Raw genomic sequence first — 72,089 nt, 5'->3', positions numbered from 1 at the left:
ATGTGTTTACATAGTTACTTGTTGTTGAACTTGTATGCCTTCATGTTAGAGATCATGCTTAGGCTTTATTCATGCTCACATTATTTGCATTCAGTCATAGAAATTATTGTACATGTTTACCTCAGTCGCTATTATTTTGCTGATATGCTATGATATTTGATGTGGGCTCTTTTCCCTTATTTGTTGATGATGGTGAGGCTAGAGAGGTTCATGACTGAGTGAGGCTGAGGGCCTGTTGTGAGATATTAATACCATAGCGTGTGAGTTGTCCGCATAGTACGTGAGCTGACCGTGCGTATCTAGGTATTGATACCATAGCGCATGAGTTGCCCGCGTAGCACGTGAGTTGACCGTGCAGATCCAGCTATTGATATTTATGGCATGTGAGTTGTCCATGCAGCACGTGAGTTGTCCGTGCTTAGCGCTTGGGCTTTGGGAGCCCCTCCGGAGTCTGTACACACCCCTAGTGAGCGCAGAGTGTTGAGTGTTTTGAGTATTGAGTGCTGAGTGCGAGTGATGAGTGATGGAGTGACATTGCTGTGAGGTTGTATTGTTGCTGCATTTATCTGTTAAACTTCTTTGTGGCATTTACTGAGTTATGTAATTTACCTATTTATTTCAACTGTTTTGCTTAGCTCATCACTACTGCTCAGTTCCTCAGTTATTTCTGTTACTACTGAGTCGGTTGTACTTATACTACACTCTTCACTTTATGCGCAGATCCAAGTGAGTTAGAGCACGACGATCGTTCAGTTCAGGCCGGCTATCTATGGAGATTGCAATGTAGCTGCTAGCGTCTGCAGGACCTTGTTACTCCTTTGTCATTTCTTCTTTTGGATTGCATTGACAGTTAGACACTTTATATATCTTAGTTTATAATTTTAGACGCTCATGACTTAGTGATACCCCGATGTTTGGGGCTCGTTTATGTATTTTTCCATATTATATTTAAAGTTGATTTAGTTTATGAAAATATTTAAATGTTGAAATATTTTATTAATTTCTTATAATCGTTTTAGTAGCAATATTTTGGAAAGTAGGCTTGCCTTATAACATGATAGGCGTCATCACGACCATGATTAGATTTTGGATCGTGACAAGTACCCAACCTTAGTATTTTCTGATAGCCTCATGGGAGTTGACAAGATAGTCCTAGAGTGGCAACTAGGTTTTGTATTAAGGTTTGAAAGAAACATTTGGACTCATGTTATTTAATTCCAAGTCCCTCAAATAGAAAAAAGAAAAAAAAAAGGTTCCAGTCAAAGAATTATAGTTTGCTTACCACAATTGTGCCTAGGATTGACCGATTGAGGGATATTTTATGGAGAAATTATCAGTTATGTCAGCCCAAAAATAAGTTAGTACATGTAATATTCTTCAAATTTATAAAAGTTTCAAGACACGCTCAATATGAAATTAAATTCTTTTTTTCTTGTCTTGAGTGCATAAAAAAAGAAATTTATACTTCTATTACGGACTTAAACCCTTGTGATTGACTTTTGAGTTACTTCTCTATTTATAAATAATTGGATATACAAATAGGAAATATTAATAATTTTAGTATTTTTAATTATTAAAAATGAGTATTATTAAATACTTGTTAAATAAAAAAAAGGAAGCAAGACACCTAAGATTTGGGCCTAAAGCCCATAGAATGATCTATTGAAAGACAAAAAAAGGAAAATGCTTAAAGCCTTACAGCTAGTTTGGATGGTTGTTATGTATCGTTTTATATTGTATCATGTAGTATTGTATTTTATTATACTGTATCGTTTTGATGTATACAATGTTTGGTTAGATTATATTATTTTCCGTCGTTTCATGATGTCATGCACCAATAATATAAAGAATAAACTTGCAATATTATTAAAAAAAAGTAAGGAACGAGGTAATATTATTATATAAAAGGTTGGGTAAAGGATAAAGTAGGATTAGTTAATAATAAAAAATGGCAAATATGAGAGAAAAAATAGCAAAACGACGTGACCATACCAAATTGGTTGTTTCATAAAGTGGCACTTTTCATTGTTACGTAATAATGGGTTTAAACGATACGATACAATAAATTTAAGTAACAATAAAAAAAATGTATTTAAAGTAACAATACGATACGATACAACATATAACAACCAGCCAAACAAGCTGTTAGGAGGAACGAGAGACAAGTGCCGGAAACAATTGCAAAGAATTCAACACAAAAAAAAAAATCAAGGAGCAAGAAACAAAGGCAGCGTTGCTTCTCCCATCGAAGTAAACACGCAAGACCTTCTTTAGGCCACGACTGAGATAATTCTTTTTATGAGATTGTAAGTTATAACATCATTATACACTAGAATCTAATACCCTAATGGGGGTAAATTCATAGGAAAGTTTGAAAGAAGAAATTGAGGTGAGTGGATATAACCATTTACTAAAGTGCTTCTACTCACAAAAATATGCCCACAAAGTGTGCGATAAAATATTTTAAAGAGTCAACATGTGCTTAATTGGAACGAGTGAGTACATGTTGACTAAGTTTATTCTAGTTAAAGCTTATATATTTACTCGAGAAGTATAAGCGTCTATTTTGCATATTTTTATGCTTTATTATATAATCTTACATGTTAAAGATTCAAAAGTTAGAGAGAACTTTTAAAAGTACTTTGAATAATTTAATTTCATGTTTATGATATGTATACACTCAAGAATATTATTATGAATATTGATAGATCACTTTCAAACAAGATTAGACTTGAAAAGTCACAAGAAGAAGGTTTAGAAAGAAAAGATTTTTGGGAGTATCCTCTATTCTTAGAAGAGGTCATTGTCCAGGCCGTGGATCCTAAGCAAGACATTGACTTTCTGAAACTATTTGTGCCAAATTAGGGGGCACACGAGCCAAGGGTCTCGTTGCTGAGAATTTGCCTAGTCAGTCTAAGGTATGATACATGAGCACTAAGAACCATGAAGCGAGTGACACTTCGTGAATTGGGCCTATTCGATCAGGTCGGGATCGAACCCATGCCGATCACACAGTGACTACGACAAAAATAAGTCAGGATAGTTGGAACTCTCAAAGCATAAAGTGAAGTATTTTTTTATAAGAAAGAAAAAGAAAAGAATTTCTTTTAGAATATTCATAAACTGCTGTTACGCAATTATTTTAGAATTGTTATTAGAAACTTTATGTTTCCATGCATTTAGAATCTCTGCTTGTAGTTTATATTTTATTAAGTCTCATTCTTTGCTTTAATGGGGGCTTGTTGAGACTCACTGAGTATAATGGATGGTACTGACGTTCTCTTTTGGGAACCTACGTTGGTCTGCGGTACAAGATAGGAACCGATTTTGCAGGCGAGTAGGCTACAGGTTAGGACTTCCCTCTCTTCCGTTGCTATTGGTGAGCTTCACTTTTGTTCGTGGAGTATTCCTTTGAGTAATCTTATTTAGTTATTTCTATGTTTACTTGGAGAACTAGCCAGGAAATCTCATGTCCTGAGCAGTGCGTCAGTTTATCAGTAGAGGCTTCATAGACACAGCCGGCGGATTAAGATTCAGATATTTTTTTATAATAACTTTGCATTATTTTAGTAGTTACTATGAATAAAGTTTTGGAGTTGGTTTATTTTAGATATTTAAATTAATTAAAAATATTTGGTTATATTGTCTTGCTGCATATAAAATTTAAAGTTATAGTAGATTTGATAAGTGTAGATAGTTCGCTCGGTCAAGTTTAGTGATCGGGTTCCGGTCACGGCTTGTTCAGAAAATGGGTCGTGACAAATTTGGTATCAGAGCCTCGGGTTTATGGAGTCCTAGTGGTCTATGAAGCTGTGTTAGTAAAGTCTTATTTATGGTTATTAAGTGCACCATACTTATAAATGGGAGGCTACCAGTATTTAGGAAAAGTCTCATTTTTTTTTCATACTTTAGATCGTGCAGTAAAGCCTACCTCTAAAAATTATCTAATGTATTTGTTTCTCTAAAACTCGTAAAAATGGCTCGTACTCGCAACTCTGACACCGACACTCAAGATGCTGCTCAAGAAACTATTGCTACTATTATGGTTTAAGGTAGAACTAAGAATGATTCAACTTAGAAAAGCAAGGGTGAATCCACAAAGGGGGTTCAAGTACCTCGGGTTGAACATGAAGAAGGAGTGGATCGTGATGAGCAAGTACCCCAGGATCCAATGCCACCCCCAATAGCAGTTCCAACTCAGACAGTTATATCTCCATAGATGGGTCAGATGTTTAATGCTGTCAAAAAATGCTATGGTGATGTTTAAAGCCTTCATGTCCAACAAGAACGAGAGGGGTTAAGATTCCACCTCAATTAAATAGACAGAACAGTTCTGAGTCCTCAAGAGAGAATGAATTTTTGAAGCTAAGACGTACATTGTTCCGTGGTACTATAGTTGATGAAGATCCAATATTGTTGCTGGAGGCTGTTAAGGAAGCCCTCCGAGCGATGAAGGCATTTTATGATGAATCTATGGAGCTGGCTGCCTACCAGCTTAGAGATGTGGTTGGCTCTTGGTTTGAGATGTGGGAAAAGAAAAGAGATGAACATGATGGTCCGCCTACTTGGGAAAAAATTGAAGAGGCCTTCATGGATAATTTCATACCAGAAGAGGATAGGGAATTTAAGGCTACAGAGTTCGAGCAGCTAAAGCAAGGGAATAAAAGTGTGCAAGAGTACTACATAGAATTCATAAGTTTGACTAAGCATGTTCCTCACATGGTTAAGACAGAAAAAGCAAGGATCCGTAGTTTTTTTGGTAGTTTGTCTTACCACATTAAGGATACTACATCAACTGCAGCAGTAGAAATGACAACTTTCTCCTCTGTTGTCGGTTTCCCCAAGCACTTAGAAAAAGACAGACAACAAAGGAGAGAATAAAAAGTGCATAACAAGAAAGACCGGACAATGAATGGGTTTAGTGGTACATCCAGCGGAGAAGGAAGGGGTTCCTTTAATATGGGGTCATTAGTACCAGCTCAGTCCATTCATCAGTTAGGTGGTGGGTCTTTCTTCAGACGTACTCAGAGTTATAAAAACCAGTCTCGCCAGAATCAGAATTTTAGGACACCATCCTCATATAGCCAGAGTCATGTTGAGCAGTATTCAAAACAGCAAGGTCTTCGTGGTACATGTAAGCGGCAACATTTAGGCCAGTGCAAACTCGGGTTTCACTGTTGCTATCAATGTGGAGACAATGGTCATATAAGGCAAATTGCCCAAAGTTGCAACGTAATTTTAGTGGGGGGTCAACTCGTCCTTCTAGTTCCTCAGCTACTACAGTTGCACCACCTTAGGCTCGTGGTTCTCATAATCAGGTCGAGCATGGATCATGCAGAGGTGCAGATCGAGTTACTCAAGGAGGGGGATAACCCCATTTGTTTGCTACACTTGATTGTCAGAGTGTAGAGGAATCTGCAAAGTTATTACAGGTATACTTATAGTTTGCTCACATAATGGTTATGCCATAATTGATCCAGGTTCAACGTTTTTGTACGTGACTCCATACTTTGATTTTAACCTCGGGCTAGAAACTGAACAACTTAGTGAGTCATTCCTAGTATCTACTCCAGTTGGTGAGTTAGTGTAAGGCACAAGAGTCTATAAAGGTTGAATAGTTTAAGTCCAAGGTCACAGCACTAAGGCCGATCTTATAGAGTTGGAAATGGTGGATTTTGATGTGATCATGGATATGGATCGGTTGTCTTCCTGCTATGCCATGTTAGATTGTCGTACCAAGATAGTCAGGTTCTAATTTTCAAATGAAGAAGTCTTAGAGTGGAAGAGTGGTTCATTATCGCTTGTAGGTAAGTTTATTTCTTACCTTAAGGCACAACGAATTATCAGTAAGAGGTGTCTCTCCTATTTAGCTCACATCATTAATCCAGAATCAGAATTACCAGTTCTTCAGTTTGTGCCAGTTGTTAGAAAATTTCCAGAAGTTTTCCCAAATGACCTTCCCGGACTTCCTCCTGAAAGAATCATAGACTTTGGCATCGATCTTATACCAGGCACTTAGCCCATATCTATACCTCCTTATAAGATGACACCAAGAATTGATGATTTATTTGATCAACTTCAGGGTGCAAAGTACTTTTCAAAGATAGACTTGAGATCAGGGTACCATCAGTTGAGAATCAAAGAAGAGGATATATCTAAAACAACCTTTAGAACTCACTATGGGCACTATAGATTTCTAGTAATGTCCTTTGGCTTGACAAATGCTCCAACTGCATACGTGGACCTCATGAACAGTTCCTTGATACCTTTATTAATGTTGTAGACATATGATTTTTGATCATCCCCGAAATTTCACCTATTTTAGCGTAAAATATTTAGTCTAGGCCTAACCTCAATATTTTAAATAATTTTAACTCTTTTACTTTATTTCGTCACAAAAAATGAAAATTACAAAAATATTTTAGTTTACGTATCTTTCGTATATTTAAATAAAAAAATATACAAAAATAGTACCTTGTCTTTATTTTTTATATAATCTTGAAAATACAAAAAAATAGGTTCATTAATATTTTGTAGTCATTTTAAATCTTGAAAAATACAAAAAATAGTTTTGTTTTAACGGCCAGTCTTATTTTAATGGTTATTTTACTTAAGTAGGATTAATTAATAAATAAGATCGTATTATTAGGCTCGTTCGCGAAAAGAATAAAAACTTGGGCTCGAGCAACCCATTTTTAAGCCTAATTTTGGACATAACCCATAATTCCCAAGCCCATAATTTCTAGGCTCATACCCCTAACCTAATTCATATTCATATATAGTAACTACACCTAAAAACTGAGGGGAGAGGGCGTTTTTCATCAGCAAAAAAGATCCCCCATCAGATTTTGTCTTCCTCTCCATTTCAAGCAAAAAAGACCTCGGAGCAACTGGGGGATCTCTCACGAAAAAGAAAAAGGGACGAGCATTCCAAAATTAGAGATCAATAATGGCTTACATATTGGATTTTGTACTCTACGATTACACCTTGTGAGCTAACCTTTGCCAAGCTTATTAAATGCTCTGTGTTTCAACCACTATTTTGCCATATTTTCCGGCGAAAACCAACCAAATCAGCCCTGAAAAGAGCCGAAACAACAACTGAGAGACACTGCAAATTCCACTGAAAAAATCACCTCAAAACCAATGCAAAAACCAGCCCGAATTCACCATCCCAAATCTGGTTGAGTTGAGTCATTCGGCGTTCCGATTCCGGTTCAATTTTAAGGTCCGTGGCTCAATTGAGGACTGCTATTTTTGGATACCCTTTTGCGATGCACATGTTTTGAAGATTTTCAGCAATTAAGGTGGCTCTTTCTCTTTTTCACCACTTTAATTCATTTCTCTATGATTCGGGTATTTCAGATTTATGTCACTATCCATGTCACTGTTGCTTTAATGTTTTACCTTTTATGCGTGTCTGCTTTGAGTTTTTATATATTATTAGTTATAGTTGGTTTTATGAGTTTGAGCCTTTGTGTATGTTACTTCAAATCTGTGTTAGTATGAGAATTTGGATATATAAGCACTAACTTGAAAATTGAGAGTTTTAATGGTATTTCAATTGTTGGAAGTTCGCATCTCTTGTTGTTCTTTTTAAACCATTTTATTGCTTGAATTACTTTTGGTTAATATTGAAGATTTTGACAGAATACTGAATATTTGATGCATTCAAAATGAATGTCTTTCCTTCGTTGTCTCACTTGATCATTTAATAAAGTTGAAGGAACGAGAATTTTGGGCTTTATGTTCCAAGGGTAGTTGTTGATTAGCTTCTGGAAACATTGGTTGTCTCTGCTTGGTAATTACAGTGACTATATTATCATAGCAATAATAGTCTGCATTAGTATTAGTTCAAAAATACGTAGTTGCTTTAGATGCGTAATTTAAATTACCTTCCTAAACTCGGGTGTGCATTTATGTAACCCAAATCCAAATCTAAACAACTTCAAATAAAACGTGTCATGGACCGCGGGTGCATTTATGTGACATGGTTCAAGATGTGCTTTAGACGACGTTGAATCTTTCTAAAAATAATTAATAAAAGCAGTTACAAAGTTAAAATTGAACCATAGGCTAAAACATGTATCAAAATCAAGTAAATAGGCCAAATATAACAGTTGAGCGACTGTACTAGAACCACAGAATTCGGGAATGCCTAACACCTTCTCCCGGGTTAACAGAATTTCTTACCCGGATTTCTGGTTCGTGGACTGTAATACAGAGTCAATCTTTCCTCGATTCGGGATTTGAACCGGTGACTTGGGACACCACAAATTATCCCAAGTGGCGACTCTGAATCTTTAAGTGAAATAATCCCGTTTTGATTGTCCTTTAATTGGAAAAACCCCCTTTATACTCCCTCTCGGGGGGGGGGGGGGGTGCAGGATACCTTTATTATTTTGTTTATAGATGATATTTTGGTATACTCTAAGATCAAGGAAGATCATGCAGAACACCTCAAGATAGCCTTGCAGACCTTGAAGGAGAATGAACTTTATGCCAACTTTTCAAAATGTGAGTTCTAGTTGCAGTCAGTGCATTCTTAGGCCACATTGTATCTAGTGAAGACATAAAGATAGACCCTTAGAGGATAGAAGTGGTCAAGAACTGGCCAAGGCCGACAACGCCAACCGAAATTAGGAGTTTCTTGGGGTTAATTGGTTACTATAGAAAGTTTGTAGAGGGATTTTTCTCACTTGCTGCTCCATTATCTAAGTTGACCTAGAAAGCAATTAAGTTCCAGTGGTCAGACGCTTGTGAGCAGAGTTTTCAAGAGTTAAAGAAGTGGTTGACCACTACACCTATGTTAACCTTGCTGACAGGTTCGGGTGGGTTCACAGTGTATTATGATGCTTCCAAAGTTGGTCTTGGTTGTGTTCTTACGCAAGATAGAAAAGTTATTGCTTATGCTTCTTGGCAGTTAAAGAATCATGAGAAGAATTAACCCACACACGACTTGGAGCTTGCAACAGTGGCATTTGCGTTAAAGATATGGCGACACTACCTATATGGCGAGCATTGTGAAGTATTTACAGATCACAAAAGTCTCCAGTAAAATTTTTGTGGAGTAATCATGATTCAAAAGAGGCTACGTGGGAGGTAAACCCCTGTGATTGACTTTTGAATTACTTCTCTATTTATAAATATTGGATATAAAAATCGGGAATATTAATAATTTTAATATTATTAATTATTAAAAGTGAATATTATTAAATACTTGTTAAGTCAAATAAAAAAGAAAAAGCAAGACACCTAAGATTTGAGCCTAAAGCCCACAGAATGATCTATTGAAAGACGGAAAAAAAAAGGAAAAGGCTTAAAGCCTTAGGAGGAACGAGAGACAAGTGCTGGAAAACAATTGCAAGGAATTCAACATAACAAAAAAATAGATATTTCAAGGAGCAAGAAACAGAGGCAGCGTTGCTTCTCCCATCGAAGTAGTCACGCAGGACCTTCTTTAGGCCATGACTAAGGTTATTCTTTTTATGGTATTGTAAGCTATAACATCATTATACACTAGAATCTAACATTCTAATAGGGTGAATTCATAGGAAAGTTTTTACAAACCTCAAGAACACCCATTCAGTACGAGTTAGGTTTTTAGTGTTACAAGATAAATTCTTCACTTTTATTGGATTACTATAATGGGTTAAGATTGTTGCAGATAGTAAAGAATTGTTAGAACAAGACCTCACCCCAAAACTTATAAATTTAGAAGTTGAACCTAAAGTTCTTGGGGTTGACAAAAGATTAATACCTTGGGAAAGTTGGACACTTATTGTGACTTATTATTGTAGTATTTGATCGTTGAGTTGATTACAAGAATTGAAACTTACATTATTGCTTGAAAGGACAAATTGAGGTGAATGGATATAACCCTCTACTAAAGTGATTCTACTCACAAAACCATCCCCACGAAGTGTTCGATAAAATACTTTAAAGAGTTTTCGATAAAATGCTTTAAAACTTATATATTTTACTCGAGAAGTATAAGCATCTATTTTGCACATTTTATGCTTTATTACATTATCTTACATGTAAAAATTAAAGAGTTAGAAAGAACTTTAAAAGTACTTTGAGTAATTTTATTTCATACTTATGCTATGTATACACTCAAGAATATTGTTACGAATATTGATAGATGGCTTTCAAACAAGATTAGACTTGAACAGTCACAAGAAAAAGTTTTAGAAAGAAAAGATTTTTGGGAGTATCCTCTATTCTGAAGGGGTCATCGTCCAGGCCGAGGGTCCTAAGCAAGGCGTTGACTTCCTGAAACTACTTGTGTCAAAGTAGGGAGCACACGAGCCGAGGGTGTCGTTGCCGAGGGTGTCGTTGTCGAGGGTGTCATTGCTGAGAATTTGCCTAGCTAGGCTAAGGTATGATACATGAGCACTAATAACCATGAAGCGAGTGGCACCTCGTAGATTGAGCCTATTCGATTAAGTCGGGATTGAACCCGTGCCGATCACAATGTGACTAAGGCAGAAATAAGTCAGGATAGTTGGATCTCCCGAAGCATAAAGTGAAGTATTTTTTTTATAAGAAAGAAAAAGAAAAGAATTTCTTTTAGAATATTCATAAACTGTTGTTATGCAGTTATTTTAGAATTTTTCTTAGAAGCTTAATGTTTTCATGCATTTGGAATCTCTGCTTGTAGTGTATATTTTATTAAGTTTCATTCTCTGCTTTAATGGGGCCTAGTTGAGACTCACTGAGTAAAATGGATGGTACTAACATTCTCTTTTGGGAACTTACGTTGGTCTGCAGTACAATATAGGAACCAATTTTGCAAGCGAGCAGGCTAATGATTAGGACTTCCCTCTCTTCCAGTGCTATTGGTGAGCTCCGCTTTTGTTCGTGGAGTATTCCTTTGAGTCATCTTTATTTAGTTATTCTTTGTTTACTTGGAGAACTAGTCATCTAGTCTCATGTCCTGAGCAGTGCGTCAGTTTATTAGTAGAGGCTTCATAGACACAATCGGTGGGTTAAGATTCAGATGTTTTTTTATAATAACTTTGCATTATTTTAGTAGTTATTACGAATAAAGTTTTGGAGTTGGTTTATTTTAGATATTTAAATTAATTGAAAGTATTATGGTTAAAGTATTACTTTGATACATATAAAGTTTGAAGTTATAAAATATTTTATAAGTGCAAATGATTCGCTCGATCAAGTTTAATGATCAAGTGTCGGCCATTGCTTGTTCAGAAAATAGGTCGTGATAGACTGACAGTACAAAAATTGGCCAATTCATAAAAATTATCAATATTAGACATTTGTAGCCAAAAATGTCAAATATTTACTTTCTTTTAAGTGAGTGTTGTTGGAATATATTGGATACATCTTAAGGAGTTTAATCTCAGTGTTAGGATGATTTAGTAGAGTTTTGAGGCGGTCTGAATTGAAAAGTTGAAGTAGAATATGAACAAGAAAAATGATGATATGTGTATCACACTGTGTATCATTTGTGTTTCACATATATATCATATTTGTATCAGATGTATATCACATGTATATCCAGGTATACCTATGTGTGAGATACATGTATCGCAGAAGGCTCGATTTTAGCTAGTACGAATTTTGATATCAAATCAGTTCAAATCACCTCCAATCTTCTTCAAATTGTGTATATTGACTCGTGTATATATTTTCAATGAATTTCAATCATACCCATTGAAAAATCCTTTTTGCTTAGAAATTTGGAATATATATCTGTCTTGCATTTAATGCTACTGATCACGCTTAAAAATATGGAAGGAGATCTCTGCGTGTGATTTTTGGAGCGAAAAAATACTTAATTATTTGGGTTTTTAATTTTTTATGTACTTGACTAGTTTTGGAAAGTCTATAATTAATGATTAGATATTGGTAAGTTAAGACTTATTTGAGACATCTCCGTAAGATTCCCTTTTTTATTTTTCACAAATTAGAATACGTAACAAAAGCATGAGTTTTTCCACCCACTGACAAATCAATTACATCTAGTCGCATGGTTTGTTTGTACAATAAATCTACATAAATGTGTGTATACGGCTAAATCAAGGAGCCCGATTTCGAAGTCTTAAATAGGGCTTTGAGTCCGAGTCTAGGCGACTCGAAGTGAAGGTCGGACCCGGTTGAAGGAAACACACCTCGAGGAAGCAGATCGAAGGCCTGGCACGACCTACATCGAGGGCAGCATAATCTCGAAAACACTTTAGAAAGAGCAGGAATTTCTCAAGAACACGTGGATCATGACATAAATTATACGATAAGATCTGTATGAAATAGTACAAGTCCGTACTAGATTATTGTACAACTGTACCAATAGAATTCTTTGCCATAATTGGAAATGTACCAAATTAGGGTTTTCTCTTCTTATATAAAGGGGACCCCAATCATCTTGTAAGACACATTATTCACTGCAATAGACTATTCTACTCTGCTTTTCTTGTTTACCGTGCTCAACAAGTGTTCTTCAGCTTTATTATTTTTACTTTATTATTCATACTTGATTGCTCTTAGCTGACCTCGAGAGCCCTAAGAAAGTCAAGCTCGAAGTCCTTATTGTTCTAGCAACATTGGTTTGATTCATCAATTCTTCTTATTTAAACTTAATATTACTTGTATATTCACTAGTATTAGAATAAATCACATATCTTTAAAATCACAAATCACATTTAATTGTTACCCCCATTTTTTAAGGTAAACAGTTTGGTGTCCATCGTGGGGCTAAAGATAATAGTGATTGTTTTAGTGCTAGTTTTCTGATAACACACGTTATTCTTCACACTTTTTCTTGTCAAAGATTCTTTGATTTCAGGCTTGAACATGTCTAGCACAAAGAATGCACCCATTCACGAGGACGCAGGTCTAAGATAAAATAGCAGTATAGGGGTCGGTGTACCACCCATAAACCCTGAGGGAGTGCCGAATGTGGAGCCAGTTTATATCAGTTTGCATAACACTCTAAACATGGATGTTGGCACAGACCCCGTACGGAATGAACACAGGGAACCCCGACCCAACGGCCAAAGAACACGAGGAATGGAAGAGGGAGGAGTCAGCCTTCAGGTGATATTCGAAATGTTGCAAGCCCAGCAAGCCATCATCGCTCAACTTCAGAGTCAAAATAGAACTCCAAATACAGCCAAACAAGTAAACTTGTGGCGTGTTGAACCAGCACTAGAAAGGCCCGATGAAAATGGCTCGGGAACCGATCCCACAATTATAAAAATGCTCGAAGAGCTCGCCAAAAGGATTGAGAGCGGAGAAAGGAAGATTGAAGAAAATGACAAAAAGGTGGAGACATGTAATTTAAGGGTCGATCAAATACCGGGAGCACCTCCAATTTTGAAAGGACAAGACTCGAAGAAGTTCGTGCAAAAGCCATTCCCCCAGAGTGAGGCTCTGAAATCCATCCCGAAGAAGTTTCGGATGCCAGATATCCCGAAATACAACGGAACCACTAATCCCAACGAGCACATCACCGCATACACTTGTGGCATAAAAGGGAATGATTTGGAAGACAATGAGATTGAATCTGTTTTGCTAAAAACGTTTGGGGAAACGATGTCTAAAGGTGCCATGATTTGGTACCATAACCTACCACCGAACTCTATCAATTTGTTTGCCATGTTGGCAGACTCATTTGTAAAGGCACATGCCGGTGCCATAAAAGTTGCAATAATGAAGTCTAATGTATTCAAAATAAAGCAAAGGGAGAACGAGATGTTGAGGGAGTTTGTATCCCGTTTCCAATCAGAACGAATGGATTTACCACCGGTCTCCAATGATTGGGCCGTACAAGCCTTCACTCAGGGGCTAAATGAACGAAGTTCGATAGCTTCGAAGCAGTTGAAGCAAAACTTGGTCAAGTATCATGTTGTGACTTGTGGATGTGCATAATAGGTACCAATAAAAAATTAGGGTCAAGATAACCAATTGGGAGCCCGCTCGAGCTCAGTTTATCCAAGCAGGTTACTAGTAAGGGAGTCAGGAAATGCAGACAAGGGGTCAAGATCGAATAAAGAAAGATATCAGCCGTACGTCGAGGATCGAAGGAACATTTCAAGGCGCAACGTACCTTGAAATGATCAAAGAATAGATCGAGGTCAAAGTTCTCGGGGACTCATGAGCAAAACCGGGTTTGATAAACACTTAGAATCGGCAGAGGCACCCAGATTATCGGAGTATAACTTCAGTGTCGATGCCTCAGGGATCGTCTCAGCCATTGGCAAAATTAAAGAAACTAGATGGCCCAAGCCTATGCAGACCGATCCTTCTCAGAGGAACCCCAACTTGATGTGAAAATATCATGGTACTCATAGGCACAGGACTGAAGATTGCAGGCAGCTTAGAGAGGAGGTAGCCCAGTTGTTCAATGAAGGACATCTTCATGAATTTCTCAGCGACCAGGCCAAGAACCATTTCCGAGAAAGGGATGCAAATAGGAAGAATGAACTAGAAGAACCTCAGCATGTCATTCACATGATCATCGATGGAGTCGACGTCCCACAAATACCTATATTCAAACGTACCAAAGTTTCCATCACAAGGGAAAAATGGACTCGGGATTACATGCCCGAGAACACCCTTACATTCAGCGAGGAAGATATCGAGGCCTTATCTCAGCCTCACAATGATGCACTAGTAATTTCTATCCTTTTAAATAAAGTTCAAGTTAAACGTGTTCTCATGGATCCAGGCAGTTTGGAAAATATAATCAGGTCAAGGGTAGTGGAGCAGCTTGGGTTGCTCGATCAAATCATACCGGCATCTCGTGTCTTGAATGGCTTTAACATGGCAAGTTAAACAACAAAGGGAGAAATCATCCTCCCAGTCAACGTGGTCGGAACCATACAAGACACCAAATTTCATGTCATCTAAGGTAACATGAGGTATAATGATTTGCTTGGAAGGCCATAGATCCATAGCATGAGGGCGGTGCCATCAACTCTCCTTCAAATCTTGAAGTTCCCAACAAAGGATGGCATGAAAATAGTATATGGAGAGCAACATGCAGATAAGGAGATGTTTGCAGTGCACGACTTGGAATCGGTATCGGCACCATCCACATCGGAAAAGTCAAAGGATGAACAGATGGACAAATAGCAATCACAGCATGTGTCCTCGGTTGAGCCCGGGGGACAAGTGTCCGATGAACAGGTTGCTGAGGATGAAGAAGAAGATTTTCTCACCCCCCGAACCTTCATTGCCCCAGAAGAATTAGATGCGACAAAGTCCACGGTCGAGGAATTCGAGCAGGCCATATTGATAGAACATCTTCCAGAACGAAAGGTATACCTGGGGACAAGGTTAACCCCCGAACTCAGGAAAAAACTCATTTAATTTCTTATCGATAATATTGATTGTTTTGCCTGGTCCCACTTAGACATGACAGGAATCCCACCGGAGATAACCACCCATCGACTAAGTGTTGATCCCAGATCTAAACCGGTGAAGCAAAAGAGGAGACCTTAGTCCGATATAAAGCATGCATTCATCAAAGAAGAGGTAACCAAACTTCTCTCAAGATAGGATCCATTATGGAAGTAAAATATCCCGAATGGTTAGCTAACATAGTAGTCCCTGAAAAGGGAAACAAACTTAGAATATGTGTAGACTACAAGGATTTGAACAAAGCATGCCGCAAAGATTCTTTCCCACTGCCCAACATCGATCGATTGATCGATACTACGGCTGGCCACAAGATCCTTACCTTTCTCGATGCCTACTCCAGGTACAATCAGATTCAAATGAACCTCGGAGGACCAGGAAAAGACTCTGTTCATCACAAAGTATGGTGCATATTGCTATAATGTAATGCCCTTCGGACTGAAGAATGCAGGAGCCACGTATCAACGCCTAGTTAATAAGATGTTCGAGCATCAAATAGGTAAGTCTATGGAAGTTTATATTGATGACATGCTAGTTAGGTCCCTGCACACAGAGGAACATTTGACCCATTTGCAGGTGACGTTTGATATCCTAAGAAAATACAACATGAAACTCACCCCGAGAAATGCAATTTTGGAGTCGGCTCAGGAAAGTTCTTGGGCTTTATGGTATCGAACAGGGGGATCGAGATCAACCTCGATAAAATCAAAGCCATCGAGGAGATCACCATGGTGAACAATGTGAAAGTCGTACAACGGCTGACCGAGAGGATAACTGCCCTAGGTCGATTTATCTTGAGGTCATCAGATCGGAGCCATCATTTCTTTTCCCTACTCAAAAAGAAGAACAACTTCGTATGGACTCCGAAATGTCAACAAGCCTTGGAAGAATTAAAACGGTATCTCTCAAGCCCACCCCTGCTCCATACTCCAAAGGAAGATGAAATGCTCTACTAGTATCTAGTCGTGTCCGAGGTGGTGGTAAGTGGCGTGTTGGTTCGGGAAGAGAAAGGTACACAATTCTCTATCTATTATGTGAGTCGGACCCTAGAGATACTAAAACCAGGTACCCCCATTTGGAAAAGTTAGCTCTTGCATTAATAAGCGCATCTAGGAAACTAAAACCATATTTTCAATGCCATCGTATATGTGAGCTGACCACGTAACCACTTCAAAATGTCTTGTATAAACCCGAATTATCGGGCAGGTTGGCCAAATGGGCCATCGAACTTGGAGGATATGATATCGAATATCAGCCTCGAACAACTATCAAGTCCCAAAATTTGGCGGACTTCGTGGCTGATTTTGCACCTTTCCTCGTGCCCAAAGTAGAAAAGGAACTTTTGTTAAAAATGGGCACGTCGTCAGGGGTATGGACCCTCTTTACAGATGATGCCTCAAATGTGAAAGGGTCCGGGCTCGGCATCGTTTTAAAACCGCCTACGAGCAGTGTCATTAGGCAATCTATCAAAACTTCTAAGTTGACTAACAATGAGACCGAGTATGAGGCCATGATCGCAGGTCTCGAACTAGCTAGAAGACTTGGAGCAGAGGTCATCGAGGCAAAGTGTGACTCCCTTTTGGTAGTAAATCAAGTAAACAGAAGCTTCGAGGTTCGGGACGATCGAATGCAGAGGTACTTGGACAAATTTCAAATGACATTGCACTGCTTCAAGGAATGGACATTGGATCATATACCTCGAGAACAGAATAGCGAAGTCGATGCACTTGCGAACTTGGGGTCATCGGTCGAAGAAGATGATACTATCTTGGGGACTGTCGTCTAATTATTTAAGTCGGTGGTCGAAGAAGGCCATGCAGAGATTAATTCAACAAGTCTAATATGGGATTGGAGGAATAAGTACATCGACTACTTGAAACATGGGAAGCTCCCCGCAGACCCAAAAGAATCAAGAACACTTCGAGCCAAAGCATCTCGGTTCTCACTCGATGAAAATGGAACATTATATAGAAGAACCTTCGATGGACCATTGGCAGTATTCTTGGTACCTGGGGATACCGATTACGTACTACGAGAAATCTACAAGGGTACCTGTGGGAACCATTCTGGTGCAGATTCTCTGGTTCGCAAGGTAATCAGAGCATGGTATTATTGGGACAACATGGAAAAGAATACCAAGAAGTTCGTCAGAAAGTGTGATAAATGCCAAAGATTTGCCTTTTTGATCCATCAACCCGGTGAACAACTCCATTCGGTCCTATCCTCGTGGCCATTCATGAAATGGGGGATGGACATCGTCGGCCCCCTACCAACGGCGCCAGGTAAAGCTAAATTTATTTTATTTTTAACTGACTACTTCCCAAAGTAGGTTGAAGCGCAGGCCTTCTAGAAGATAAGAGAAAAAGAAGTCATCGACTTCATATGGGACCACATCATATGTCGGTTTGGGATACCCGCCAAAATAGCATGTGATAATGGGAAACAGTTCATCGGCAGCAAAGTAAAAAAATTCCTCGAGGACCATAAAATCAAAAGGATCCTATCAGCACCTTACCACCTAAGCGCAAATGGTCAGGCCGAGTCCATAAACAAAACCATCATTCAAAATATGAATAAAAGGTTAGATGATGCGAAGGGGAAATGGAGAGAAGTATTGCCCGAGGTACTGTGGTCATATCGAATGACATCAAAGTCCAGCACGGGGGGAGACCCCGTTTTCTTTAGTATACGGGTCCGAGCATTGATCCCAGTCAAGGTCGGGGGAACCTAGCATCAGGTTTTAGCATGCCACCGAGGACTCAAATCGCGAAGCTATGAACACTTCTCTCGAACTACTCGATGAAAAACATGAGGCCGTATTAATTCGAATAGCCGCGCAAAAACAAAGGATTGAAAGGTATTACAACAGAAGGATGAATCTTTGATACTTTAGAGTCAGGGATTTAGTCCTAAGGAAAGTCACTCTCAACACTCGAGATCCAAACAAAAGGAAACTAGGTCCCAATTGGGAAGGACTGTATCGTGTCCTCGGGGTCGTAGGGAAAGGATCCTACAAACTTAGCACAATGGAAGGCGAGCAACTACCAAACAATTGGAATGTATCATTGCTCAAGCGATACTACTACTGAGGTATGACCTTCTCCCCTTTTCCATTTGTAGTTAAAACTAACACCTTGCATATGTTCGATTGGAGATATCGAGGCACCTCTCAGCTCGAAGACCTTGGGTTTGAAAGAATGTGTTGCACTCTTTTTCCCTTAGATCGGGTTTTATCCCAAATGGGTTTTACCGACAAGGTTTTTAACGAGGCAACACCTATATGCTACCTAAGGAACATTCAACAAGTATTCAAGGCTTCTTTTCAATCAACCTCGAATACTGGGGGGCATCACCCTCGGAGGTTATACTTTTGAGAAAGATACTTCACGCCTAAGAGGGCCTCGATAGGAGAACTTTGTAATGGGCCAAACGGTCAAATGAATCGTGTCCGTATAGAATAGTCGAGCCCCGACGGCAAAACATGTACGCATGTATCAACTATTTAAAGAAGCATTCTGGTTATATTAAAAATACTTTGTATCTCAAAGAAGTTTTATATCATACGAGCTCTACACTTACAATCCTACGGGAAGCGGCTCAAGGGCCAAAGCACCTCGAAGTACCCGGGGACTGTCACTAGTAGTCAATACATCTGAGCCATCAAAAATTCAGACTCATAAGACCTCAAAAAGGCATCCCCTCGAAACAAAGGTTGAGGCCAATATACTCGGGGACAAACTCTTTAAACAAGTTCGGAAAGTTTTTCGGGAAACAAGTCCAAGTGAGAAACCCGAAGGCTATGACCATATTAAAAGACTACGGTCACATAAAGGCTATGGCCAAAATATGAAGAGCGTTTAAAACTGTTGAAAGACACTTACCGTGGTTCTTGGCCTCCCACTGGCCCTTCGCTAACTCACGCCACTTGCGCTCGTCGTAGGAAGAAGTGGCAGCTAACTTATGACCCAATCCTCGAGTTCGGGCACCGCTGCGGGCGCCCAAGCATTAGCTGCTAGAAGAAGTATAACAACATTATGAAATATGGAAGCAAAGTATGAATAGGTACAGGGAATACGAACTCCACTTACAGTTAAAGTTCCACCTCTCCGGGAATGGCATTTTATCCTCGGGGATGACATCCGAAGTCTTTACTCTAACAAACCGGCTCATCCAACCCCGATCTTTGGGATCGTCAGTACCGGCAAAGAAGGATTTTGTTGTTCGGCGCTGCAGCTTGATGAGCCCTCGAAATAACTAGGGCCGATACAACCGAATCAGGTGGCTGAGGGTGAATTCCAAACCTCTAGCCTTCTCAGAGAAATACCGCAATATGATCACGATACGCCAAAAAGAAGGGTAAATCTGACCAAGGGTGACTTCGTACTTTCTGCAAAAGTCGATCACAACTGGATCGAGGGGACCCAGTGTGAAGGGATAAGTGTAAACACTCAAAAACTCCTCCTTGTGGGTAGTAATGCTTTCATTAGGGCTCGGGATCTGAACCTTGACCTTATCCCCCCAGCGATAGTCCCTCTTGACATCCTTGATGAGCTGCTTCGTTATCAAGCTAATGCATCGAGATACGTGCTCGCATCGGCCTACGACATCGGGAGGATTCTCGATGCTGAAGTCTTTCTTAATAATGCAATTACCGAGAGTGATTTCCTCAAGTGTAGGTGGCACCACCGATTTGGCCGATCGAGAAGCAGAAGAAGACGATGCTTTATCCTTTTTGGGGACCGTTTTGGAAGTTTTGGCCATGGTTGTAAGATAAGCAATACAGGTTACGCTAGGATGTGGTATTTCAGGCAGGAGCTTGGTGTTTTCCGGCGCTTGAAGAGGCGGAGGAAATAGGTGATTTGAGAAAAAGATGAAGATGGCAAAAGGAAGAAGAAAGAGTAAAGTTCTTTATTTGAAGAAATTGCCTCATATTTATAGGAGCGCAATGACGGTTCGGTGGCATTAGTGGCCGACCAATTCTGGCTTGCATTCAATGTTTTTGGGGAAATGGACCAACGGGACATTTTGGTCACTTTGAAATACTTGCATCACAGGGATGACGTCATCACTAAAGACTACGGGAATCCAAATCGTTTCATATCATTTCATTCTAAGAAACGCAGGGACTATCTGTATACGGTTAAAATCAATGAGCCCGATTTCAAAGTCTTAAATAGGGCTTTGAGTCCGAGTCCGGGCGACTCGAAGTGAAGATCGGACCCGGTTGAAGGAAACACAACTCGAGGAAGCAGATCGAAGGCCTGGCACGACCTACATCGAGGGCAGCACATTCTCTAAAACACTTAAGAAATAGCGAGAATTTCTCAAGAACACGTGGATCAGGGCATAAATTATAGGATAAGATCTGTATGAAATAGTACAAATCCGCACTAGATTGTTATACAACTGTACCAATATAATTTTTTCCCACAATTGGAAATGTACCAAATTAGGGTTTTCCCTTCTTATATAAAGGGGACCTCAATCATCTTGTAAGACACATTATTCACTGCAATATACTATTCTACTCTGCTTTTCTTGTTTACCGTGCTCAACAAGTGTTCTTCAGCTTTATTATTTTTACTTTATTATTCATATTTCATTGCTCTTAGCTGACCTCGAGACCCCCAAGAAAGTCGAGCTCGAGGTCCTCATTGTTCTAGCAACACTGGTTTGATTCAGCAATTCTTCTTACTTAAATTTAATATTACTTGTATATTAACAAGTATTAGAATAAATCACATATCTTTAAAATTACAAATCACATTTAATTGTTACCCCATTTTTCGAGGTAAACAATGTGAAATAACTCTATTTCAAATTAAGGTTGAAATTAAGGTAAAATTTTATTAAAAAGGTGACAAGATTCTCGCAATCTTCTGTCCTAAACATATTTGGATTGAGTTTTTAGTTGTCTGATTGACTGATTGATTGACAAGCTATTCGCCAATCTCGCAATAGATCCTTTGTCTCTAAACCCAAAGGCGGGTAGTCCTTAATCGATCTGTTGACCAATTCTTTTTTAGAAAATTTTGAATCACTTTATTTAAATTTTTTATTTTTTCCAGAATAATTTTTAAATCGAAAAATAAGTTAGATAGCATAAAAATCGTAAATATAAGATAAAACATAGTCCGGAACTTGCAAAATTGAACATATTGGCGTCTTTGGCCATGTAATATTATTTTAGTATGGTTAAACACTGACTTTTAATATTTACAAATTGTTAAGCTATAAGTATTTGTAAATAGTATTTTACTTTCAAGTAAATATTGAAATCTTGATTCGAAGGTGTATGTCAACTCGTGATTTCTCCTTACAAATCTTTTAACTTTTACGGACTTCACTTATTTTAATTTAACAGATTCAATTTAAAATGCTACTATATCTTTTGAGATTTTAACTTATTTATACTACTTTTGAAATTCCTCAATATTAAAGTTTAACTTAATTACAGGTTGATATACAATTTACCAATTATATATAAAATAATATCTTAGAATCTAATCTTTCCATAAAAATTGCACGGGGCGCCCTATTTGGTCGTCCTCATTTAACCTATACCTATCTTTTTTAAAAATTTTAATGTGTACCCAGTTTTTAAACAACTTCGGCCATTTTTTCCTCCTCATTCTCCTCCTTCGTTTTCTTCTTCTTCTTCTTCTATTAACAACTGAAAGGCACTATGACTAATTCTCTAATACTACCACCGTTCCATATATTTGACCAATTAGGCTCAAACTTCCTAGCCTTTCTTCAAATTTATCGTCGAGAAAGATACTGCTAGCTTGAACATCTCTTCAACCAGAAAATACAGAATATAATTAGCTTGGTGTAGAACTTTACGATCACTTGAACTTAATAATGGTTCTGTTACAGACAAAAATCGTGTATATCATCATTTGAGGAGAAAATCAAGAATGTGAAAAAGTGAAAGAAACAAATACCTATGAACAAGGGGAGGATTACACTCATAGTGTAAATAGGCAAAAACTTCAGCTCTAGAGCTGAAGTTCGCCAGTTACAAACAAAAACTTCAGCTCTAGAGCTGAAGTTCGCCAATTACAAAACAAAAACTTCAGCTCTAGAGCTGAAGTTCGCCAGTTACAAAACAAAAACTCGCCAGTTACAAAAACAAAAACTTCAGCAAATAGAGAACAAAACTCCAGCTACTATGCTTAAGTTCAGCAATTACAAATAAAAACTTCAGCACACTTGCTACTTCAGTCCTGTCTACTAGAATGCTGAAGTTTTGCGTGATTGTCTTTGCTACTTCAGCCCCGTATGTTGAAGTTACGCGAAAAAGTAGGTACGTTTGCAATTTTTTTTGCAAAGCGGGCACAAGTTAAAACGTGACCCCAAAAAGCGGGTATAGATGCAAATGCCCCAATCTTTCCTATTTTTTCCCGTTCTTCTTCCTCATCCAACCTAGACGCTTAAGTTATGTGGCCCAGCAGTACCACCCAGAAGCTTGTTACATAGAAAGTCTAGGCTCATATTCCTTACCCCTCAACATTAAGCTTTTGTTCTATGAGTATGGACATCCAATTAGGCGATTAATGATAATTTAAATGAAAACTCTTTGAACGACACCGACAATTTGATGCTTGTTAATGGCAGTTTCTTTTTAACAATTTTGGAATTAGAACGTAATTGATATTGCGAAACTCTATTGACAATCATTAAAAAGTTACAAAGATTTGCATTTGAAATTAAAATTTTGTAAAATTATTATTCATTTGGATTGGAGGTTATTGCAAATGATTGAGAATATTTTTTGGAGTTTATACCTCAATTTTGAGAGAATTCAGTGAAGATTCAAGCTAGTTTTGATTGGAATTTTAGATTGAAACTCGAAGAAAAAGACATAAATAAATTGTATGTTGGGTGTAGAAACAACATACAAAATATATACAACTAATATAATTATATATAAATTGTAGGTTTTGACAAGATTCTATATAAAAAAAAAAATTGTATCTAAGTTGTAGATATATTGTAAATTTTGACCGAATTTATATATATTTTGTAAACAAATTTAGTTACTTTCTATAAATATAAAAACTTAGATAACCTAGATAAATCTATACTATATTAAAAGCACGAAGGCCCTTAGCGAAATGTCGTTTGTCTTTTTTACCCTTTTAAAATAAAGTTCACACTAGACAAAATAGTCATTTAATTATTTCCCTAATATTTAGTATTTTGAAGTCAACTAAAAATTTACTTATTAAGGTTTTCCTTATTTGAACGACTACACAAAAAAAATCTAAGTATATATCAAAATTAATTACATTTACCATATACAATATTATAATATTATAATACTAAAAACATGAATGTTTACGTATTATATTTTCTAAGAGGATGTGTATATAATTAATGGAAGGAAACGGCCAAACTTAAAATAGAATAGCTCGACCATAATTTGAAAACTAACAAAAGCAGCAAAATTTTGATATTAAAATAGCTATATAATTAAGCTCTTAATTAACTAATTTAATTATTTTTCAACTTCATCATATTATTTTTCAAATTTACAAATAACTTTTGAAAGAAAACTTGACAATTGTTCTTCAGGTTCAAATAATCTAATATAAGAGGAGATAAAGATATATATATATATATATATATATATATATATATATATATACGATCTTATCATTTCATTTATTTATATTAAGCATATGCTAATTAATTCAAACATTAAGAAGACAATTAAATAACTTCGATGGGTGGGGACAAAGCGAGAAATCATAATAAAGCATATGAGAATTTATGTAGGACATGATTTTTCTTTTAAGCTAGCTAAATAGGAATTAACATTCATCATTTTTAGGATCTTGCTTTTTTTTCTATAATTTTTTTAATAACTCATGCACATTGGTTAATATGGATATGCAATATTTAAAAGTTATATATTCATGACTATAGAGTACACGCGCAAAGCGCGTACACTATGACTAGTAAGTTTAAAATCTCGTATGTATACGAAAAAATCAATCTTTTTTCAATTTCAACTCCTATATACAAATACTATATATAATATGCCAATGTGTAATTGAATAGGGCCAGACCCAGCCCGCTAAGTTATGGGCTCTAAAGCTGGGTCTGATCCATTACTAGTCCGACCCGGCCCATTTGCAGGTCTTTCGAATTTATACTGATATCAAGCAGCTCCAGTAGAAAGCAAAGCTTCTACGAGAGAGATTAACATCGACGATAATGAACCAGGCAGTGCAGAAGAACACTCTGTATGTCGGTAATCCCTCAATCACAACAACCCCATCTGTTTATTTGTTGTTTTCTTGTTGATTCTTGAATAATTTGAGGTATCTGCTGTGTGTGTGACAGGTGGATTGGCAGAGGAGGTAAACGAGGGAATACTGCACGCAGCATTCATACCCTTTGGAGATATTAAGGATGTGAAGACTCCATTGGATATGGCTACCCAAAAGCACCGTTCTTTCGGCTTTGTAACCTTCCTTGAGAGAGAGGATGCATCCGCCGCCATGGATAATATGGATGGCGCTGAGCTTTATGGTCGTGTCCTTACTGTAAACTATGCTCTCCCTGAGAAAATCAAGGGTGGTGAACAGGGTTGGGCCGCTCAGCCTAGTAAGTTCCACCTCTTCTATTCCCCACAAAAAGTAAAAATACAGCTTTTGGTTATCCTTGTACTACATATTGGGGTGAGGAAAAATTGGCCTTTTTATGTGATCTTTGACAATCCGCACCTAATGAGCTGTCTTTTGAGGTTGAGTTAGGCATAAGGTTCATTTCGTAGCAGATATGATTTCGTTTTATAGGATGCTGTTTGATTGAAATGAGATTTGGATGTTAATTTCACTTGTTTTATCATATGAGTGATAATAGAAGAAAATAGCCTTTCTGTTCCCTGGTTTCGGTCTAGTGGTAAGAGCCTAGCTAGTGATGTGTGCCTTAGGCGTACGTCAAGGTTCGAACCCTACTGCAGACAAAAAGCCGTGTATTAATAAGTGGAGAGGGTAGAGGAGTGGGTGCGCCTAGGTTCAAACCCTAATGCAGACAAAAAGCCGTGTATTTACGTGGAGAGGGTAGAGGAGTGGATCCATTATCCACCAAGTTTCAAAGGGCTTCATGTTGTTCTTGTTCTTATTACTTTTACCATGCTATTGCTCATAGCCTCATAGTTATTTGCTTATATGATAGAACTGGAATTGCGATAGCCAATATAAAGAAATGCGGTTCTCCAAAGATTTTACCAGGTTTCTTGGTGGTTATGGGGTTTTATTGATTAGAGTAGAACGGATACAAGGTATTCATATAGTTGACCTCAACTAATCTAGAATTGAGTAGTAGTTGATTGATTTGCTGATACAGTTGAACAACTTGTTATGTTTATAACAGGATATGGTCTGTTTCTCTTTCCTTTTATGTTTTTGTTCTTTTCTGATATATTAAGCTGAGTTAAAAAGCAAGGCACATCCCATGACTTCAAAGTAATACTTCGAAGCATCTATAGATTGAGAAGTATCTGCATTTATGCGCATTTTTTTTAAATAAAAAAAATGGAAAACTGGATCTCTTTGTTCCATACTACATTCTCAATGCCAAACGAGCTTCTCCTTTTCCCTCTTAGCTCAATATTCACATAGGTTGCCCATCTCTGCAGCTGTACTTTTCGTGTCTAATGCACGTGGTTTTGTAATTCAATATATGGAGAAAATTGTTTTTTTCATTCTTAGAGGGGACTGTTCCTGGTAAAATTTTAATCTTAATGATCATTTTAGCAGAAGGCATAGTACGAATTTGGATGACAACTTTTGTGTTTCCTACCCTACTCAACTTTGTCCCATAAAGCTTTTAGAAAAAAATGACCAAATGAAGAACAAGTAGCTAAAGAACCAAACAGCATGTTTTTAAATATTTCTTCTTATTCTGTTTTTAGTTAGTGATTGAAGTTCACTAAATTTTTCCTGCCCTATTTCCCTGCTATGATACCATATAGAAAGGTGGCTTTTATGTTGATATTGTAATTCGTTTGTATGAAAACAACTGTCTTTCTTCAATGTCTATATAATTTATTACCAGTGCCATTTGGAGAAGTAAGTCTTAAACCTGCTATATGTATTAATCAAGCATTTTTTTTTTGTTTTTTTAAAGTAATGGTTGTATCCTAACTAGCTTGCACACACTTCGGCTAATCCATGTATACTTGCTACCTTTTAACGACACAGTTATCTAGGAACTCTGTCTACCAAGGTTTAGATAAATGGAAAGAAATCACCTAGCGCTTTTTGATTCTATTGCAATTTGAACCCTGGTCTCTCATGGTCTATTTCAACTTTATTGACTGCTAGACCACACCTTGATTAATCAAGCAATTTTTCTATCCTTTTCCAATTTCATGGTATGCAGTTCAAGCATATAGGTCGCCCATTCTGATTTGTAGAAGAATCCAAGTACATGAAAAGATTAGCACTGTACCTGCCAAAAATCCTCAGTTTAGCATTTTGTGAACCTATTCTACTACTTCGCACTCCTGTATAGGAAAGGAAAAAGTTCAGCAAAAACCAAATTACATGCTTTTGCTATTTTCTTAGGAAAAACCTCGTCTACCACTACTTACCCTAATCTCAAAACAAAGGTGACATTACTGTTGGATAATAAGGGTTGGGCTCTGAACTTGCATAGGCAACATTAATTCTACCGGTTGCTGGGATGTGAACAATTTTCAGCTTTTATGTCGAGTCATGCCCCTGTATGTGTGGATTCTGATTTTTCAGCAAATCTATTTAACTATATTCAAAAATATAATGCTGCGACTTTAGATTACAAGAGCAAAGGAAATCAAATAACATCACATTAAGGAGAACTTTTACTCTTCTTAAAATGCCTGACTACATAGATATTCTTTTGGGAAAATATCCACCAAGTAACTTTTGGCATTTCAAAAAAGGCAGCTAGCTTGAAAATTCAAAGATTTTCATTAACAGTCCATGTAATATAGGATAAACTAGGAAACTTTCTTCAATAGGACCTATGGTTCAAGTCCTATATCCTCCTAGATGAAGCAAGTGTGCTAGATGGTTTCAGAATAGAAATTTACATCATGTTTGAGGTCTTATCAATAAAGTAACTTCTCTCAGATTTAAATCCAAGGCCCTTTTTGAATATTGTGCTATTCGGGCAAATTTTGATCTTTCTAACAGTTTAAGACATGCAAACAAAGGTGTAATAATTTGCATTATAACTAACAGATGCTGTTATCTGAGCTCGTTTAGGTCCCTCCATATACAATAAGCGGCAAGCAAATTCTTGTTGTGCACCTTTGAAGTTGTTTGTGAATTCACTCATCAAAAAATGATCTCAGTTGCTGAGTTTAAACATAGCATCTGATTTCTGCTTCCATATGTTTGTTGGTCAGTGTTAATAGTTAAATGAATGATAGCTTGGCGTTTTTTTTCTCAAGCTCTGCTTTCTTTAGACGATTTTGTTTGGAGAGCATTCATCTCTAGAACTGCTCTTTTGTTAGCTTTAGTTTCTCAGCGATCTGCATGATGTTTGATTGTGTGAATGTGCTCTTTGTATCTTTGTTTGATTAATGAGTAATGTTCCATTTGCCATTTGAAATTTGGAGTGTATTGTGCTGTTCTGTATGCTGACAGTCTTATATTTCCCTTAACTCAGTTTGGGCGGATGCTGACACATGGTTCGATAGACAACAGCAAGAAGAGGAAATGAAGCGCCTTCAGGAAGAGCAGAGGGCTGCAATGCAGGCTGCAGAGGAATTACATAGGAAAAAGATGGCCGAAGAGAGGGATGGGGAGAAGGATGAAGAAACAAATAAGCAAGACGACCCTATGGCAATGGCTGAAGCCGAGGTTTTAAAACAAAATGCTAGTTCTTAGTCATTCTGATGATTTAGCAGTCTTTTTTCAGACTTGTGTGGCGTATTTTAGGAACCCAGTTTGGTTAAACAATTCTACTGCGTTGATAAGTAATTTGCTCTTTTTCTTACTTGACTTGTATCTTATTGTCTTGACACAGTTTTAGCTGTCCTTATGCTACTAACTTTACCTTCCATAATTCGGTATGGAGAGTTGCTGCCTCAATCTCAATCAGCATAAATGATTGAACCCGACTGATTTGGAATTAAAGCATTAATTGATCGATTGATTTGTATAACTGAGTCACTCTAACAATGCCACTAACTGCATATATGCTGATGGATGGAAGTATATCAATCTGTATGTGGAGAATTCTGACTTAGTTTCATGTATCTGCTATAATATTTCTGCATCTCACATTAACTACTGCTGCTGGAACTTAGTTCTAAGGGAAAAGAAGATAGAGAAGAAAGTAAATCTTCCATTTTCCTCCAGTATGCTGGCAGCAACAGTCTGAACTTTTACCCAAATTTTTCCATTTTCATGAATTGTATGATTCAGAGTTAACTTGTTGACCATTTGTTTCTGGAAAATGGTTACATTTTCTAATAATCTTTTTAAAAATAAAAATCTTCTTTTTTTCAATCTAAAATCTTGTATACAAATTAGTATACAATTAAAATCTTCTAATAATTCAAAGTAGACCAGTTGAAACTCTTGTTTTGGAAATGATTCTTTTCTGGCATAACCTGCTGTAGTTATAGCTCTGCTTGTAGACCATTTTCAAAGTTTGGTCCCAACTCCCTTTTAAAGGGAATAATAAATTACAGATTCAGTTTTTGAGGCTATCTTCCCTCCCTTGTGTTAAATGCATTCAGTAACTTCGTTTGAAATATTATTTAGCTTTCAGCACTAAAGGTATGCATTTACTTTGATCTGTGTGGGCACCAAAATTTCTGATGTTTTCCCCAATAAAAAGACAACCACCACATCAGAAGAGGAGACTGCAGGTGGAATACACTTGATCCATCACAAAAGCCTAATAACCTTTCTAATGAGAAAAGGCATTAAATTTTGGCAGTAAGGAAAGATGAATTGAAATAACCTGACAATGTACTAAGTTCCACATGCCTTCTGCAACATACATTTTTGACATGGAAAATCTGGTCCTACTCTGAATATTTTGTGCCTTCTAGTTTTGAGGCAGCTGCCTTATCCAGATACCACACTAATTTCCCTTTAGTTGGCTGGATCATCTTTGCGGGCGATGACAACGGACACTCAGGCCCGACATCATCAATTGCCAAATGTGCAGCTTCTGCTTTGCTGCTTCCAGTAACAACCACAACCACATTGGAGGCAGAGTTAATGACAGGCAAAGTGAAAGTAATCCTCTCCGGAGGGGGCTCGGGTGAGTCCGTTATAAAAGTCACCCATTCTGCTTTCTCATCAAGTATGTAATGATCAGGGAATAGAGATGCAATGTGGCCGTCAGGGCCCATCCCAAGAAGGATAAGGTCAAACTTGGGGCAGTCGCTAATGTCAGAAACGCTGATTACACGAGTCCTCACAAGCTGTCTTATGACAAACTCATAGTCTTCAGCAGCTTTCTCAGCTGACACTGTGTCGTTAATAGAATGTACATGGCTTGGAACAATAGGGACCTGAAAGGTGAAAGCACACCATAACTGAGAGACACAAAGCCAGACTTACACAACTAATATCAGTACCATAAACCAAATTCCTCTTGCCCTTATAACCGGCCAAACAGTTCATTAGGAATTTCAGTTGTATTAGGGGTGTAGGGCGATTGAAAATTTTTGATGGCGCACTAGGTGTTTTGTGCTGCGAGGGAGGCAGAGATTGAAATAAAGTCTTCGCCATTTAAGTGATCAAGCATTATGTTATTCTGTGTCTGTAGCATATAGTATAATTAAGTCTCTCCTATGACTGGTCCTATGTTCACAAATATATGCATCTCATTTCACAAAACGAATTACGCCTGATACCCATCCCCAGTTGGCTCAGTGTATTCAGTTCAAGAACCCCATGGCTTGGAGGATTCCCTGCATTTTTTACATGCATCGTATGTGGACAATTTTAACATGCCTATTCTTACTCCTGGAAGATTTTGATCTGTATTCTAGTGAAAGATTAAGATCTCGCTGCGGTAAACTCAATCATCAATAACAGAAATTTCTCAGAAGAGGTCTACTTTAAAGATCTCTTGACAAAGAACACAACTAACATGTATCACAATCCATAAAAGGAGAGCCATTGTTATGACAAAGAATATGATAGCCACCAAACTACTATTGAGGCTCACATCATTAATTCCAAGAAAAGGGTAAATCAACAAATTGTGTGCAGAATAAGTTGAAGCTAAGATGTTAATTTACCTTGGATAAAAAACCATCCTTGGCTAGCTTGTAATTACTATCAACATGATTCTTTCCCACGACACGTTCGTCCACCCAAAATATATACCACTTGGCCCAATCAACCGTTTTGCTATAAGGGGCTTCACATAGTTTTCTGCTTCCCCAGTATTTCAAACAAAATTTACTACCTTATAGAGAAGACAACAGAATAAATGTAAGCAGATAGAGAATGCACTTACATACCTCATTAAGCTGATGAGAGATCCACCGGATAACGCAATGGCAAATACTCCCCTCTCTTTCACAGAAGCTTCTGATAGTTCTGAAATATAGTCTGCCAGATCAGCACTTAGTTCATCCAAATACTCATAAATCCTCACCTCTCTTGCATCTTCTTTAGCTCCAGAAAGAGCCATCCTTCTCTAAAGGATGTTAGAGAATACTTCTCTTCTGCACAAATCACAACATACAAGAAGTGAACTGCAGGGAATGTATTCACTTCGATTCGCCTGACGAATAAAAACAAACAAGTATGCCTCAATCCCAAGCAAGTTGGTGTCGGCGATATGAATCTTCAGTGTCTATGTCGCCCATTTATGCTCGTCGCAATCCAACACTAATTTTCTCTCTCTCTCTCTCTCTCTCTCTCATTTCTGCTGCATATAAATTCACTGGACTGATAAATACATGCATATCAATTCCCTCAATGCTCCTAATGAAGTCAAAATACAGATTCACTAATTCTACGATTTCAAGGAAAATTACAGCCTTCTTATTTTTTGGTCAATTCTATGTTCTTGAAGTCTCTGTGAAAGAATTCAACACTAAAGCAAAATGACAATTCAGTAAACAATTTACATGTACCTCCCCTGTACATTACATAATTACAACAGTACAGCTGATCTTTGACATTTCAACTAGAACATTAACCACGCCTAGACCCTAAATTAGTTGTTGTTTGCTGTACGAATCCTCAATAATTTGGCATTCTCAAAACTAAAAGCCTATTCATCAACAACCTAAAAGTGGTAACAGTGGATAGAGAGTAACAATCAAACAAGTAGTGCATATAAAACAACCAAAAGGGAAAATAAAATAAGTTGAAGAAGTACTTGAAAACCTTGAATCAAGTACATGCAAGTCAAGAGAAGTTTCACAAACATCATTACAGACAAGACCCAGATCAGAAAAAACTTCACCCTTTATCATCAATAAACTTGGGATCACAAAGCCCAGCAAGTAAACGTAGAGTGTTAAAAAAAAAAGATTCTTAGAATCATAAATCCATTCAATATTTTTATATTTCTGCAACCAGAACCACTGAACCAAGACAGAGAAGGACAGAGTGTCTTACAGAGATGAGAATGCAGAGAAAAGGGAAAATGGAAAATGGGTATCAGCAATTTCAGATTTTCAGTACAGTAATAAATATGTATAGACAAACAGATACCCACACACACCAACACCATAAGTAAGCTAATAATATGTGACATATTTTCCTGAATATAAATATGACATACACAGGAGAATTTACTTTCTGGGGTTCCACGTGCATCCAATAATCACGACAAAAAACTCTCTCCAAAGTAAGCGGATGATTATCTACTTCTGAATAAGCAGATAGGATAAATAAGGAAATAAATTGATTTCTTTCCTACATCTTCTGCTGAATTATCTCGCGATTGATTAATTAAATAATTTAAATTTATATCTACAAAGAAACAATGATCACGGTACCAGTATGAATGAGATATCATGTTTTGGTGATGGTACTAAGTTATGTGGTGTTTGGATTAACTTATTTTAAGTTATTATTTGTTTTTAAGTATTTTTTTTTGTCGTATTTGGTAATGATAAAAATATTTAAAAATAATTATTTTTTGGCATAAAAATACAAAAATAAATCAAAAGCCAAAAATTGAATATTACTAACTTATGACTTTCAGCTTTTAGCTTATAAATTATTTTTTAAAAGTCTATTCAAACACGCTCTTGAGAAGTTTTATTTTGTGTCTCATACAACTTACACTAGTTGTATGAGACTCCTTTTTGTCTCACAAATTTGTGAACCCCAATCTTATACTTTTGGGTCTACAAAAATCAATCTGGGTCCATAAAACTGTGAGATAAAAATATTGCCTTATCAATTTGACAATTGAATTGCATCATATTTATTTGAATATTTTAATCTAGGTAATGATTATCTTCCTTTAGCTTCTCTCTCGCCCTTTTAGCTTTATTTATTAGGTGTTTTTTTAATTCTTATCTGGCTGTCTCCAGTCTCCACATAACCAGCCTAGTTGTCGCTTTATACAAGTCAGGAAAATGTACCTTACAATTTACATTACATGTCAATTCCTTATTCTTGAAACCTCAAAGTAAAAAACTGAGGAAATGTGCCTTTATGGACATTTACAGTATTAAGATTAACAATAACAATAAGAACAATAATAAATCCAGTATAATCTCACATAGTGGGAATTGGGAAGGATAGTATATACGTAAACCTTACTTCAACCTTATGGACATAGAGAGATTGTTTGCAATAGACCCTCAGCTAAGAAAAGCATAAGCACCACATTAATGAAAAGAAAAATAAGAACGGACAACACCGAGAAGCCAGTAAAAGCAACATAAATAACAAAAAGATAGTAATGTCACGCTCCGAACTCAGGGAGCGTGACGGGCGCCCAACGGAGATACCCCAGTCGAGCAAGCCTGCACAATGCCGTCTACCCAACTCACCCATGAATAAAGAAAAGATACATTTTATTAATTAGACAGTAAGAGGTCATGTGAACAACACCAATTCATTGCCATTAGTTACTTCATTAACAAGTCTCCAAAATAGTACACTACACAACCATAGTTTGAAGTGTAACATGTGATGCAATTACAACATTTTTAGTTTAGCTTTCCCAAAACAAGATACAACCCACACTATGTCTACGGAGCTTTTAACAGAAATAAAAAAGTGTTACGACAGTGCCGACAACAAGGCCTCGGCTATATATCAAAATGCTATGTACAAAGGACAAGAGATACAAGACCCCGAAATGAAGTAGGGTTCATCAAGTCAGCTAAGGATATGGTGTAGTACTATCACTGGTCAATGTCACCTGCTGTAGAACTACCTGCATCTATTAATCTTGTAGCGCCCTCGGCAAAAGGGACGTTAGTACATATGGAATAGTACTAGTATGAAAAATTAAACATCTCTTCAATAGAACGAGTAACAGTACAACGAGAAAGAAACATGGAATTAATGAGGGCCTTAAACAATATTAAAGTATCAAGTTAGGAGAAAGGATAAATTTCAAGCAAGTTTCAATACTTTTAAGTTGGGATATATTTAGTACCGATATACCACCGTATTTTTAGCAAGGAGTCCGATCTCAATCCGATCGGCTAAGCTGTCTCATCACGAGATGTCCACTCACAACACCACCATGTGCGCAGTATGTCATCCGATCTCAGCCCGATCGGCTAAGCCGTCTCACCATAATGTCGTGTGGGTCGACGTCACCTCACATTCTGCTAGCAATCATCACATCCCATTTAAGGGGAATTATCTCAACACATCAATCTCATCCCATATTCGGGGAAAAATCTCACCACCTCACATGAGAATGTTACCCCTCACTCACTCTTACACCGGCACGTGTAGTTTCAGGGTTAGGTTATTTCAATCTAACCTTCCTCGGTGACTAAACGATACTCCCAAAGCATTTATTATTTAAAGAATTTATAGCTCATTTTTATGTCTTTTCCACGTCTCTTCATTTCATTGGCACCAATGGCTCCAAATGTAATATCATTCTTGGCACGTTGGCCGTATTTCTTATTTCATGCTCACCTCTTTCACTTTCAAACATCATCATGGATTATCAACAATAAGACCTTTCTATTCAAGACTTCAAATATATAGGTGAGCAAATAAGAGTCTTAAGCACATTGAGATTTCTTACACAATTTAGCATAATGGCTTTCATTTGAAACACCACTTGAAGTCATAACATGTTAATACACATCCCATACTTAGATCACATTCCCGAAGGATAACATAATAAGATAAGAGCATTCAGAACACATTTTGAATATATAACTTTCAACACAAAGCTTATTAAAAATAATCAAATTTATAATGAACAACTCGGGACTTACAGGAACATCGTGGGATTCAATTCTAAGAGAAAAATTTAGCCAACATACCTAGCTTCCTTTAATTTACTATAACGTTCTGAAACTCCTAGCGACTTCAATCTAATTAAAGACATGACAAAATTTAACTATAAATAGGAAGATTCTCGGGGGTTCAGCTCATTTGAGCATTTTATGCGGTCCGCAAAATGGGCCCAAAAGTGATGCCCAAAACTGGGCTGCCCTGGTTCAGTCTGCGATAAGGTCTGCGGTCCGCAGACCAGTTCTGTGGCCGCAAAATAGACCGCAGAATCACCCTCCGAATTTCTTCATGCTAATTCTGCGAGGAAGTGCGCCCCGCAAAACTATTATGCGGTCGCATAGTTGACCACAAAATGACCTTGCCCATTTTTCTGTTTCACTCCGCTGCGGATCTGCGATCCGCGGAGTAGTTCTGCGGTCTCATAATGCACCGCAGAAATGCCCTATTCTGAAATAATTTTTTCGTCAACTCCCCAATGCACTGTTCAACCCAAAAAGCCGCAAAGAATTTCTACCATCATCAAACACGTAAGCCTACCTTCGCGTCACGAAACCCCGGGTTCTAGGTGAAATTTTACGGGCCTTACAAGTAAGATGACCAAAATGTAAGAGACCACAAGTAGTCATATAAACCTAATACCAACAGAATATGAAAGTACGATCTAATACTACCGATACGAACAATCTAGAATACCTAACCTACTATCCTAATCCTCGACCTCTACACTTTCCTATCAAGGGTCATATCCTCGGTCAGCTGCAATTGCGCCATGTATTGCCTAATCACCTCTTCCTAATTATGCTTTGGCCTACCCCTACCTCTCCTTAGGTCCTTCAATGTCAACCCCGCATACCTCCTTACCGGGGCGTCTGTATTCTCCTCCTCATATGTCCAAACCATCTAAGTCTTGCTTCCCCCATCTTGTTCTCAATAGAGGACACACCCACCTTGTCCCAAATAACTTCATTCCTAATCCTATCTAACTTAGTGTGCTCGTACATCCATCTCAACATTCTCATCTTTGCTGCCTTCATCTTCTGGGCATAGGAGCTCTTGACTGCCCAACACTCAGCCCCATACAATATAGTCGGTCTGACCATCGCGCTCTATAGAACATACATTAAGTTTTGGTGGCACCTTCTTGGCACACAAAATACTAGAAGCAAGTCTCCATTTCATCCATCCCGCCCCAATACGATGTGTGATATCTTCATCAATCTCACCATCCCCATGTATAATAGACCCAAGGTACTTAAAACTTCCACTCGTAGGGATGACTTTTGAATCCAGCCTTACCTCTCCTTCTACTATCTGAGTCGCACCACTGAACTTACACTCCAAGTATTCTGTCTTGGTCCTGCTCAACTTGAAACTTTTAGACTCTAGAGTCTGCCTACATATCTCTAATCTCACGTTAACACCGTCTCGCGTCTCGTCAATCAAAATAATTTCATCTGCAAATAATATGCACCACGACACCTCCTCTTGGATGTGGCGCGTCAGTACGTCCATCGCCAGGGCAAACAAAAAAGGTCTGAGTGCCAACCCTTGGTGCAACCCCATCATGACCGGAAAATGATCTGAGTCCCCTCCTACAGTCTTCACCCGGGTCTTTGATCCATCATAAATGTCCTGAATCTCCCTAATGCAACCCTATTTACAATGTTGAAATTAAGAAAATATTTTTTTTAGATTTTCTATACGTAAAAGGTAGATATCTTATGTGTAAAAGCAAATCTTCCACGTGTAAAAAAAAAAAAAAGAAGATAAAGTCATCAAACTAAAAATAATTTTATAATGACCCACAAAACCATTTGACCTCGTTCGCGGTTTAACATGACTTAATATTTTTAGGTCAAACTTTTTATATAGAGTTGAATATACGTTAAATAGATATAGATAAAGTTAGATATACATATCAGAACTCAATCTTCACTTCAAGAAAGTATCTAAATTCTGGATTTGTTATTGCCACTCCCCCTTCTTTTATTATTATTATTATAGTTATTATTAGAAGCATAATGTAGAGTAGTCCAACAACTTGATTGGCTTTCTTGTTAGGAGTCCTGGCCTGATAGTAACAGGCATTTGTAGTTTGGTCATAACATTGTATTTTCTAAATGAATCACAGAACCGGGTATCAAACAAATCATCTACGTTTTTAAATAATTGTAGTTGCTTTTCTATAATGGTTTTGAATCTTTTGATACTTTTAGGTTTGTGCAATTCATTTTTCTTGAAGTCCTTTGAAAAATTAGGTATAAACTTGTATTCTGGTTTTCCTTTACGTGCTTCATCACATGACCGTAAAATAAAGAAGTATGTCATTTCAAGAACCAAATATTATGCCACCTTTCTCTGTGTTTGTATAAAAGTAATCATGTTATAAGCCATTATTTTCTTTAGTTCCTCCAACCTCCATCCGGGACAGAGCTAGGAGCACAATGGGTTGGGTTCATTCGAATCCATTCCCAGAAAATTATACTTTATATATAAATATAAAATTATTTTTATGTATATATAATAGATGTTAAATCCCCTAAGTACAACCAACAAGCTTTTCGCGTGTTTATTTCTTTATAGTTTTAATCTCCTTAATAAAAATGTTGATCCCATAACTGCGAGCTCCACCACCACTGAAAATTAAAAAACGGAAAAGGTCCAAAAATATCCTTGAACTATTCGAAATAGCTCAAAAATAACCTCCGTTTGTTTTTAGTGCCAAAAATATCCCTGATGTCTATGTTTTGGCCCAAAAATGTCATGCAACCGTTAGTTTTGCCATTAAAGCTGACATGGCAGTTCAGCTGGGTTAGAATTGCTTACATGGTCGTCCACCTAAACAATCCATATGTGAAAATTATTTTTTCGAAAATTTTATTTTTCCAGAATTTTTTAATAAAATATAAAATCAGCATTTATTCTGAAAAAAGTAAAAAATTTCGAAAAAAATATTTATTTCGGATTTTTTTAATTAAAATACAAAATCAACACTTATTCCGAAAAAAGCAAAAAATTTACGAAAAGATTATTCTTGATTGGGGTTTATGATTTGATTAAAAAAACTCCATTGTTCTCCTTTATGAATTTCGGAGTTATATTTTTGAATCCAGTAATAGCGTAGTTATGTCTTGAAATATTATCCCTGTATAATTTCAATCCCATTCTTTAGCTCCAAAAAAATAATTAACACACAACGTTTACAAGAAAAAAATTAAAACTTTATTTGTACAACAACAAAGACGCCGGTTTCTTAATCCTAAACAACTTGGGGTCGGTTATATGAATTCTCGATATCTATAATCATAAATTCACAAAAGAGAACAATGGAGTTTTTTAATCAAATCATAAACCCCAATCAAGAATAATTTTTTCGTAAATTTTTTACTTTTTTTTGGAATAACTGTTGATTTTGTATTTTAATTAAAAAATTCCGAAATAAATTTTTTTTTTCGAATTTTTTTACTTTTTTTCAGAATAAATGTTGATTTTGTATTTTATTAAAAAAATTTGGAAAAAATAAATTTTCACATATGAATTGCTTAGGTGGACGACCATGTAAGCAATTCTAACCCAGTTGGACTGACATGTCAGCTTCAACGGCAAAACTAATAGTTTAGGAGCATTTTTAGGCCAAAACATAGATGACAGGGATATTTTTGACACCAAAAACAAACAAAGGATATTTTTAAGCTATATTAAAGGGGTTTGGAATCTAAAGCCATTATTTTCAAACAACAGTGAAAAATTGGAGTTCAAAAGTAAAAGATATGTAGAGAGCTCCAAACAAATGAAAACCCCACATCATGACATATCAAGACTTCCTCTACCCCAGTTTCAGGAATCTAACATTATCAAGTCCCTGCCATTTATTTATTTATTTATTTTTAATTTATGATGGACACACGTTAGAATTTACTCCATTTGGGAAAGAAAGCATGAGACGTGACCAATATATTTGGATTTTGATATTTTTCCTATTTGATTCTGATTATCGCAAAATAAATTATATTTGTACACCTCATGTTCTTAAGCCTTTGCATAATTCAAATAAGTTTCCATTTGATTCTGTTAAGATTGCAGTTAGGGGGATAAAAAGAGTGTTTGTTTTGCAAATAAATATAATGCCTTTTACTAATTGCCTCTTTGGCTCTTTGTCTTTGCAAGTTTTATTCATGTGAAGAATTTTTATTTTTTTGGTTTTTGATTTGCTATCTTCCTTTAATTTCTTGCAATTACAAGTCACAAGGAACCACTGAATTGTGTTTTTATATTTTGAACTTCTCTGATGGTTCATATTGAGCTAATTGGAGCATAAATATCACTTGACATTTATTTATTAATTACAAAAATAAGGTAATAAAATTACCCTTACTTGATTTTGATCCTACTGATTTCTATTGGTTGTTCCTGTAAGAATTTAGCAAATTTCACATTAACCATTTAGAGCCTATTTGGACATAAGAAATTTTCCCTTTTTATCAAAAACAAATTACTCTTTTTCGAAATCAGCATTTGTTCATAAAATTTTCAATTTTCACTTGAAGATGCATTTTAGAAATTTTTGAAAATTTGAGAAACTCCAAAAAATTATTTTTCAAAATTTTCACTCAGATCACTCATAAAACTTCAAAAACGACCCAAAATTAAATACATGTCCAAACAAAACTCTACTTTTAGGTTGGGAATATAATGCATCCTTCATTTTACTGATCCCAAGGTCACCGATGAAAATAAGATAATTATTGTCAGAGCTTCAAAAGATAAAGAATAACCTTGAGTTAGTTCTGAATTATAACAATTCTTTTCCCAGCAATGAAATTTATATCAAACAAAGAAACAAGGAGGAATTAATGGTTTTTGTCTACGATGGGTTGTGAATCTATTGCTACTTGGGGCTAGTTAGCCATTTATATTCCCCGGTCCACTTTAATTAATTTTTTAATTTTTTTTTGTAGTCCATAATATTTGACTTTTTTATATATCAAAAAGGAATTAACTTCTTCTTCTTTTGTTTTTTGAAAAAGTTGCCATTGGAGTAATTTAGGGGTATCTGTTATACTTCCAGTGAACAAATTAAAAAGATAGTACTCCCTCCGGTGCACAATAAGTGACCAATTTGCTTTTTTATTTTGGTCCAAAATAAGTGTCCATTTATATAATCAAGAAAATATTCAATTTGTTTTTCCAAAATTACCCTTATGTACGTATCCCTAAAAAGTCATTTACTCCTCACATTTGAGAAGAGAAGTAAGTACTACTTGCAACATTTAGTGAAGCGTAGTTTAGTCACACTAACTATTTTCGCCTATAATTTAGTATTTGCTTAATGGGTGTGCCCAAAGTAAATTGGTCACTAGTTGTGGGCCGGAGGAAGTAAAGGTTAATATGGTCAATTTTATTAATTAATATTAAAAAATAGATTCCTTAATATGCGTGAAAACAACCCAAAAAAAATCAGTTAATGTAGACTAGAAAGAGTACCTTTCTTTTAAGTATGTCCAGGGGCGGATCTATAGCTTTAATAATGGGGCACGTAAATTTATGGTTCCTCCGCTAAACTATATATTTTATGTACATATTTTCTAGAATTGGTTCAACATTATGTATTGGGGCACACAGAGGCGGACCCGGGATTTGAGCACGGCGGGGGCACCACTATATCCTAATCACTAGCGATAAAATTCGGCGTGCAACTCTTTGAAAACTTAATGATTATAATGACTTATCATCCAAGTATAAACAAAAAAATCTAAAGAAAGGAAGCACCGAACAAAGAGAGATCTTTGCAAAGTGGGTGTTATAGAAAGGAAAAATGTTTGATTAAGCATGTTTCACACTTTAAAATTTCTAGCTTATTTTTAATAAAAAAGGAGTCATGATCAAAAGAGCATTCAAACTTTAAAGAAATCAAGAATAAGGGTATGTTAATAGTAAAAAAAAATAAAGAAGAATCTTAAACTCGTAGTTTCCATTGCTAAGTCGGAGTCAAAGTGATTGATGAAGAAAGCTGTGACATAAGAATTTGTATTATTCTATTTGTGGAGTGAAACTTTTAATTTTAAGGCATGAATTTGAAAAAAATAATAATTAACTATTATGTATTAGAAGTTAGAACTAAACTATAATTAAATTCAAAAGAAAAAGAATAAAGAATAAAGAATAAATTAAAACAATTTGTTATTAAGTATATAAAGCTATGTTGTATTCATTCAATGAGCTAAAAATACTGAAGGAGGGACTCGAACCCGGATCATTCAGCAAACAAGGGACTTTAAGCCACCCAGAAAAAACACTTCTTCCGTCAGCCTTTTTATTTCAAGGGGCACAACTAAAATATTTAAGGGGTCATATATATATATAAAACATATATATACAAAATTTTTGCCGAGACTAACGGGGTCTCGTAACCCCTCTACATGCAACGTAGGTCCGCCTCTGGGTGCACATGTTCTATAAAGGTTGAATGGTGCACTTGGTTCAGTACTTAATTATTTATTCAAAAGAGATTGGGATCAATTCCCACTTAACATTTTTTTCTTCATTCTTTTAGTGGTGCACCCATATTCGAGAAATTCTAGATTCGCCTCTGAGTATGTCCTTATGAAAGATCAGGTATGGACTTCTATTTTTTCTTTTCTTTTGCATGTTTGCTATGAATGCATGACTAACTAATTATAACTAAAATGTGAAAATGAACTATGCCATTTCAATGCATTATGAGTATTCGTTTTTCACAAAGAACCAAAGTTTATGTCATCTTTCATTGTGTTTGTAGACAAGAAATCATGTCACCCATCATTTTCTTCAGTTCATCCCCACCTCCACCACCTTTGAAAATAAAAGAACAGAGAACAAAAGTATAAGAGGAAGAAATCATGAAATATCATAGGTAATTTTGGAATCTCAAGCCATCATTTTCAAACAACAGTAGCAAAATAGAGAGTTGTTAACTAATAAAAACCCCACTATCATGACATATCAAGAATACTTCCTACCCCAGTTTTAGGAATCTAACATTATTAAGTCCTACCATTTCTTTTCTATTTTTTTTTTCCAATTTTTATGATGGAGACTTTGTACTATTTACTCCATTTTGGAAAGAAAACATGAGTTACAAATACTATCTTTGCCTTGACATTTTCCCCTATTTAATTTTATTCTAACTTCGGTTAAACATAATTATTGAAATTATACACCCCGGGATCTCAAACCCTTTTTTGCATAATCAAACAAGTTTCTCTTTGATTATATTAGCATTGCCGTTAAATGGAAAAGGATTTTTTTTATTGGTTATCACGTGAAGAATTTCTTAATTTTGGTTTTGATCTTTACTATCTTCCTTTCCCGAGTGAGAGTTGTATAGGGATGAGCATTTCTGAAAATCATAGATAAAGTTACTTATTTACTAGATAGATAGTAAAGTAAGGGTGAATAATACAAGATAATGTTAAGTACAATAAATATAGTATAAATTCAACTCATTCTCGAATTCCATGCTAACAAGTGCTTATCTCATAGACAAATTTACTCATTCTTCTTTGGGAAATCAATTAAGAATATTTTGTTCTACAATTTCTAGCCTTTATATTATTATTAAATTCTCCCAAGGTATTAGACTACATAATTTGACCATTGACGAAGAAGATTGAATCACCACGTCATGAACGACATAAAATTTGACAAAAATCATTGTCAATATGTTTAGGGGAAAAATGTCAACATGATGTATATGACCCTATTTGAGATTAAAATAAAAAATAAATTAAAGGGCTCTTGCAATAATTGGATGTAATAGATTATAACCTATAAGAATTAAAAGATTGGGATTTAGAGCCCGTTTGGCCAAGCTGCCAAAATTTGCTTATTTTAAAAAGTACTTTTTTTCAGAAGTATTTTTGAAAAAAAATAATAACTTGTGTTTGGCCAATTATTTAAGAAGTACTTTTTGCAACATTTGTTTAACAAATTGTGTTTGACCAATCTTTCTAAAAAGTGCTTTTGAGTGTCAAATTATCAAAAAGGATAGTAACAAGATCTTATAATTATTTTAAAGAGAAAAATGAACTTAAATATTTATTGTAATAGACTTTCATTATTTTTTATTTTATTTAATTAAAATATAAAATATAAAGTAAACAAACATAATAAAGATTTAACTCAATTTGCATATATAGTTATAGCAAGGTATATAATATTATCTAGTATAATTATTTATTGTTACACAATGATTTGAATAATCAAAATACGTTATTTCTCATGAATTAAAAGTCTATTCCACAAATTACTATATATTGATAATCCACCATGAAATAATAAGTAAAGTCACTCACACATGATGATATTTTTCAACAATTTCATCTCCGCTTCTACTACACAACGCCTCCGTATTAGTAGAAGATTTGCCTTGCATTTCTAAAGGAATATCACAAGACCCATCTCCTTCTTCAATCGTTGCAGTAGTGTCTTTATAGCATAATAATTGAATTACTTATCGGTAGAAGAATATCATCAGATGAAATTATGTATAGTCGTGATAGTTGTAACTAGATGATTCTGAGTGACAAACTTGAAATATGGCATTGAGCATAAAATAAAAATAATTTTAAAGAGTAACTAATTATTAGCAACACATAATGTATAATTTAAACTTTTTAAAATTTAAATTAGAAACTAATTATTACCTAACCTAACCAACTTTGTCATAATTGCCTAGCGGCCTATTGTGAGACTACCACTTGGATTAATGTGGATATTTTTTCTTCATCTTTTAATAGTATATAGATAGATTTTGTGATGAAATTATAAATTTATTATCTATTTGTAGGTAATTTTCACAAATTAGATTTGATAACTGTTTTAAAGATTCGAAAACTAATAGCCTATAACAGAAGACATTATAAATGATTATTTGTGGGAAAAGAATTGATAATCCAAAGAAGGATGTAGATAATTTGCTTTAGTGTGAAAAAAGAAGAAGATAATTTGAAAAGTTACAAGACATTACACCCAAAAAAAAACAAGAAAAATCAATAAAGAATTTGGAAAGTTACAATATGATTCATGTATATGACATCTTTAAATTTAAGGAATGATAAACATAAAAAACAAATATGAAAAAGAAGCTTAAATTAGTAATGGATAATTTGAAAAGTGTAAATTTTAAAGTGGGGATAGTTTTGTCTTGAATAAATTAATTTTCTGCTTCTACTTTTGCTTCTTGGAAAAAACTAGAATTTTCTGCTTCTTCCCAAAAGCAGAAAAACTGCTTCTGCTGCTGGCCAAAAGTACTTCATTATCTTGGTAAACAACTTAAATATTTAAAAAGTACTTTTTTCCGGTCTCCCAAAGCTTGGTCAAACAAGCTCTTAATCAATCATAGACCTGTCTAGAAGTACTTTTTTTTTTCTTTTAAAAGTTTGGCCAAATATTTTAACTTTAAAAAGATACTTTAGAAGAAAAAAAAGTACTTTGGGTCTATAAACAACTTGGCCAAACAAGTTATTAATCAAGTTATTAGGGTGTGCTTCTTCTTGCCTTTTTTTTTTTTTTTTTTTAAAGATTTTTCTCATCTAATCACAAATTGTCCTTTCATTTCGTTCAGTTGTCCTCACAGGCCCCTCTATCCTGTATCTTCAAGCCTTGTATCAATCGTTTGAACTATTCATCCTTCATTTTCCTATTCTATCATCAAAGCTATATTAATTGACGAAATGAAGTTTCACATTACCTTTTTTTTCATTGGTTCAGCTCTCAATGTACTCTCCTGTCTAAATCTCTTCTTGTTTCTATTATTTTTCGCACTATTTAAACCTTTTCATTTCTCAGACAAGTAACAGTGACTAAGAAATTGAAAAAGATCAATAGGAGTACATGAATTTGATGCACGTTGTTAGCAATTATAAGAGATATTTACATCAAACGGTTTCAACTTTAAAAAAATATCAGAATGAAGTGGTGATCCAACATTAGTCTGTTCTGTTCATTTTCGAGGTCAATTTTTACATGGGGGGTTTGGGTGGGGGGGGGGGGGGTTCAATGTGTATATGTTGGAATCCGAATGTTATAACTTTTTTTTTTTTTGGCTCCGTCTAATTTCTTTGTTTTTTTGTTAAATACACTGGCATGAGTAAAAATTGACAATATAAATGCAATTAACCGATTATTGTACGTTACTATCTATTTTTCAGATTATGATCGGCTTGATATGAAAATCTGTTTCCTATTGTTGTAGGCAAGTATGATATTGCAATTTTTTTTATATATATTAAATTCTCAACATATACTCCTTTTTTGTTGTTGTTGGGTCCTAGACCGACCACTTTTATATTAGTTTAGGGATGCATAGGATAAAAACTTGAGAATTAAGCAGCAGATGTACGCAAATAAACCAGAACGGTTGATGCTTCTGGGTGATAACGAAGTCAACGAACAACAAAAGTTATTTCTAACCATGATTAGAAGACACTATAGTGAGGCGAATTCAAGATTTAGTATTAACATCGAGCGAGAGATAATGAATGCAGCTGAATTTGCTGTAAATATGTAGCTTTGACTTCAACTTGGAGATCCTAAGAACAGTTGAAATACTTATTTTGTGCCAGGGGAGGAGTGATGGAGTTGAGCTGCTAGTAGGATTAGTGAGAAAAGAATGGTCTATTTCTGATGAAAGGATGGGAAATAATACCTTCTTGGCTTGTGGACCAGTAATTACTATTTGCCTGCTCCTTGGCCAAGGACCTACCTGACATATATGGGTATTTCCTCTTTTCTTTGATTTTGTTTCATCTTCACTTTAACCATTTCTCCTTCTCAATCTTGGTTTTCAAACTATCATGTTTTGCGTCGCTGGAGTGTGGATATCAGTGTTCTATACCTAGAGTGTTGTAAGAATCCATAATCTTCAAATCCTGAATTCACCTCCTTGTTGCACATGTCAATATTTCATTCATGTCAAGTTATTTTTCCAAGGAAATCGTATTATCATATAATGCAACATTTTTTAAATTATAAATCTTACCTCATACCATCAAGCGGCAAAATAATCAAAGAATATGAAATTTATGAAACAAGATGTTCGACCACTAGTCACAAAAAAGCCCTATGTAACAACAAAAAGAGTAACTTAGATCAAAGCTTTCAACTGAGATTATGGACAGAAGTTTGTGCAATTACACCATTTATCCTTGACATAGAAAACTCCCTCACCCACCAGGTAGCAACATAAAACAACACTGACATTCTGCAATAATCACAATCACACTTACAACATAGTTGAAAGATAACGTATAGAAATAATAAAACCGTGATGGGTGATTGGGATGTCTTTATCAGCTGCTGCCACCACCAAAGAGATATCCCAGAGAAGATCCACCACCAGGGGCAGCATGGATTTTGGTAGATGGTCGATCCTATAACAAGGCAATAACTCAGTTAAAACCAGACAATATTTCCCTAACAAATGACATATGATTATAAAAGCAAGAAAAAGGTCTACTCAACTGCAAAGTAAAAAGAATTACACCATCATAATTCAATGGTGACAATCAATAAGGTTTTCTAACCAAAATACTTGTTTAAGTTTCTTGACTGAAAGGAGTCACACAGGCCTACCCCTTAAATCCTCAACAATTCCTTACAAATCAGTCACAAAGATCAATCACTTAAATTTCAAGCTAACAGAACATTCTCACTACTTAACACTACCAAACAGGCTATTAGAGAAGTACTACCTCATAGTTATATTTAGTACAAAGAGGGGGCTTGTGAAGATGTCTTAAGTTCACCTAAGCTTAGTTTTTATCGGTAAGTTTCTTGGCATTACCAGACACCTTATATTTACTATAGGAGAATGCATGTTATCGGTGGTCCCTGAGTCCTCCCTTATACCCCCTTTTGCTTCCAGTGAAAAAACCTCTCCAGCAAAGCATTATAAGAATTGTGCATAAGTATGTACCGTGATAAAGTTGCCCGTATTTTGACCATCTGCCCTGATACTCTGAATACCTGCGGGAATCTGCTTAGTAGCATCAGCAGGAGGAGCAGCAGCAACAGGTTTTGGAGATGGTTCTTTATTTATTGGCTGAGCTTCACTTTGAACAGCCTGGGGATTTGTTGGGGTTGATTTTGGAGCCTCACCACTCCCAAACAAGTATCCTAATGAGCTCTGACCTCCTCCACTGCTGACTCCACGACCCATATCTTTGCTTCTTACTTGTTAGATCCAACGATACCTGATTCAAGCCAGATGATAGAATTGAACCATGAACAGCAAGGATAACATAAAGATCCTCAAAGAAGCACACTGAAAATTAAAAGCAGCATAACACAAGAAGAACTAGTACAAGGACAACAGGTCAAAGCACAGAAATAAAGTACGCTAACAAATATGACAATTTTGTATAGCACTGATCAATCTATAATAGTATAATAAAGAAAAATCATGAAAGAAACTCTAAAATTTAACAGCAAATATATAAAACTCAACCATCATGAGAGTTACATGCTTTGGAAGTCCACATGCACCTATATATTATCTAGAACCACTTCGAAGAAAGATGCTTATGCTTCAAGCACTCATCAGAAAAGGCATGAATCATTTTGACAACAGCAACACTATGCCTCAAAAGCATAGTGTCTGGAGGGTAAATTTCAGAGCTATATCCATATGAAAATAGGAATAATGATCAGGATGTATTATGATTAAAGTGTGATGTTTTTGTTGGTAGTAGGAAGTTCAGGCGTATTTTTTATATCGATACGGTAATGCGGATAATGGTCAGGGTGTATTATGATTAAAGTGTGATTGTTTTAGTTGGTAACAGGAAGTTCAGGTGCATTTTCTCGAGGCTCAGAGCACCTTATGAACCAGAAAAACAGCTACAAGAAGAAGAAAAATGACAAATTGAGCTTCCATTTTGATCCTTTAAGTTACACTCTCAACTTTGGTAATGGAGATTTTGGCTTCTTTAGGTTGTAAAGAGTACCCTTAACTCTGCCTCCCACTACCCATCACAAGCACTTGATGTTTTTCAAGAATTTGGGCTTCTAGTTAACTAGCTTACTGATTTAATCAATTATTTTCCCTTTTCTAAATCCACCCTATCTCTTAGTTTCCAAGTGTTCAGAGGAGGCATGAAGCATTATGAGGCTAGGAAAGTGATCAGAGGAGGCATGAAGCATTATGAGGCTCTCAGTCGTTATATAGTTGATGATTTTAAAAAAAGACAGGCTCTCAGTCAGAACGACGAGTAATACTCACATGTCAGTTTATAAATCATCTTTTCCTCCTTTATATTAAATCAAGGTCAACATTGACCTATATTGACTAGAGCCGATAGAAGAGGTATTATCACAATATGCCATTACCCTTTTCCTACGTGCTTCAGCATTTGTTAAGCTCCTTCTAGACTCCAAATTTTCTCCAAAACAACCACTAAACTTCTTGCCAACTTTCCCATTAAAATTGAAAGAGAGACCCTACTACAGATAAAACTACTTAACTAATCCCCAAAAAAAATAAAAAATTGTGAATGATGGTGGTCTTCGGTGCAAAAGCTCACCAAGGTTTAGACAAATGGAAAAAAATCACCTAGTGTTTTTACCTCCGCAGAGATTTGTACCTGAGACCCCATGATTCCCTTCCCACGGACTTCTCCAATCTTTGACGCCAATTATTCATCAAACACTTCCTTAAGATGCGACATGTTAAAAACGCCAACAACTGGAGGAAAGCCCACTTTCCTTTCACTATAGGATCCTCATCACTCAACTCCTCCTTTTAACAATCAGAAATTGAATAACTATAAAATCCATCTACTGCGCCTCAATCCTAAATTAGTTAGAATCAGCTATATCAATCCTTTGTATCCGTTCCTCTATTGTTTTGAAATATACCAGAATTCCTTAATTGTTCAGAGTGACGTGAAAATTGCTCACTGAGTGAATCAAACTCTCATAATTATATCAAAACAACTTTTTAGCACAAAAGGAATAAAATCAAAATCCAAAACCAAATTAGCAAACAAAAAAAACCACAAATCCCTAAAAAATGAGAAATCAACAGCTTAGCTTAGTGACTTTCCTCAAACCTACATACAAGCACAGTACATATACACATAAACTTGAAGTTCAATATATGTAAACGGGAAATAGAGATCTAGGGTTTAAGAAATTTGGGGTTACCTTGTTTGCTCCAATTGATTGAATGTGAACAATGAAAGTAAATGAAAGGGATGTGAAATTATATAGTCACACTTTATATTTGCTAGTTCACCGACAAGTAATTGTAAAATTGGGTGATATAATGTGATGTTGCAGCAAATGGGTGTTGAAATAAAAGGTTCGTGTGGGACAGCTTCTTTTTTGGAAAAATAGAAGGGAATAACAGAGGAAAAAATAAGAAAGGAAAATAAATCATATATTCGTATTCTTTTTTTATGGATACTAGGAAAATCATATATTCTTATTCTTAAATCAAAGATAAAGAGTGGCAGTCACGTAAGTTAGTGGGAAAGCATCACTCTTTTGTTTAATTTTTCTGTTAAATTAAAAAGGATGTTTTATAAAACATAAGGATGACAATGAACAGGAATGGTATGAATAATTCAGGATCTAAAGATTTTATGTTGAGTTTTCACTTTTTTTCATTGTAATTTGCAAAATTGACTTTTTCAATCATGCACTTTTGTTCATTTTTCATTCACCAAAACCATGATGATTGTAAAATTCCCGGTAAATTTCAAGCAAATAAGACAAGCATGTTTTTTTTTTTGGGGGGGGGGGGGGGACCTGATTTATTTGAGATTTTAAAAAAATAGTATTTGAAATTAAGTTAATTTTTTTTTTGGTTGAAATAAGACTCTACATGGGGTATTCATGGTTTCATGGTTCGGTTCGGATCGATTTTTCCCTAAAAAGAAACAAAACCAAGTAAGTCGATTTTCAAATATTGGAACCAAATCAAACCAATTAAGTCGTTTTTTTATCGATTCGATTTATGTCGGTTTTTTTCCGGTACTTATCGATTTTTTCTTAAATATGAGATACACTACCAAACACATATTCGGGCGACTACATTTTCAACATAATACTATCAAACCAATTGCTCTTTGAAAAATCTATTATTTACCAAGATATATTGATGATAATTGAATCAAATAGTGATGAATAATTTAAGGATTCAATTAAAATTAATTAGATTATTTTTAACATAAAGTAGATTCTAGTAATTAGCAAAAGAAAACTATCAATCAAACTAAAATGTAAAGACAAATAACTAGATTATTATAATATCAAAGAATTAGACTAGAAGTGCAAACCATTAACATGTAACGTAAAATTTAGAAACTTTGTATATATAATGGGTTTGGTTCTTTTTTCGGTTGTATTTTATTAAAACCAAAACCAAATTAAATTTGATATATTTTTAAAATCAAGACCATAACTAAATCAAACAAAAAAAAGTATCGTTTTTTTGTCTGTTTGATTTGATTTTTCTAGTTTTTATGAACACCGTATCTCTATGCATGTACATTGTGTTTTTGGTTTACACATATCTTATAGTATTTACTTACGTTATCATTTGATGATTCTTGATCTATAAGAACTAACATGTACTACGCCCACATGAATGCATTAGAAGTGACATACAAAATATTCTTATTATTTGGAGACCACCATTGGGTTAGATTTTATTGGCTGTTTTGATGATTGACAAAGGAACTCAAGCATGAACCAGGTCCATATACAATGTATACACACACGGGCAGATTCAAGCACAAGGCATGCACGTGAAGGAGATAAGCTTAGAGTTATATGTGATATTTTCTTAACAAAACGGTTGTATAGGTGATACGGAGAAGGACTCCTTACTCGAAGAGAACTTTATTCTTGAAAGAAAAAGGTAAAGATCTCTTGGTAGTTCAGATATATGTTGATGATATAATCTTTGGAGCAACTACTGATAAGTTAAGTAAAGAATTTGCTAAACTAATGGGGAGTGAATTTGAAATGAGCATGATGGGTGAGCTTAATTTCTTTTTAGGCTTACAAATTAAACAAAATTCAAATGGAACTATGATCCATCAGCAGAAGTATGTAAAAGAGTTGCTTAAAAGGTTTAAAATGGAAGATTCCAAAGAAATTGACACTCCTATAGCAACAACCACAAAATTGGATGTAGATGAACCTGGTTCATCTGTTAATCAAAAGTTGTACAGGAAAATAATTGGCTCTTTGTTATATCTCACTGCTAGCAAACCTGACATTGTTTTCAGTGTAGGTCTTTGTGCTAGATTTCAAGCAAATCCAAAGTAGTCTCATGTGAATGTTGTCAAGAGGATCTTGAGATACGTAAAAAGCACCATTGACCTTTGTCTATGGTATCCAAAAAGTAGTAATTTCAACTTAGTGGGATATGCTGATACTGATTATGCAGGTTTTCTTGTGGATAGAAAGATCACTTCAGGTATGACACACTTTGTTGGCTTATGTCTTATGTCTTGGGCCACCAAAAAGCAAAATTATGTGGCCTTATCTACTGCTGAAACTGAGTATGTTGCTGCTGCCTCATGTTGTGCTCAATTGTTATGGATCAAACGACAATTAATGGACTTTGGAATTGATGTAGGTTGTATCCTCATCTTTTGTGATAACACCACAATTAGTATGACCTAGAACCCAGTTCATCACAAAAGAACTACGCACATAGATGTTAGGCACCACTTTTTGAGGGACAACTATAAAAAAGGTTTGATCACTGTGAAATATTGTGTTACTGACAAGCAAATAGCTGAAATCTTCACAAAAGCTCTAAGTAGAGATCACTTTGAAAGGAACATGCTAGAACTAGGGATGATTAAGATCATCTAAAAAGAACCAGTTCTAACACAAAAATTGGTTAGAAAATATGTGATTTTTGTACATAATTAGATTAGATTTTGCTCAGTCTCATACTTTCACTAGTATACTCTTGTGCCATGTGCTAAAATGTCTCATTAATCTCTAATGATATTATTTTTATTTTCTTGGAAAATTTAGACTTACATTAGAGATTTCTCAGTGAAGAACCTGGTTCATTAAGATTACATGGTACATACTCTCCACTCTGCATATTTTGAAATAATTATATTTGGATCAATGATAAAAAGGAGAGTCCCATTTAGTCCTAACCTCCTTAAGCTTATCCTTTATGAAATGAACCAATTTCACCCAAAGAGAGTCTCAAAACGCAATAAGTGCTTAGATATTAGGGAGAGTCCTCAACATCTTTTCAAACTCGACTCCCAGTTTGATTAGACTTCTGAGATTCTGAAAAAGCTGTTGTTATCCAATTAAATTCTCCCTCTTTATATTGATTTAGTCTTAGTCGTTTCTTCACTTCTAAATTTCCAGCCGCCAAATAATTCTCTTTATTTTCTCTCATCTTCTAAATACACATATACTCAGCTTCTCTGATCCTCTAACCATCAATGGCTAACATTTCTAAAAATCCCTCATCACCGCCCAAAGAATCCACATCTACACCTTCAACCACACCTATCTCTAAGAAAGAAAGATTCAAGTTGCTTGCTCGCAAAGTAGTTTCTGGAGGAGAACAAATCAAGAAAATCAATGAGAAACTGAGGGCAAGTCAGGTAGATGAACCCTAAAAATCTGAAGATTCATTCAAGTTTGCAAATGAGGGGGAAGAAAATATTTCATCTGAAATATAGCAGGCAACATCTGGTCCAAAATATTACATCAGAGATAATCTCCGAGGTTGCTGAAAATCTGGAAAACTGGTTTGTTTTGGCAGGAACCATGGCTGGGGTTGAAACAACTAAGTTTAGGAAATAAATGGTAAAAATAAAAAGAAAAAATAAAAATAGAATGAGTGTGCTCAAGGAAATGTGAGGGGAATGAGAAAAGGAGCGGCCGAATCTTCACCTGCACCTGTTGATTTGGTTGAAGAAACATGAGCTATAGAAGTGTGGAGTGAGGAATCGGTTGGAGAGGAAGAAAGTTTGAGAGAAAAAGGGGGTAGTGGGTCTGAAGAAGTGGCAGAGGGGTTGGTTAGGTTGGGGAAGAATGTTCAAGAACCTATTCCATCAGTACAGAAACCCCTCGAAGACCTACTAAAACACATATCTAACAACTATAATCCAAAAAGGAAGAAGAGTTTAGGAGTTAAAATCTCTGGAACTACTAGGATAAACAAAAAGAGATAGGTTGCCTCTTCTATCCTTGTAGAGACTCCTCCCACAAGAGGAAGAGCAACAAGGAGTCAGAAGAAGCAGAGTGAGGCTGAACTTGAGAAGCCTTAAAAGAAAGTAAAAGAAATGCTGCTGCAAAGGGAAATAAGAAAGTGAGTGATCCTGTTGAGGTAGTTGAAATTGAGGAGATGGACCCGGTACTTCATGATAAAGAGAAGGAAGAAGAGGTGGAGGTTGTGACTCAAAAGGCAAAGAAAATAAAGACTTCCAAAAAGAAGTCTCCTTCAAAGACAAAGTCTATAGAGCCTTCTACCTTTGCAAAAAGAACCAGGTTTGCCATGAAGTCTTGAAAAGTGAAAGTAGTGGAGTAAGAAGAAAGTGAAGAAGAAGAGGAATCTAATGATGAGCAGGACAAGATAGTTAAGTTTGGGAAAAGAACCATCTTGAAGGGTAGACTCCTCAGGGATTTGGAGGAGGAAGACATGATTATGCTGTTGGAAAAACTACAAATGCATGGTTCAAAAGAACATGGTCCTTCAGATAGATGGAAAGTTTGCCAGAACTAAGATTGTGGAGTTCATGGCAAACTGTAAGATGAAAAATGGCAGAGTCACCAGTGTGGTAAAGGGGGTGACTGTGAGCTTTGATGAAAAGGAATTGGGAGAAATTCTAGGAGTACCTGCTGAAGGGTACAATGATTAAAAAAAGTTAAAATGGCCAAGCCTAGAAAACCTCCAGTCACGACCCGAACCGATAGGTCACGATGGGCACCCGGTACTTTACTCAACCGAGTACCAACATAATATATCTTTTCGTATCATACTATCATAGATAACTAAGCCGGAGAGGCTGCCATGAAATAGATAGAATACAACATGTAACACCAACTTATACATAAAATATATGGGCCTCTAAGACCAAAATAACCACTCGTATATTGAACATAGGCTGACAAGGCCATATAATTTTTTTACGTACATGACATCTGTCTACAAGCCTCTAAGGATACATAATTGTCATAAAGGTCGGGACAGAGCCCCGCCATACCAAACAATACACATCTAAATCATACTAACCAAACAAGCAACTCCGGAGCAAATGGAGTGCGCCAATATCTTCCGCTGAGCTAGTCGCCTACTTGGAGGACCCTCAACCTGTCTATCAAGACCTGCGGGCATGAACGTAGTGTCCCCAGGAAAAAAAGGACATCAATACGAATAATGTACTGAGTATGTAAGGCACATAAATAAGTATGTAAAAGACATCGAAGAAATATAGAGTAAATGACTCAACCTGTAAGTCTGGATAACTCTGTAAATCATGAAATACTTGTAGTGCCATGCATATATGTATGAATGTCATGTCGTGCATATGTACGTATGTTTATAACATTATCAAACCTCTGAGGGCATCCCATCATATCATTTCAGTCACTGTGAGCAAAATCATCAACGTATACTAGCTGATCAGGTGGTGGTACGTATATAACGCCATAACCTTTTCCCATATCCCATATACATATATTTACATATATACGCGTATATAACACCATCTAATTCCATCTGGTCATGGGTCAATGTGCATATGTAAATGCATGAAATGCATGTAAAAATATATTAATAAAATCTGCCGGTACGTCATAAGACCATTATGCCTCTAATTAATAACATGAAATAAACTTTACCAACTTACGTATTTTTGAGACCCATGAACAGATGATAGAGTAATATAACACATGGGAAATCAAGAACATAAGTATCTCTAGTATTTTCTATGAATAGAGTCATTTATGAAAGTTGTGCATTTTCTCGTTTCGTTTGTATCGTATGGATCATGCCAAAAGAAAGAAGGGATAGCCTTAATATACCTGAGTTGATTCTCTTGACAATCCCTCTAACATACGTCAATTGTGACAAATCATGTAACGGCGAATCAAAGTAGAGAAAATTCGTATGATATTCTTGAGAAAGATTGCACCCGTACTCCCTTAGAATCGCAAATCTCACGCTTTATCGTATTATGAAGTTTCAAACGAGCTATTTGAGCTTCATCGTTAGCAAGTTTAGCATCAACGTTGCTGGTCTAATTCACATCCATAATGATGCAAAGTGATAAACATATCCAACTCCTAGGAGATTAAAGCTTCTCCATGTAAAATAAAAATATGTCTTTCCCACTTGCCAAAATATGTATCAATTTGTTTAGGCTTAAAGGAAATATTTCAATTATATTAGAAAAGGGAGTGAAATGTAGTAGAACCCATCTACTTTAGCCTTGTGTAAATTAACATACATATGAAACTATACCAAATAAGAAACAATTCCAAGGTAATTTCAAGAATCCTTACGTGTAAACAAGGCATCATATGTCTTGTGACTCATTATGCACATTATTGCCACTTTGGCTTAATTTAATACCATGTGGCAGCCCCAAAATGATCCTTGTCCACTTAATTATTATAATTGATACCATAATTATGAATTATCTTAATTGTGGTAGTATTTAATACCATAATTATTCCCACAATTAATCAATTATCCACATAATTAAAAATTATCTCAAATTACTTAAAATTCTACTTATTTTTAATACCCTTTTATATATCATACTGTCATGGTCATATGGTACCTTGTATGGTATTGGTCCATAAATATCGGATTTTAACGCTCGGCCCGTATTTTATCCCAACATGCCAAACTTGGATGAAAATTCATTTTCTTTGACTTGCTTCCCCTCTCATCTTCACGAATTTACTCATCACTTGTTTGAAATAGCATAATCCTTAATCTCCAAATAATCCTTTCCTTGGACTGGTGTCAATTACCTTACGACAAATTCAGCGTACAATATTACAGGGTGCAACATCGTTGTAATTTAATACTGAGAAACGTAACATCATCGTAATGTGGTACTGCATGGCGTAACATCATTGTAATATAATACCGGGGGATGAAATATCGACATAATTGCAGGGTGTAACATCTATGTCTTTCGAATACTTTAGTACTCTTCTTGCCATCCCGGCAATTGTTCTGTAAATAAATCCAATAGCCAGGGCATTCCCCACTTTAGACCTCTTTTTCATATCATGACTTGTGGTTGGAATCCTTCCGATCTCATAACTGTTGCTACCTTCTATCATGCAGCCTGTACGACTCTGACCTTGTAAGTGCGCTTATGCGTCTCTTCTTTCCCTTTTTCCCCGATTTTAGCCATTACTGAAGTTCTTCACTCGGTATTTTTTCAAACTTACGAATATTGCTATATCTTATTTCATAGACCCGGTTATCCATCCGTATGACTTTGCTGCATCTATGTAGGTCATACTATACCATAACTCTTACCTCGATTTCTCATTACTAAGGTCTACTACCAACTTTCAGGTTACTTTCATTACTTATTTAATATGTATAAATCTATGTCCTTTAGTGCTTCCACATTACTGTTCATCTTAAGAATGGCGGCCTAATATCATCTAATACTTTATAATTTTTATCTATCCATTGTTGATTCACCTCAATATTGATCTATAATCTACCCTTGATAACTTAACGTTTTATGTAACATTACGGCTAGGGTTCACGTTTCATCAGGGAACATCTGAAATGATTAGACTGATCCACCTGGGGCAATACCATGCTTTCATAACCGTATCTCACAGCATCCCAATGTGATTCACCTTACGTGGGTATTTTAATCTATCCAATTCATGAAATCTTTTTCTCTTCTTCGTCATATGATTACTTAATTGAAGGCTCAAACGTCATCCTTTATCTCAATTACACCCTCATTGTATTACCAGGGCAACATTCCATCTCTTCTAAATGCTATTAGTCTTAGATTCCTTTGAGTTCATTCAAGCTATAGTGAGCTTTGTATAACTTAGAGGAACCATCTGCTCTTCTTGTTATCATGGGCTTAATCCTGAGGACTTATCCATTTTCGTTACCTTCTCACTCGCCCATTCTTATCCTTACTCATGTCTTCTAGAACCTTGTCGCTTCACTATACAATATCTTGCGACCTACACATATCTATTTATATTACTTGCAATCTTTCAACTTGCTTGCACCATAGATTTCCTTATGTTATTTTGGAACATCAAGCGAGCCATCATATCGTCTCTAACTCTTCTTTACTTTCATAGTCAGGTTTTTCGGTAACTAGACCATAGGCTGGAAGATATGCTACTGACGAAGCCGCTATTATTCTTAGATACTGAATCCCCGCGCTTCTAGCCTTCTATATGAAGTATGGACTATTCACAAACTTCTGCCTTTGAGTATCTCGTACGTTGTTCACCTTTATCTTACTTGTGAGCACGTGATTTTTGCCCTACATGAAATACTCCCATAAATTCAAAATAAAGTAATTTCGTTTCATTATTTTCAATTTTGTGGATTTTGTGGCATTTGCTGTTAATTATTTGCATTTTTTGTTTGTGCATTTCGTTTGTTAATTAATGAAAAATACAAATATGCTGCATTTGCATTTAGGATTTAATTTTTGCATGTTTTAAATAACTAGTAATTTAGTGTTTCTAAAGCTGGAAAATCACAAAAAATAGTTCATTTTTGCATTTTAATTTTAATTTCTCGAGTTTTGTTAGCTTTCTTTAAGTTGGTATTTAATTAGTATGGTAATTATTTTTAGAGGTTAATTTGTTTAATTTGATAGGATAATATTATTTTTAATAATTAATTTAGGATTTATTTCTAATTTTGGAAAGAAAAGAAATTTGGAAATTGAAAAAAAGAAGAAAAGATTCAAAAAACAAAGGGAAATTCGATTTGGGCCATTTATGTAAACCCCCTTCAGCCCAATTGCCCCCCTCGTACCCGCCCAATTCTAGCCCAAACCCGCCTATACCCGGTCCGGATCCCCCTTTCAGGCGAAACTACGCCGTTTCGACCAGTGCCAATCTGAGCCATTGATCCTTACCTGATCGAACGGCTCAGAACTAAAGCTGGGGGAGTATATATATGTCCGAATATGCACCCTCCCTCAGTTCATCGTCCCAACATCCCCAACTTCAGAACCCTACCCCCAAACCCTAGTAGCCGTCCCAGAATTCCCCACCATCCGGTGGCGGCGCCGGCGTCCAATCACCACCAAATTAACACCATGAACTCCTTTCCACCTCCTCATCCCGAATCTCCAAACAGTTCCTCTCGAATCCCCTTCCATCGCCTCGAATCTCAGATCTGAGGTTAGCACCGGAAACTCTAAAATTCCTAGATCCACCCAAAATCACACCATGCAACCCCTCATCTCCTTCCTGCCTCAAATACGTGTTTGTTTCGTTTCAAAATGGTCCGTCAGTGGTAAAGCAGAAGGCCGGATAGACAAGTTTTTCCTTGGGTTCCTTTCTGGTTTAGCAAGGTCAAGTGAACCTAATACCGTCATTAATCGTTTGTCTTTTGTTAAGGATACCGATTAATGACCGTCAAAGGTTCACTGTCTCCTCCAAGGTTGTTCGAATTCATGCGGTTCTTGCCGAAGCAAGTTTGGGATAATTTCCCTTTGCATCGATTGGTTTCTGTTGATCTCTTCTGTTTGTTTGCTTGGTTGTTTGTTTTACAGCTTTCCAGAATTTTCGTCTCTTGATTAATTGCATTATGTTCTGATTGCAAGTTTGTTAGTTAGCTTGTTTGTGTAGTTGTCGATGACAATCGGCTTCGTAAGGTTTGAGTTTAATTTGGTTTCAATTCACGAGATTTTCTTTTTCCGCTGGGTTTCATTTCACATTTTATGAATTAATTTGGAAATGAGTCAAGTATAGTTCACCGTTCGCATTAATTCTTGTTTCAAGAACATTTTCTGAATTCATGTTTATGTGTGAAGGTATTCAAGCTAGTTTCTCATAATTTCATTAGTTGTTTTGGATTTCAATTTGTTTGAAAGTGTCAGCCCGTTTGCTTACTGTTATTGAGATTGTGAGCATCTAGAATTTAAGGGGGGTAAGTGAATAATGGGGAACTTTAGGGGGTAATTTGGAGATGGTTTCAACTTAAAGAATCTTTAATAACTGATGGGAAGCTTCCTAAATGGACAACTACCCAAAATGGTTAGGGAAAACAAGCTGTAAATTGAAAATATCTGAAGGGAATGGACAGCTATCCAAAAATCAATTTTAAAAGATGCCCTATGAGGGTATTTTGAAAAAAAAAATCTGACTGCCTTGCCTTGGAAGGCACACAGCAGACCCTCAGCCTTTAAAAAGAAAGCCTTCTTCTCATTCAAGAGAGTTTTTTTACACCTTAGAGAGACCAAAAAGGGCTGAAATACAGGAGAACTCAGAACCACTAAAAAAAACAGAAACCACTGTTCCATTGAAAGTTTTCTGTAATTCTTGAGGCTATCACTTCCGGAATGATCTCTGAACAATCGAGGGATAAAATGGCTTGATACTTAGTCATTAAGGATAGGTGTTGGGTGTTTGCTTGTGTGATAGTGTGTTTGACACTGCAATTTGGTCTGCTGAATTGTATTTTTTGGGGTTTTGAGCTGTTTTGGTACACTGTTCCATTGGATTTGAGGTTCACTTTGCTGCTTGTTACTGCTGCTGGGTTTTTGATTATCTCACTGTTGCTTTCTTCACATTTTCAGGTACACATGTTGTGAATTTAGAAGCTATGCATGAAGCTTTGGCTTGCAGAATGAAATGAAATAGCTCCAATATGTCTGGGCTCCTTTGATCAGTGCTACTGTTTCCGTGTCTCATGATTTGGTGTCTACTTATTGTAGTGATTGTTTATTATGATGGCTGTAACTAATAGGTTGCTAACATGAAAATTAGCCGCAATAATTACTGCTTGATTAGTTGCGTAGTAGTTTAACAGGACTGGGAAAGACACTCAGCTGAATTGTGTGGGTAAAACAGTCATGCAGTTTTGTGCTTTTGGGTATGAGTTTCGCTGCATCTGCTATTTTGTTGCTTCTATTTTTGCAAATTATAGATTAATCTCAAGTTGACTGTGATGGGTTAAGCATATACACTGTCCAAATGTTTAGGGGATGAAAACTGGTAGCTGCAGTTTGTCAAATTCAGTTCAGTAGTGTTTGTACTTGGTCGTTTCATGCATTATGGTCTGTCTATAGACGTTAAATCTTATATTTGTTTGCCCATTTGTTTGATGATTTAAAATGTAAAAATGCCAAAGATCAATCTCTTATTTGGTATGGTGAAATGCGAAATTGGAAACGTGAAATGCCCATTTGGGCTCTATTGAGCCTAAACTCAGAGGGTTGGTCTGGGATGAGAATAATGCATTAGGCCTTGATCCTGAATTTCTCCTTTTCCGCATAGTGTGTACAAGCTGGGCCCGTTAACGAGTGTGGCCCAAATTATTTCAATTCTTAAGTGTTGTAATTGTAAATGCATCATGGGGTTTAGACTCAAAAGGGACGGACCCCTTGTTTATTTATCCCCTTTTAAGATTAGTTTTAAGTTGTCATCTTTGAGTTCTTTTGGATTTCCTCTTTATTTGAGTCAGGCCATTCCGAGTAATTAAGAAGTGAGCCATAATTAGACACTTAGTAACAAATGGCTTCTTGTGCTAATCTCATAATATAAAGGTACAATAACAAATATTCGTAGAGAAACCTTTAGGGCCGTTTAAAATACAATTGTGATTATGTACACGTTCGCGTGACATGATTACAATTCTAAAAACCAACTCGGAGTATGCATTCGCGCAACTTCAATCAAACATTCTTAATAATAAAAATGGGTTTTCGTAGGATTAATTAAATTAGCTCATATAGTCCGAGGTGCGCCGTCTACCATTTAATCATACGAAACGTCAGAATGTTTGCAGTTTGCTTTAGACGCGCACAACTTTAGCCAAACCTTTTTCTTTATAATAAAGTGTTAGTAATTGTGGACACGTTCGCATGACATGATTTTTGACACGCCAAACAAATGGGTACACGTGCGCGTGACTTGTTTTTGAGATAATTTTCTTAATTAAAAACGGTAAAGGATAAATGCACATAGGTTCTAAAATCAGTAATTAGACAATTTTAATAAGCCAAGTATGATCAAAGCGACCGTGCTAGAACCACAGAACTCAGGAATGCCTTACACCTTCTCCTGGGTTAACAGAATTCCTTACTCAGATTTCTGTATTCGCAGACCGTAATTAGAGTCAATTTCCTCGATTCGGGATTTTAACCGGTGACTTGGAACACCATAAATTATTCCAAGTGGCGACTCTGATTTTAATAAATAATCCCATTTTGATTGTCACTTAAATTGGAAAAAACTCCCTTATACCCTTTCGGGTGTAGGTAAAAAGGAGGTGTGACATTACTTACCTTAAAATCTTGCATCATATCTTCTATCTCTTTCATGACCTCCCTTCCACCGGTGTAATTCACGTTCATAACTTGAAGCTATATTATAATACTTGCACCTCTGGTGCATACACAATCCGGTGTGAGCTTCATACTGACTTTTTATGAGGCTGGTACTCTTCAATTGGCTTAATCGTAGAGCCGTTATGAAATATGGCTACTATACTATCTTTTTTATACCTCTGCTATTTAAGAGTGATCGCGAGGTCTATAATTCTCATGGTCCACTCCTGTTTTACTTAGTCGATGTAACTCTTTAGTTTCCTTTTTTTTTTTCTGATCAGCCTTTATGTAGGCATAAGCTATCTTCCGATCTACGGCTCCTGGTATTAGTTATTACTTTAGCCTTTCATAGGTGCTGAGGGATATTCATGATAAAATCCTTTAACAATTCAATCCTTCGTCTATGACCTGGGCTCAATTCTTTCCTTTTACGTATACTGAATCTTCTACGACTGTATATGCTACAGGTATAAAATTCCAAACTCTTAAGTGTGTTCATAACATCACCAACTCGGGATCATTGATCGAATAATTCCTCTCGTTCCTTCTTAGCTTTCTTTAACATAAGCTATTACTTTCCCTCATCTTTTTGCCCTTTGTTGTGTGTATACTTAGCTTATCTTAGTTCCCACGCATGCCAGAGTTTTTATGCAACTCATATGATCTCAAATATTACTTTTAATTTTACTTCCCGTTCATTAGCCACGGTAGGTGCCACTTTCCTTTGGAGTGCCTACAATGTTGTTGTGAGACTGTTGTTACACGACCATTTCCTCTTTAGATCGTTGTGCTTAGGTTGAAGCCTTCTTCCTTATTTTCTCAGCTAGTTTTTCGTTTGTAGTACTTAGGGAGAACCCTTGACTCTCGTAAAGCTGTGAGCTTATTACAAACCTTTTGATGTCCTTCCTTACCTATAATCATCCGTAGTTGCTTACCTCCGTTCCCTTATGCTTGTAGGGTTGCTTCTGAACTGATATCTTGACTGTCTTCCTAGTGGCACTTTCTTTTATTCCCACAACACTTATACGGTACCTTTAACTACCCCGACTCCTATTTGAATATACCTCAAGTATTATAATGACATTACTACGAGGCATAATTCTCCATGTTGGGGTTTACTACGTTTATCTTGCATGATCTGCTGATTTGTCTGTAACTTCTTGTTTAGTCATGACTAGGCTCTTCCTGAATCAACTACTAACTACTCATTAGCCCATTCTCATATCCATATTCCTCATAATCTTTCTTGGGTTATTTCCTATGTCTTAACTCACCTCTCGCATTAGCTCCTTATTTATCAAAAATATCCTGGGTAGGAACCCTTACTTCCTTTTCTTGGTGTCGTGCTTACATAATGTTCTGCAATCATAACATATCTGTAACGTTTGGATATGTGCAATCTCATCCCTTTCTCATTTTTATCTTATTCTTCCTTTATCATTCCATATTCCCCCTTTAGGGGAGTACTAAGACTTGGAGCTATGACAACCTGCCTATAGATGTTTTTCCTCTTCATCTTTGGGGTCCTTTCACATCGTCAGTAACCCTTACTCACCTTGCGATAATCCTTCTATACTAAGGATACCAAAATTCCTTACTCACGAGCGACACTTAGTATAACGGGCACATACAGTCCCTTAAGCTGAACTTTGCTCACATTGCTTATTTAGGGAAGCGTCTTCCTAAATGACCATTCTCTGAATTTCTTATGAATCTTCTTCTGTTTTCCATTCTATTATCGCCGGAACAAAATTTGAAATTCTCATGACGCCGACTATCATCAATCACTCAACCCTTAATCATGTTTAGTTTATCTTGTTCACCAATTCATACTGGTTCTATTACTCTGGGGTCTAACTTTTCCTTTTGGTAATCGCGTTAGAGCTGGGAACTTATTTCTCGAAATGCGGACATGACTGTATGGCCTATACTCTTTTGTTGTCCTAAGGCTTGTCACCTATCGTCTCTTGCTTTATTTTACTATAGATTCTGTAATACTATCATCTTTTGATCTACCGTTGTCATCCATATATCATATCTTACTCATATGCCTATCATTTTATTCTAAAAACTCGAACAAGATATTTTTTTGCTTTTACCTCCCCTTTACTCCATCCAGTGGCTCTTTGGGTTGCTTAACGTTCTCGCTTTACTAGGGACGCAAGCCATACTAAGATAATATTTATCCCTTCAAGGATTCCGGTGTCTATCTTTATAGTACTCATATCTAGATGCACTATTTTAGAGTGCGCCATCTGGGTGTCTCACAAGGAGATCTATTAGCACATTTGCAATATCCTTCGAAAATGTCAACTAACGCAAACAATCAATTCACCATTTTAAGTTACTCTAGCCCTTGCCGGATCCTGATATCCCGTCCTTTTCTTAAACTACACATGTTAGCCCCCAATAGGGTATAATTGAGATAGGTGTGACCAATTATACATACCTCTATTACTGTTGAGGGTAACTCACAATGCTTATATTTTTTTGCCGGAACTGTAATACTGATAATCTTCATTAACTAGGTGACTCGTATCCTTCTTCACCTTGCTTCTTTTACTTGCTGAAACTTGTGTCTCCCTCCTTATTCCTTTTTACCGTAAGAGCGGATAGGCATTCTTGCCTTAGAGATCCTTATCAAGAAGCTTACACATCTTAGTATACACATGATTTGCTGAATACCTATTGAGTTCCTCTGACTCAATTCTTCCACAACTATATCTCTTACCAACTGTCTTTCTAGATGTAGGTATCGTCGTACTATAGGTAAGATAGAGTATAGAAAATTGAGTTCTTACAACTGAGCTCTACCACACGATCTAGAGTAGGAAGAAATAGTGACAATACTAAATGTCCTGTAGCCTCCTGCTTATAAGTGTGGTGCACGACAGACCCATAAACAAGACTCTACTAGACACAGCTTGAAGACTCCCTAGGACAGAACTGCTCTGATACCACAACATTTGTCACGACCCGAATAGATGGGCCGCGACAGGCACTTGGTACCTTACTCAACCGAGTACCAACATAATGTATCTTTCGTATCATACTATCATAGATAACTGAGCCTGGAGAGGTTGCCGTGAAATAGGTAGAATACAACATGTAATACCAACTTATATATAAAATATATGGGCCTCTAAGACCAAAATAACCACTCGTATACTGAACATAAGCCAACAAGGCCATATAATATTTTTACGTACATGACATCTGTCTTCAAGCCTCTAAGTATACATGTCACACCTCCTTTTTCCGCACCCGCGAGGGTACAGGGGGAGTTTTTTCCAATTAAAGGACAATCGAGACGGGATTTGTTCATTTATTTCAGAGTCGCCACTTGGGAGATTTAGGGTGTCCCAAGTCACCAATTTTAATCCCGAATCGAGGAAAAGAATGACTCCATATTACAGTCTGCGTACCAAAAATCCGGATAATGAATTCTGTTAACCCGGGAGAAGGTGTTAGGCATTCCCGAGTTCCGTGGTTCTAGCACGGTCGCTCAATTGTTATATTCGGCTTGATTATCTGATTTTATACAAGTATGAACTTATGTGCAAATTTTAACTTTTAACCGCTTTATTATTATTGTTTTTGCAAGAATGTGAACATCGCTTAAAACACGTCCTTGGACTGCGTCACATGAAATGCACCCACAATCCGGAACGCATTTTATTTGATGTTTTGAGATTTGAATTTGGGTCACATGAAATGCACACCCGAGTTTAAGAAAGTAGATTATTAAACACGCGCCTAAAGAGACTATCGTGTTATTATTTTGGGAAGGCCACGAAATTCGCTAAGCGGCCCTCCTGAATTCTAAATATTTTTAATATATATATATATTTAGAGGGCCCCGCAGCTTCTACATTTTTGTTTGTCGAGGCTCGTCTCATTCATTATTTTTAAAAGAATTTGCAACGTCATGGAAATGCATCTCGGGCCACGCCACAATCAATGCGCCCGTGACTAGAGACATATTTCGACTCCGTTGAGATTTGGATTTGGGTCACATAAATGTGCACCCGAGTTTAGGGAGATAACATTATTAAAGGCGCGCCTAAAGCAACTAGCGCATTATTATTTTAGGTGGGGCCGTGAAATTTTCTAAACGGCCCGTCCCGGAATCTAAGTGTTTAATACATACATTTAGAGGGCCCCGCGGCTTGTGCATTTTTTCTTTTCTTCTTTTTTTTTTCTTTTTTTTTATTTGTTTTTTTTTTGCGAGGCTCGTCTCATTTTTACTAGTGAAGCCATCCGAGATTAAACAAAAAAAAAAACGATTCTAACAGGTAATAATATCCATGGTAAAAATGAAAAATAGAATAACCTCGTTCATATGCTCATATTTACTTTAAGCATGCAGTAACCAAACATAAAATACCATTTTTAACACAACAACAAAAATTGCATCGTTAACATTCATAAATATAGAATATTTTCATTTATTGCCTTGAATCATAACATGCGAAACGAACAAAATGAAACAAGGGACGAAGAACACCAACCTTCGAACCTCGACAATCCTAGAACGACAAACAGTGCCTCCTACGGAACTTGAACCGGACTTCACCGAACAAGGAACAACAACGAAAACTCGGAACGACCTCGACGTTCCGGACCTCGACGAACAAAACAACCTCACCGGACTGAAGCAACGACTGAGCTACTCAGCAACGCAGCGACGCAGCAACAACTGCTGTATTTTTCGACGCAGCACTGTTGCGTGAAGCTACAATAAAGAAGTCGTTGGACAGTTGACGACGGGGGGTGGTTGCGGGCAGTGGTTGACGGGGATGGTACGTGGTCGACGACCGGACTGGGACGACGAACAGCTGAGGTCGTCGGGGTGCAGCGATGGAGGGAGTTTTTTAGCGGTCGTCCATGGTGGTTTTGAGGTAGCAGGTTGACGGGGATGGTACGTGGGGGTGCCGGAAGGTGGTGACTGGTTGGTCGCGATGGCTGGAGCTTGGACGTGAGGGCGACTGGTTTGGTGGTCGACGTGAGGAGATGGTTATGTTCCGGTTAGGGCGTCGTTTACAGTAGGGTTTTTGTGCTTCTTCTTCTCAAAGAAGAAGAAGATGAACAGTAGTATCTTCCCCACTTTTCCAAAAGTCCGTTCTTTCTTCCATTCAAAAAAATCCAAAGTGTTTTTTTTTTCCTTTTCTCTCGTTCTTCTTTATGAAGAAGAAAAGGGAACAGTACCCCTTTTTCCCATTTTTTTTTAAAAGTCCCCCGTCCCTTTTCGTTGGTCCGTGTTTTGTAATGCTTTGCCCATGAAAATGAGCCCCACGCGTGGTGGGGTTCGAGGCATATGTCCCCCACGCGTGGTGGGGTTCCCCACGTATCCTGGACACGGTTAATTATGGGCTCGGACCGAAAATTAGGCCTAAAACCGGGTAGTTTAAACCCGAATATTATTCTTTTGTCAGGACCCGAGAAATAGGAACACGTTGCTTAACTAGTCCTATGTAAGCAAAATAACTACCAAAAATAAGACTAGTATTTAAACAAAACTATATCTTTTTGAATATTTTTTCAAGATTTAAAATAGCTACAAAAGACTAATGAAACTATATATATTTTTTTTGTAATTTTCGTTTTAAATATTAAGATAAAATATGAGGTAATATTTTTGTATTTTTTTCCAAAGTTAAAATGACTATAAAACCTTAATAGAACTATATTTTATTTATTTTTTTGTAATTTTCGAAATTATATAAAGTGCAATTTTTGTATTTTTCAAATTTATGAGAGATACATAAACTAAAATTTATATATATATTTTTTGAAATTTTTCTTTCTGCAACGAAATAAAGTAAAAATAGTTAAAATGGTTATACTAGTCCTAAATTAGATATTTAAGCTTAAGAACGTAAAAATTCCCGGGGAGGGTCAAAAATCACGTGCTTACAGCTGCCCCTCTTTGACTGGAAACACGAAGAGTTTTCCGACAAAGAACGACTAGCCGTGTTTTTGACCCGACCATTACTTGGACGGACTACACTTAAGGAAAGGGAGGGATTGTGACCGAACCCTGGTATCTGAGTTGCCTACATATCCTTGGTTATACAGGATTCAGGCCACGTGTAGTTCGGGATATGATAGAGATAGTGAGGTGTACCGAGGTGGAGAGCCGATCGAGGTGCCGTTCCGTCGAGGTTCCGGTCCGCGGTCCTGTCATTACAACAAAAATGAAAACTGAAAAAGACTAACTAAGCCTATCAGCTACTTGTTACAAGGATTCCTATCTCTTAAGTCTTCTGAAACTTGGTCTTGAGTCTTGAATGGTGCTTCATGCAGACTTTGGATCTGAACCATGATACTTGCTAGTTGTAGGTGCTAGTTCTTGAGCAGACCACATTTGTTCTCCACTTCCGTAATTTGGGTTCTTTTTTTTTTTCTCTCTTTTTCTTCTTGTTTTTTTTTTGTTCTTTGGTGACCAGCTTTTGTTGATCATCCCAGACTGTTGACTTGCATTCTTGGGGCGAGCTTCTTGTTGCTTCTATCTTGGATTGAGTGCTGGGGATTTTTGTTGTAACCTTCTGCTTTCCAGTGGGTCACTGCTTGATCTTGAAACATGCTTCTCCGTTCTACAGGCGGACTCCTGACTTCTTCTATCTTCGACACGCCACAACCTCCGTTCTACAGGGGGGTCCCTGACAATCAAAACAAACAAAACAAACAAAATTTTCTAACCCAGTTTGTACTGGGAAGATTTGTGAGTCGTTAGCAAAATTGTAACTCACTTACACTGCTGATGCAATGATGAGAGTAAACTAAAGACTAGGCTAGGATGTGCATCTCCTCTGAGTAAAACCAAAACTCTTGCTAGAAAATGTGTCTGCTCAAATAAAAAACTCAATGACTCAAACCAGAAAGTGTGTCTTCTATGGTTGAATCGGAATGAGCTAAACTAGGAAGTGCGTCTCCTAAGGGTGAAAACTTCAGTGATTAGAACTAGGAAGTGTGTCTCCTATGAATAAAATCTCGATTAGGAAGTGCGTCTCCTACGGGTAAACTTCAAAAACTGGACTAGGAATTGTGTCTCCTATGGTCGAACTTAAAATGAATCAAACTAGGAAGTGCATCTCCTAGGGGTGAAATCTTTTTAGGAAGTGCGTCTCCTATCGGTGAAACTGAACTTAGGAAGTGCGTCTCCTATTGGTGAACCTATTCTTAGAAAGTGCGTCTCCTAATGGTAAAACTGAACTTTAGGAAGTGCGTCTCCTATGGGTGAAATGAACTTAGGAAGTGCGTCTCCTATGGTGAAACTGACTTAGGAAGTGCGTCTCCTATTGATGAAACTTGCTTAGGAAGTGCGTCTCCTATTGGTGAAACTTGCTTTAGGAAGTGCGTCTCCTATGGTGAAACTTGCTTTAGGAAGTGCGTCTCCTATGGTGAAACTTGCTTTAGGAAGTGCGTCTCCTATGGTGAAACTTGCTTTAGGAAGTGCGTCTCCTATGGTGAAACTTGCTTTAGGAAGTGCGTCTCCTATGGTGAAACTTGCTTTAGGAAGTGCGTCTCCTATGGTGAAACTTGCTTTAGGAAGTGCGTCTCCTATGGTGAAACTTGCTTTAGGAAGTGCGTCTCCTATGGTGAAACTGACTTAGGAAGTGCGTCTCCTATGGGTGAAATGAACTTAGGAAGTGCGTCTCCTATGGTGAAACTGAACTTTAGGAAGTGCGTCTCCTATGGTGAAACTGACTTAGGAAGTGCGTCTCCTATTGATGAAACTTGCTTAGGAAGTGCGTCTCCTATTGGTGAAACTTGCTTTAGGAAGTGCGTCTCCTACGGTGAAACTTGCTTTAGGAAGTGCGTCTCCTATGGTGAAACTTGCTTTAGGAAGTGCGTCTCCTATGGTGAAACTTGCTTTAGGAAGTGCGTCTCCTATGGTGAAACTTGCTTTAGGAAGTGCGTCTCCTATGGTGAAACTGACTTAGGAAGTGCGTCTCCTATGGGTGAAATGAACTTAGGAAGTGCGTCTCTTATGGTGAAACTGAACTTTAGGAAGTGCGTCTCCTATGGTGAAACTGACTTAGGAAGTGCGTCTCCTATTGATGAAACTTGCTTAGGAAGTGCGTCTCCTATTGGTGAAACTTGCTTTAGGAAGTGCGTCTCCTACGGTGAAACTGACTTAGGAAGTGCGTCTCCTATTGATGAAACTTGCTTAGGAAGTGCGTCTCCTATTGGGTGAAATAAACTTAGGAAGTGCGTCTCCTACTGGTGAAACTTTTTAGGAAGTGCGTCTCCTACTGGTACAATGGATTTAGGAAGTGCGTCTCCTACTGGTGAAACTTGCTTAGGAAGTGCGTCTCCTACTGGTGAAACTTATCTTAGGAAGTGCGTCTCCTACTGATAAAACTTGCTTAGGAAGTGCGTCTCCTATAGTAAAACTGAACTTAGGAGGAAATGCATCTCTTATGGGTAAAACTGAACAAACCTAGGAGGAAATGCATCTCCTATGGGTAAAGACGTGGAATGTATGCCTCTATTATCTGGGCGGGCTCCCAATTTCAACACTTGAAATAAAAGACTGAATGTATGCCTCTGTTATCTGGGCGGGCTCCCAATTTCAACACTTAAAATTAAAGACTGAATGTATTCCTCTGTTATTATGGGCGGGCTCCCAATTTCAACACTTAAAATTAAAGACTGAATGTATTCCTCTGTTATTATGGGCGGGCTCCCAATTTCAACACTTGAAAGTAAAAACTGAATGTATGCCTCTGTTATCTGGGCGGGCTCCCAATTTCAACACTTAAAAAATAAAAAGACTGAATGTATGCCTCTCGTTATACAGGTGGGCGCCTGGTGGTAAAGATATGAAAAATGATATGCCCGCATTATACTGGTGGGTGACCTAGAACAGAAATGAAAAGACAGAAATGTATTCCCGCATTATACTGGTGGGTGACCTAGAACAACAATGAAAAGACAAAAAATGTATTCCCGCATTATACTGGTGGGTGACCTAGAATATGAAATGAACAGACACAAGTGTATTCCCGCATTATACTGGTGGGTGACCTAGAACAGAAATGAAAAGACAAAAATGTATTCCCGCATTATACTGGTGGGTGACCTAGAACAGAAATGAAAAGACAAAAATGTATTCCTCTCGTTATTCAGGTGGGCGCCTGTCTTCAAAACTTGAAATAAAAGACTGAAACCAACATATCCTATTTGAGGGCGGATGAACCCAACATATCCTATTTGAGGGCGGATGAACCCGACATATCCTATTTGAGGGCGGATGAACCCGACAGATCCTATTTGAGGGCGGATGAACCCGACATATCCTATTTGAGGGCGGATGAACCCGACAGATCCTATTTGAGGGCGGATGAACCCGACATATCCTATTTGAGGGCGGATGAACCCGACATATCCTATTTGAGGGCGGATGAACCCGACAGATCCTATTTGAGGGCGGATGAACCCAACAGATCCTATTTGAGGGCGGATGAACCCAACATATCCTATTTGAGGGCGGATGAACCCGACAGATCCTATTTGAGGGCGGATGAACCCGACAGATCCTATTTGAGGGCGGATGAACCCAACATATCCTATTTGAGGGCGGATGAACCCGACATATCCTATTTGAGGGCGGATGAACCCGACATATCCTATTTGAGGGCGGATGAACCCAACATATCCTATTTGAGGGCGGATGAACCCAACATATCCTATTTGAGGGCGGATGAACCCGACAAATCCTATTTGAGGGCGGATGAACCCAACAGATCCTATTTGAGGGCGGATGAACCCAACAGATCCTATTTGAGGGCGGATGAACCCAACAGATCCTATTTGAGGGCGGATGAACCCGACATATCCTATTTGAGGGCGGATGAACCCAACAGATCCTATTTGAGGGCGGATGAACCCAACAGATCCTATTTGAGGGCGGATGAACCCGACATATCCTATTTGAGGGCGGATGAACCCAAAATATCTTTAAGACTTGAAAATGTCTTACCTTGAATACTTGCTGGGGATTGGGATGAATTTTCCTTTTCTACCTTCCCCATTTTTATTATTATTCTTTTTTTTTCTTTATTCCTTTTTTATTTTTGTTTTGTTTTTGCATAGCTTCTCCCTTCAAAGAATACCTCCCTTGATTTACTTACCTGTTGGGGGGTAAAATGTTATCAGCTGGGGGTACCTGACTTCCAGAAAATTTTCTAAATGGAAGGAAAATTTTCTGCCCCAGTTTGATAATATCCCTTGTGGCATGCGCTTCTGCATCAATGCCATTTCCTTTACCTGTTTCAAATCAAACAAAATTTGTTAGTTTAAAACATGGTGGTTGGCTGTGATACTCCTGCTGGGATGGTTCTCCCTTCCTCCCTCCTTGCTCTGTGTTCCACAACTTGTTGAGGATGATATTATGTGCTGGGGATAATCCCTTCCTGCTGGGGATATCCATCTTCTTTTGTGGCATAGCTCGGAAACTGGCATTTTCCCGACCTTTTAGTCTAGTATGGATTTCGCCAAATCATGCTCACTGCTCTCCTTGCTCTGTTCACGGGCCTTGTCTTTGAGGTTTATAACCTTGGTTTTGGCAAGGATATCCCTCTTGATGCTCGTCAATCCTTTTGTCAATTCCCTTTGCTGGGGATATCTTTATTGACACTGGTCTCGCGTTTGTTCCTTGCTGACTATACCATTTGGATATACTAGTCAGATCTCATCTTGGAAAGCT

At 36.8% G+C, this 72,089-nt stretch overlaps 3 protein-coding genes and 1 long non-coding RNA gene across 10 annotated transcripts; 2 read left to right on the top strand and 2 right to left on the bottom strand.

Moving 5' to 3' along the window:
- The first annotated feature begins 6,727 nt into the window (after positions 1-6,727).
- Positions 6,728-12,435, top strand: LOC142172947 (uncharacterized). 2 transcript variants are annotated; one of them, XR_012702204.1, is made up of 2 exons: positions 6,728-7,307; positions 10,774-12,435. It is a non-coding gene; the product is annotated as an uncharacterized LOC142172947 (long non-coding RNA). The 2 variants fall into 2 exon arrangements; XR_012702203.1 differs by having other exon boundaries at positions 8,924-12,435.
- Positions 12,436-24,531: 12,096 nt separating this feature from the next.
- LOC107776437 (uncharacterized) lies at positions 24,532-28,452 on the top strand. Its single transcript, XM_016596336.2, has 3 exons — positions 24,532-24,646; positions 24,739-25,002; positions 28,057-28,452. Exons 1-3 carry the CDS (start codon positions 24,610-24,612, stop codon positions 28,275-28,277), a joined length of 522 nt encoding a protein of 173 aa, XP_016451822.1. The 5' UTR covers positions 24,532-24,609; the 3' UTR covers positions 28,278-28,452.
- Positions 28,453-29,263: 811 nt separating this feature from the next.
- On the bottom strand, positions 29,264-32,379 carry LOC107776448 (putative 6-phosphogluconolactonase 2). 6 transcript variants are annotated; one of them, XM_016596381.2, is made up of 4 exons: positions 32,172-32,379; positions 30,881-31,087; positions 30,656-30,791; positions 29,264-29,920 (listed from the first exon to the last, which is right to left on the bottom strand). In XM_016596381.2, the coding sequence occupies exons 2-4, from the start codon at positions 31,051-31,053 to the stop codon at positions 29,426-29,428; spliced, it is 804 nt and encodes a 267-aa protein (XP_016451867.1). In that variant the 5' UTR covers positions 31,054-31,087; positions 32,172-32,379; the 3' UTR covers positions 29,264-29,425. The 6 variants fall into 6 exon arrangements, with proteins under 6 accessions (XP_016451867.1, XP_016451863.1, XP_016451849.1 ...); XM_016596377.2 differs by having other exon boundaries at positions 32,158-32,348; XM_016596363.2 differs by lacking the exon at positions 32,172-32,379 and adding an exon at positions 31,992-32,124 and having other exon boundaries at positions 30,881-31,290.
- Positions 32,380-45,926: 13,547 nt separating this feature from the next.
- On the bottom strand, positions 45,927-49,140 carry LOC107776489 (protein SPIRAL1-like 1). The gene is made up of 3 exons (XM_016596392.2): positions 49,005-49,140; positions 46,777-47,053; positions 45,927-46,231 (listed from the first exon to the last, which is right to left on the bottom strand). The coding sequence occupies exons 2-3, from the start codon at positions 47,017-47,019 to the stop codon at positions 46,151-46,153; spliced, it is 324 nt and encodes a 107-aa protein (XP_016451878.1). The 5' UTR covers positions 47,020-47,053; positions 49,005-49,140; the 3' UTR covers positions 45,927-46,150.
- Between the last annotated feature and the right edge of the window lie 22,949 nt (positions 49,141-72,089).

The sequence above is a fragment of the Nicotiana tabacum genome, chromosome 18 (genome assembly GCF_000715075.1).
Source record: "Nicotiana tabacum cultivar K326 chromosome 18, ASM71507v2, whole genome shotgun sequence".
NCBI classification, from domain to species: domain Eukaryota; kingdom Viridiplantae; phylum Streptophyta; class Magnoliopsida; order Solanales; family Solanaceae; genus Nicotiana; species Nicotiana tabacum.
The sequence above is the reverse complement of the archived record's forward strand: the minus strand, read 5'-3'. Positions and strand labels throughout refer to the sequence as shown.

Excerpts from the sequence above, each read along its gene's own strand:
- LOC107776437 (XM_016596336.2), top strand. The coding sequence starts at position 24,610 with ATGAACCAGGCAGTGCAGAAGAACACTCTGTATGTCG. Across the intron at positions 24,647-24,738 it reads GAAGAACACTCTGTATGTCG|GTGGATTGGCAGAGGAGGTA; the intron begins GTAATCCCTCAA and ends TGTGTGTGACAG. Across the intron at positions 25,003-28,056 it reads GGGTTGGGCCGCTCAGCCTA|TTTGGGCGGATGCTGACACA; the intron begins GTAAGTTCCACC and ends CCCTTAACTCAG.
- LOC107776448 (XM_016596381.2), bottom strand. The coding sequence starts at position 31,053 with ATGGCTCTTTCTGGAGCTAAAGAAGATGCAAGAGAGGTGAGGATTTAT. Across the intron at positions 30,792-30,880 it reads TCTCTCATCAGCTTAATGAG|AAAACTATGTGAAGCCCCTT; the intron begins GTATGTAAGTGC and ends CTGGGGAAGCAG. Across the intron at positions 29,921-30,655 it reads AGGATGGTTTTTTATCCAAG|GTCCCTATTGTTCCAAGCCA; the intron begins GTAAATTAACAT and ends TTCACCTTTCAG.
- LOC107776489 (XM_016596392.2), bottom strand. The coding sequence starts at position 47,019 with ATGGGTCGTGGAGTCAGCAGTGGAGGAGGTCAGAGCTCATTAGGATAC. Across the intron at positions 46,232-46,776 it reads ATACGGGCAACTTTATCACG|GATCGACCATCTACCAAAAT; the intron begins GTACATACTTAT and ends GCCTTGTTATAG.